Source organism: Hordeum vulgare, chromosome 1H (assembly GCF_904849725.1).
Source record: "Hordeum vulgare subsp. vulgare chromosome 1H, MorexV3_pseudomolecules_assembly, whole genome shotgun sequence".
NCBI classification, from domain to species: domain Eukaryota; kingdom Viridiplantae; phylum Streptophyta; class Magnoliopsida; order Poales; family Poaceae; genus Hordeum; species Hordeum vulgare.
The window spans coordinates 385,404,949-385,477,037 of record NC_058518.1 but is presented as its reverse complement, the minus strand read 5'-3'; the positions used below and the strand labels follow the sequence as shown (position 1 = coordinate 385,477,037).

General features: G+C 45.2%; 2 protein-coding genes across 2 annotated transcripts; one reads left to right on the top strand and one right to left on the bottom strand.

Moving 5' to 3' along the window:
- Positions 1–36,977: 36,977 nt before the first annotated feature.
- Positions 36,978–39,369, top strand: LOC123439313 (serine/threonine-protein kinase D6PKL1-like). The gene is made up of 2 exons (XM_045116051.1): positions 36,978–38,157; positions 38,247–39,369. The coding sequence occupies exons 1-2, from the start codon at positions 37,133–37,135 to the stop codon at positions 39,124–39,126; spliced, it is 1,905 nt and encodes a 634-aa protein (XP_044971986.1). The 5' UTR covers positions 36,978–37,132; the 3' UTR covers positions 39,127–39,369.
- Positions 39,370–40,101: 732 nt separating this feature from the next.
- Positions 40,102–45,118, bottom strand: LOC123439324 (ABC transporter E family member 2-like). The gene is made up of 11 exons (XM_045116058.1): positions 44,925–45,118; positions 44,352–44,437; positions 44,131–44,228; positions 43,931–44,048; positions 43,690–43,779; positions 43,021–43,325; positions 42,727–42,922; positions 42,466–42,648; positions 41,261–41,530; positions 40,492–40,737; positions 40,102–40,302 (listed from the first exon to the last, which is right to left on the bottom strand). The coding sequence occupies exons 1-11, from the start codon at positions 45,016–45,018 to the stop codon at positions 40,189–40,191; spliced, it is 1,800 nt and encodes a 599-aa protein (XP_044971993.1). The 5' UTR covers positions 45,019–45,118; the 3' UTR covers positions 40,102–40,188.
- Between the last annotated feature and the right edge of the window lie 26,971 nt (positions 45,119–72,089).

Here is a 72,089-nt window from a genome sequence, read left to right as displayed (position 1 = left end):
TTGGGCTTCTTCTCACTGCCATCATCCTTGGGGTCACGGCTTGACGAGCCTCTTAAGAACCTCCTCATCTTTTCCCTTTTCCTATCTCTGAAAATTTCTGAAATTTTTAGTGATTCTAAGGAAATGTGAATAAGGCTCAACAAAACTCGTAGCAACTACTCCCACAAGTGCCTAGAGGCCATATTACGCATCAAAACTACTTGGGACCAGCTAAAATCAGCATGTAAAGCTCAAGAACATGGTCGCCAAGGCAGCAAAAATACGCGGAGTATAAGGCACTAGAGCAAAAACTAATTGAACCAATGGAGGAGTCACTTACCAAGGAGTAATTTCCCCAAAACAATTCGGAGAATGGTGATTTGAGAAAAGAGATCGAAAATCCCAGCAAGAGGAGCAAGAACACGGGTTTGAGCTGCGGATTTTTTTCCCTGGAGGTAGGAGAACCAGATGAGAGCAAGAATGAGTGGAGGGGGTGACTGTGGGCCCCACAAGTTTGTGTGGCGTGGCCAGGGGGTGCCCGCGCCATCAGGGCTTGTGGCCCACTCGTACAGCCCCCAGACAAGCTCTTTGTCTCGGAATTTTTCAAAAATTCCAGAAAAAATCATACTTGATTTTCAGGATGTTCGGAGAACTTTTATTTCCGGGGTACTTTTCTACCGGACGCTAAAACAGAAAACAGGGAAAACTAAACTAAATATATCATTTTTCTTCTAAGCAACCTAAAGTGAAAGCTTGGAACAGAGGTTTGTGACTCCTCGATTCATCCATCTCATGGTCATCGAAAGAAATCCGTCAATGGGGTTGATCAAGTCCCCTCGACAAAACTTTTCGAATCGCAAAATAGAGCGGAGAATTTTCGAATAGTCACTAGGTTACCTCAATGGGGATGTGTATCTCCCCAACAAGCAAATCATACTTCATCTTGACACGAGGAATAGGGCATTCAAAGCTCCCAATAAGAATCGATGAAGTTTTTCTGATAGCATTGATGCAATGTACTCGATATTGCTTCTTCGGAAAGTGCACCGTATGCTCATTACCGTTGACATGGAAAGTGACATTGCCTTTGTTGCAATCTATAACAGCCCCTGAAGTGTTTAAAAAGGGTCTTCCAAGGATGACAGCCATGGCATCGTCCTCGGGAATATCCAAGATAACAAAGTCTGTTAAGATAGTGACGTTAGCAACCATAACAGGCACATCCTCGCAAATGCCGATAGGGAAAGCAGTTGATTTGACGTCCATTTGCAGAGAAATTTTAGTGGGTTTCAACTTATCCAGTTCAAGTCTACGATAAATAGAGAGAGGCATAACACTAACACCGACTCCAAGGCCGCATAACGCAGTTCTAACGTAGTTTCCTTTAATGGAGCAAGGTATAGTGGGCACACTGGGATCACCTAGTTTCTTAGGAGTTCCACCCTTGAAGGTATAGTTAGCAAGCATGGTGGAAATCTCAACCTCAGGTATCCTCCTCTTATTAGTCACAATATCTTTCATGTACTTAGCATACGGAGACATCTTGCGCATATCCGTCAAACACATTTGTAGAAAGACAGGTCTGATCATCTCAAAGAATCGCTCAAAATCCTCATCATCCTTTTTCTTGGATAGTTTGGGAGGAAAGGGCATGGGTTTCTGAACCCATGGTTCCCTTTCTTTACCATCTCCCTAGCAGCGAAGTCATTCTTATCGTATCTCTTGTTCTTAGGCTGTGGGTTATCAAGATCAGGTTCAATCTCCACATCCTTATTGTTGCTAGGTAGAGCATCAACATGAACATCACTATTTATATTATCATTAGGCTCATGTTCATCACCAGATTGTGTTTTAGCATCAGAGACAGAGGCATTGTTTGGACTATCAGGTGTAGCAGCAACAGGGTTGCTAGCGTGCAGGTTCCTATCATCTTTCTTCTTCTTTCTAGGATGACTAGGTGCATCAGTGCTAACTCCTTGAGAATCTTGTTCAATTCTCTTAGGATGACCCTCGGGATACAAAGGTTCCTGAGTCATTCTACCGCCTCTAGTAACCACTCTGATAGAATTGTCATTCAACTCATTGAGCAAGTCATTTTGAGCTTTAAGTACTTGTTCTACCTAAGTAGTAACCATAGAGGCATGTTTACTCAGAAGTTTAAGATCATTGACGTTTCTGTCCACACAAGCACTTAAATGACTGAGCATACGAGCATTATGTTCCAATTGTCTGCTAACATAATCATTGAAACTTTGTTGTTTGGCAACAAAGTTATCAAATTCATCCCAGCATAAGCTAGCAGGTTTATCAAAAGGAATATCACTCTCATTAAACTTACGTAGATAATTTACTTCTAGTACCTGTATCGGGTTATCGAGACCATGGATCTCTTCGATAGGTGGTTGATTTTTGACATCTTCAGATTTAATGCCTTTCTCTCGCATAGATTTCTTTGCTTCTTGCATATCTTCAGGACTGAGGAATAGAAGACCTCATTTCTTCGGAGTTGGCTTAGGAGGTGGTTCGGAAATAGTCCAAGCATTCTCATTGCACAAGATGTTATTCAATAGAATCTCAGCTTGTTCTACGGTTCGTTCCCTAAAAACACTACCGGCACAACTATCTAGGTGGTCTTTAGAAGCATCAGTAAGTCCATTATAGAAGATATCAAGTATTTCGTTCTTCTCAAGAGGGTGATCAGGCAAAGCATTCAGTAGCTGGATGAGCCTCCCCCAAGCTTGTGGGAGACTCTCTTCTTCAGCTTGAGCAAAGTTGTATATTTCCTGCAAGGCAGCTTGCTTCTTATGGACAGGGAAATATTTTTCATAGAAGTAGTAGACTATATCCTGGGGGCTACTGATACGTCTCCAACGTATCTATAATTTTTGATGGTTTCATGCTATTATCTTGTCAAACTTGGGATGTTTTGCATGCCTTTTATATATTTTTTGGGACTAACTTATTAACTCAGTGCCAAGTGCCAATTCCTGTTTTTTCCATGTTTTTGACCCCTTTCAGAGGAGATTTTGAAACGGAGTCCAAACGGAAGAAAATCCCCGAAAAGATTTTTTTGGAACAAAAGAAGATTGGGGAACTTGGGAGCCAAGGCAGGGGAGCCCCAGGGGCCCCACAAGCCCCCACCCCGCGGCCAGGGCGGCCGCGCTATCCAGGCTTGTGGCCCCCCTGGACGTCCCCTGACCTAGGTCTTTCGCCTATATATTCCCATAAATTCCAGAAAAAATCAGGAGATCATCGCAATCGCTTTTCCACCGCCGCAAGCTTCTATCTCCACAAGATCCCATCTGGGGCACGTCCTGGTGCCCTGCCGTAGGGGGGATTCGGACATGGAGGGCTTCTTCATCAACACCATGACCTCTCTGATGATGTGTGAGTAGTTCACCATAGACCTACGGATCCATAGCTAGTAGCTAGATGGCTTATTCTCTCTCTTGGATCTTCAATACAAAGTTCTCCATGATCTTCATGGAGATCTATCCGATGTAATCTTCTTTTGCGGTGTGTTTGTCGAGATCCGATGAATTGTGGATTTATGATCAGATTATCTATGAATCTTATTTGAGTTTCTTCTTATATCTCTTATGCATGATTTCATATCCTTGTAATTCTCTTCGAGTTGTGGATTTTGTCTGGCCAACTAGATCTATGATTCTTGCAATGGGAGAAGTGCTTGGTTTTGGGTTCATACCGTGCGGTGACCTCACCCAGTGACAGAAGGGGTAGCGAGGCACGCATCATGTTGTTGCCATCAAGGGTAAAAAGATGGGGTTTTCATTATTGGTTTGAGATTATCCCTCTACATCATGTCATCTTGCTTAAAGCATACTCTGTTCGTCATGAACTCAATACACTAGATGCATGCTGGATAGCGGTCGATGTGTGGAGTAATAGTAGTAGATGCAGAAAGTATCGGTCTACTTGTCTCGGACGTCATGCTTATATGCATGATCATTGCCTTAGATATCATCATGACTTTGCGCAGTTCTATCAATTGCTCGACAGTAATTTGTTCACCCACCGTGATACTTGCTATTTTGGGAGAAGCCTCTAGTGAAAACTATGGCCCCCAAGGTCTACCCCACACCATATTTTCAATCTTACACGTTTTACTTCGTTGCACTTTCCGCCTTCATATCTCACTTTGCAAACAATCTTAAAGGGATTGACAACCCCTTTGAAGCGTTGGGTGCAAGCTTGTTTGTGTTTGCGCAGGTACTCTGGACTTGACGAGACCCTCCTTCTGTATCGATACCTTGGTTCTCAAACTGAGGGAAATACTTACTGCTCCTGTGCTGCATCACCCTTTCCTCTTCAAGGGAAAAACCAACGCAAGCCCAACCTCTGTCAACGTGTCAATTTCTGGCGCTGTTGTCTATGGGATAGCAGAAGAATTTCTGGCGCCGTTGCCGGGGAGGAAAATCAAGTCAAGAACTCATCCAAGTAGGTGTCGCAAACTCATCTCTTGCATTTACTTTGTTTGCCACTTGACTCTTGTTTTCCTCTCCCCCACTTCACCAATTTGCTTTTTTCGTTTGCCTTTTTCTCTCGCTTGCTTTCTATTTCCTTGTGTTGCCATGTGCCTTCAATATGCTTGCATCTTTGATTGTTGAAAATCTATTGATATGGATCCTCATCCACTCGCTAATCTCTTTAAGAGATCCAACTATGTTGAACCATTTGCTAGTGCGTTGAGTGCACTTGACTTTTTCTATGGAGTTTTGCTTGAGATGCGTGAATCTGAAAATCGTGATGAATAAATATATGAAGTGATTCACGAGGGCTCCATGAATGAAAAGCATGATTGCAATGGTTTCACTATAAATCCTATTAGTGTCAATCATGCTAAAAATATGCAAAACCCTAAGCTTGGGGATGCTAGTTTTGCTATGTCCTCTACTTGTTGCAATGATCATGATTGGGGTAATGATTTTTCTTATGATCTTGAAAATTTGTTTAAGCCTCATGATGAATATGATGTTTGCAATAAGATTGAAAGCGGGATTGGGGAAGTCATGACTTTCGTTGATGATACTCCCACTATTTTTGAAGAGCATCAACTTTGCATGCATGTGGATCATGAAAATAATATCCTTTGTGATAGCTATATTGTAGAATATGATTATGATCCCACATGTAATTGCTATGAGAGAGGAAAATATTGTGGTAGAACCTTTCATGTTACCAAATTACCTCTCGTTATGTTGAGATTGCTATCGTCTCTTTCTTCTTCCTTGCATTTGGTAAATATTGGTTGTCTTGCCAATTTGTTTTCCTATAAAATGCCTATGCATAGGAAGTATGTTAGACTTATATGTGATTTTCACATGCTTTATGATGCTCTCGTTGTGCTTCAATTCTTGTCTTTTGTGTGAGCATCATTGAATTATCAATGCCTAGCTAAGGGCGTTAAACAATAGCGCTTGTTGGGAGGCAACCCAATGAATTTATCTTTTTCTTTATGTTTTGTTGCGTCCACACCATCACAATTCTGTTGTGATTTTGTTTTTTTTGTTCCTTTTTTGTTTGAGCCAAGCAAAGCCTTTATGACTAGTCTTGGTAATGGTTGTTTGATCCTGCTGGAAAAAGACAGAAACTTTTCGCTCATGAGATGATTTTTTATTTTTATTCAGAAAGAGCTTTTGAGTTGATTCTTTTTGCTGCTGATTGATATGCTTTTTGCCCAGGCCGTCGTAATTTTTCAGATTTTTTGAGGTACCAGAATATATGAAGTATACAGATTGCTACAGGCAGGTCTGTTTTTGTTGATTTGGTTGCTTTTTTGATTAAAGTATGGTTAGTATCGGGGGTACTAGCCATGGAAAAGTGAGAATATAGTATCCCATCATCAATATAGATGGAATTCAAGTTTTCTACAGTAACAAAAGAAGTGGTAGTATGTTTTCTTGTACTAATGTTATCACAAGTTTCTGTTTAAGTTTTGTGTTGTGAAGTTTTCAAGTTTTGGGTGATGTTCGAATGGACAAAGAGATAAGGAGTGGAAAGAGCTCAAGCTTGGGGATGCCCAAGGCATCCAAAGCCAAATTCAAGGACACCAAAAATCCTAAGCTTGGGGATGCCCCGGGAAGGCATCCCCTCTTTCGTCTTCAATCCATCGGTAACATTACTTGGAGCTATATTTTTATTCACCACATGATATGTGTTTTGCTTGGAGCGTCTTGTATCTTAAGAGTCTTTGCTTTTTGTTGTGTCACAATCATACTTGTTGCACACCTTTTTGAGAGAGAGAGAGACATGCACTCATCATGATTTTGCTAGAATGCTCATAGTGCTTCACTTATATCTTTTGAGCTAGATACTTTTGCTCTAGTGTGCTTCACTTATATCTTTAGAGCACGGCGGTGCATGACTTGGTAGTTGGCTTATGCTATGAAAGTAGTCCCAAATGTTCTAGGTACCCAAAGAGGATGCAAAAAACCTCCATCTTCATGTGCATTGAGTAGTAAGAGAAGTTTCGATTCCTCTCAATTAGTTTTGAGACGTGGATTCGGTAATATTGAGAGTTATGTTAGTAGGGTGTTGTGAATCTAGAATTACTTGTGTTGAAGTTAGTGATTCCCGTAGCATGCACGTATGGTGAACAGCTATGTTAGGAAGTCGGAGCATAATTGATCTATTGGTTGTCAATCCTTTGTGTTGAGGTCGGGATCGCGCTATGGTTTACACCTAGCAACCCTTCCCTCGGAGTGTGCGTTTAGCACTTTGTTTCGATTACTAATAAAAACTTACGCAATAAGTATGTGAGTTCTTCATGACTAATGTGAGCCCATGGTATAGATGCACTTTCACCTTCCACTATTGCTAGCCTCTCTAGTGCCGCGCAATTCTCGCCGGTGCACAAACCCACCAAATCCCTTCCTCAAAACAGCCACCATACCTACCTAATATGGCATTTTCATAGCCATTCCGAGATATATTGCCATGCAACTCCGACTTGTGCCGTCACTCTCATATTGCCATTGCATGATCGTAAGATAGCTAGCGAGATGTTTCCACGTCATATGCCATGCTAGATCGTTGCACATCCCGGTACACTGCCGGAGGCATTTCCTATGGAGTCGTCATCATTGTGATCTTTGAGCTGTGAGTAAATAAAAGTGTGATGATCATCATTATTAGAGCATTATTCCATGTGAGGAAAAAAGGGGAGGCCAAAGAGCCCAAAAAGAAAAAGCAAAAGAGAAAAAAAAATAAAAAAAATAAAAAAAAAGAGGCCTAAGAGCCCAAATGGAAAAAAAGAGAAAAGAGAGAAAAAGAGAGAAGGGACAATGCTACTATCTTTTTCCACACTTGTGCTTCATGTTAACATCATGTTCTTCATGATTGAGAGATTCTTGCTTTGTCACTACCATATGCTAGTGGGAATCTTCGTTTTATAACTTGGCTTGTGTATTCCAATGATGGGCTTCCTCAAAATTGCCCTAGGTCTTCGTGAGCAAGCAAGTTGGATGCACACGCACTAGTTTTCCTCTTGAGCTTTCACATACTTATATCTCTAGTGCATCTCTTGTATGGAAATCCCTACTCATTCACATTGATATCTATTAATGGGCATCTCCATAGCCTATTGATACGCCGAGTCAATGTGACCATCTCCTCCTTTTTGTCTCACAACCATCGACACTCTATTCCACCTATAGTGCGATATCCATGGCTCGCGCTCATGTATTGCGTGATAGTTATAAAAGGTTTGATAAAGTAAGAGTGCGAAAACAATTACTTGGGCAATTCCGGGGTTGTGCATGATTTACATTAGTTCTGTGAGGATGATGGAGCATAGCCAGACTATATGTTTTTGTAGGGATAACTTTCTTTGGCCTTGTTATTTTGAAAGTTCATGATTACTTTGCTAGTTTGCTTGAAGTATTCTGTTTTCATGTCAATAGCAAACTATTGTTTTGAATCTTACAGATCTGAACATTCATGTCACGTGAAAGAATTTGCAAAGGACAACTATGCTAGGTAGCATTCCACATCAAAAATTCATTCTTTATCACTTCCCTACTCGAGGACGAGCAGGAGTTAAGCTTGGGGATGCTTGATACGTCTCCAACGTATCTATAATTTTTTATGGTTTCATGCTATTATCTTGTCAAACTTTGGATGTTTTGCATGCCTTTTATATATTTTTTGGGACTAACTTATTAACTCAGTTCCAAGTACTAGTTCCTGTTTTTTCCATGTTTTTGACCCCTTTGAGAGGAGATTTTGAAACGGAGTCCAAACGGAAGAAAATCCCCAAAAAGATTTTTTTTGGAACAGAAGAAGATCGGGGAACTTGGGAGCCAAGGCAGGGGAGCGCCACGGGCCCCACAAGCCCCCACCCCGCGGCCAGGGGGGTCGCGCCATCCAGGCTTGTCGGCCCCGTGGACGTCCCCTGACCTAGGTCTTTCGCCTATATATTCCCATAAATTCCATAAAAAATCAGGAGATCATCGCAATCGCTTTACCGGAGCTGCAAGCTTCTGTCTTCGCAAGATCCCATCTGGGGCACGTCCTGGTGCCCTACCGGAGGGGGGATTCGTACACGGAGGGCTTCTTCATCAACACCATGACCTCTCCGGTGATGCGTGAGTAGTTCACCATAGACCTACGAGTCCATAGCTAGTAGCTAGATGGCTTCTTCTCTATCTTGGATCTTCAATACAAAGTTCTCCATGATCTTCATGGAGATATATCCGATATAATCTTCTTTTGCGGTGTGTTTGTCGAGATCCGATGAATTGTGGATTTATGATCAGATTATCTATGAATCTTATTTGAGTTTCTTCTGATCTCTCTTATGCATGATTTCATATCCTTGTAATTCTCTTCGAGTTGTGGGTTTTGTCTGGCCAACTAGATCTATGATTCTTGCAATGGGAGAAGTGCTTGGTTTTGGGTTCATACCGTGCTGTGACCTCACCCAGTGACACAAGGCGTAGCGAGGCACGCATCATGTTGTTGCCATCAAGGGTAAAAAGATGGGGTTTTCATCATTGGTTTGAGATTGTCCTTCTACATCATGTCATCTTGCTTAAAGCGTTACTCTGTTCGTCATGAACTCAATACGCTAGATGCATGCTGGAAAACGGTCGATGTGTGGAGTAATAGCAGTAGATGCAGAAAGTATCGGTCTACTTATCAATTGCTCGACAGTAATTTGTTCACCCACCGTGATACTTGCTATTTTGAGAGAAGCCTCTAGTGAACACTATGGCCCCCAGGGTCTACCCCACACCATATTTTCAGTCTTACACTTTTTACTTCGTTGCACTTTCCGCCTTCAGATCTCGGTTTGCAAACAATCTTAAAGGGATTGACAACCCCTTTGAAGCGTTGGGTGCAAGCTTGTTTGTGTTTGTGCAGGTACTCTGGACTTGACGAGACCCTCCTTCTGGATCGATACCTTGGTTCTCAAACTGAGGGAAATACTTACTGCTCCTGTGCTGCATTACCCTTTCCTATTCAAGGGAAAAACCAACGCAAGCCCAACCTCTGTCAACGTGTCAATTTCTGGCGCTGTTGTCTGTGGGATAGCAGCTACGCACACAACCAGGAGCAAGAGAAGCGAACCAGGTCTTAGCATCATCCTTTAGCGAGAAAGGAAACAGGTTGAGGATATAGTAGTGGCGGATCTTTTCCTCACTAGTGAATAGGGTGGCTATATCGTCCAGTTTGGTAAGATGGGCTACAACCGTTTCAGACTCATAACCGTGAAAAGGATCAGATTTGACCAGCGTGATTAACTCAGGGTCGACAGAGAATTCATAATCCTTATCAGTCACAAAGATAGGCGAAGTGGCAAACTTCGGGTCGTATTTCATCCTAGCGTTCAGAGATTTTTATTTCCACTTGCGCAGTAATTTCTCAACATCATAGCTATCCTTACACGCAAGAAAATCCTCAGCTATCTCTCCCTCCATAACATAACGTGTATCACGCATATCAGGCAATTCAGGCATAGGAGAGCTAGTTCTAGCAGGCAAAATAGCAGGTTCTACTTCAATAGTATTAGTAGTTTCAGAAGTATCATCACATCTAGCAGCAACTCTAGCAATTTGTGCATCAGGGAATACACCTAGTGGCAAAGCAGTATCAAGCATAGCATCATCAGGCATAGTATCAAGCAATGCATCATTAGGCATTGTATCAAGCATAGCATCATCATAAGCATCTTAGGCAGGAGAAGTAGCATCATCAAGCACATGCGACATATCAAGATTTCTAGCAGGAGGTGATGTTGCAAACTTACTCATAACTGAAGGCGAATCAAGTGCAGAGCTAGATGGCAGTTCCTTAACTGTCCTCGTAGTGGAAGGCAAGACTTTAGTTCTTGGATCTATCAGATTTCTCATAATTACCAACAGACATCAATCCCAAGTGACTCAGAGAATATAGTTGTGCTTCCCCGGCAACGGCGCTAGAAAATAGTCTTGATAACCCACAAGTGTAGGGGATCGCAACAGTTTTTGAGGGTAGAGTATTCAACCCAAATTTATTGATTCGACACAAGGGGAAGCGAAAGAATATTCTCAAGTATTAGCAGCTGAGTTTGTTAGAGCATATATCTCCATATGTGGTTTTGGTAATTAATGACAATTCCTATGGACTAATGGTTGCCTTAATTTACATTTATAGGATTTGTCCATAGGCACTTCTTGAAGTCCATCTGTTGGGTTCAAGGAGTTCATATGATGACCAAGATGGTATTCAAGGTATTATCCAAAGAATGGTCATAGAGACACATGGTTGATCAAGATCTCAGACAAAGAGTAAATCAAGATGATCAACACACAAAGCGTACAAGATGTACCGAGAGGGATCAAGTGATCCCATGGTATGGTAAGCATTGTCCATTACGTGTTTGTGTACTAACCCATGGTCTTCGTGAGAGTTCTATGTGGGGTTTAGGTGTGTTTCCATGGGCTTGCGTCAAAGGGAAGATCTCATACAACCCATGAAGTATGACATCAAGTTGTGATCGTCATCAAGATTGCAATGTGCAAGTTCAAGTGGATCAGCATGAAGATATCATGCTTGAAGCTTGCCGTCCATTGTGGTGGCAATGGACTTGTGAAGATATGCTGAAGAGTGGCTCACCCATAGTGAGTATGGGGGAGAAATCAACTAGTCTTCATCAAGCCAACGCAATCAAGAAAGGTGGTCCATCTTGAGGAAGCCAAGATCGTCATCATCTAGCTCAAGAGGACGAGGTGCAAGGTATAGGTTTGCCCTTGATAGGTTTTCTGTTTAGGATAGATTGTTGTACTATCAAGGGGGGGCTCTCAAGTGAGTAGCTTGATCGTATCGTTCGTTGAGAGCTCAAACCATTTGCATCCTTGCATCATACTTCTTGGTTCTTGTTTGGTGTTTCTCTTTGTGAGTTTTAGAGCTTATGGTCATCTTCGTGACAAGCTCGAGTTCATCGAAAACGGAGTCCATATGCATCTACTATGATGTTTTCGATGTTGGAGTTTTTGCCGGTTCTTCATTCATAGAGGACTCACATCTCTATATCATTGGCATTCGATGTTGGATAGCTCTTGTCGTCCTGAATCCAACAAGCTTGGGTTTGCTCGATTTAGAGCTCGTATGCGAAAGTTATGGTTGTTTCAGTGGCGAGCGGTAGTACCGCTGGACCTAGCGGTAGTACCGCTAGAGCTGGTGGTAGTACCGCTGGCCCTAGCGGTAGTACCACTAGAGCTGGCGGTAGTACCGTTGTCCCAGCGGTAGTATCGCCCCTGGCCAGCGGTAGTACCGCTCCAAGTTTTTAGTACCGTCATCTTTGCGGTTGTACTGCGTCGGACATTTTTGCGAAGACGTTCTTGGCGGTGGTTGGCCCGCTAGTATCTTTGCGCTACCATGGGCTCAGTGGTAGTAGCGCTGCAGCCAGCGGTAGTACCGGTGGAGGGTCAGCGGTAGTACCGGTGGAGGGTCAGCGGTAGTACCGCTGGAGCCAGCGGTAGTACCGCTGGGCTCGGGCTGTAAGTGGGGGTAACGGTCTGATTCCTTCCCCTACTATATAAAGGGGGTCTTCTTCCCCCTTGGCCTTATCTATCTGTTGAGCTCTTGTTCTACCTCCATTGTTGACATTCTTAGAGCTTGCTTACTCTCAATCCCTCCAATGATTTTTGCTTGTTCTTGAGGGAAAAGAGAGAGGAGATCTAGATCCACATCTCCACCAATCACTTTCTCCTCTATGTGAGGGGACACCCTTGGATCTTGATCTTGGAGTTCTTTGTGAGCTCCTTGTTCTTCCTCTCATATTTCTCCATAGCTTTCATTGTTGTGGAGGGATTTGAGTGTGAGGGACTTGACCACTTCGTGTGTTCTTGCCATTGCATTAGTTGCATCGGTTTGAGTTCTCCACGGTGATACGTGGAAGTGAAGTTTGAGAAGCTTATTACCTTTGGTACTTAGTACCCTAGATATTGTTCTTCGCGGATGCTTTGGCGTCCTAGAAGCTTGGTGGTGTCTCGGAGCTCAATCATTGTGGTGTGAAGCTTCGGGCAAGCGTCGGGGTCTCCAATTAGGTTGTGGAGATTGCCCCGAGCAATTTGTACGGGTACCGGTAACTGCCCCCAAGGGTTGCCACGTGTAGGGGTTCGGTGACCGCCCCCAAGGTTTGCCATTTGTACGGGTTCGGTGACCGCCCTCAAGGGTCCCTTAGTGGAATCACGGCATCTTGCATTGTGCGAGGGCGTGAGGAGATTACGGTGGCCTTAGTGGCATCTTGGGGAGCATTGTGCCTCCACACCGCTCTAACGGAGATTAGCATCCGCAAGGGTGTGAACTTCGGGATACATCATCGTCTCCCCGTGCCTCGGTTATCTCTTACCCGAACCCTTTACTTATGCACTTTACTTTGTGATAGACATATTGTTTATTGTAATATATCTTGCTATCACTTAGTTGTTTATCTTGCTTAGCATAAGTTGTTGGTGCACATAGGTCAGCCTAGTTGTTTGTAGGTTTTGTGCTTGACATATTAGACGTTAGTTCTATTCCGCATTTGTTCAAGCCTAAACCTTAATTATTTTAAAGCGCCTATTCACCCCCCCTCTAGGCGACATCCACGTCCTTTCAGAGTTTGTCAGTTTCAACCACACCTAAAAGATTAGTGTCTGCAAGCAAAGTATCAGTAGCAAAGTGGTATGATAGCAACGGTGCCAGAAAAAGATTTGTTGACGACAGACTATTCCTAACTGTTGTATTAATGGCGCAAGTAAATAGCACATTGACGGGGGACTATTCTTCCCGAGTAACGGCTCCAGAAAAGTCTTGCAACAAGTAACAGCAAAGTAGCAAGTAACAGCAGTAGCAAGGAACAACAGTAACCAGTAGCAGTAGTAGCAGCAGAGTAACAGCAAGAGCAGAGTATGACGGATGTGATTCATCATGTAACAGCTATAACACGGAGAGATATGTAACTAGCTCCCGTTCGTCAATCTAATGTAGGCATGTATTCCGTATGTAGTCATACGTGCTTAGGGAAAAGAACTTGCATGACATCTATTGTCCATCCCTCCCGTAGCAGCGGGGTCCTAATGCAAACTACGGGATATTAAGGTTCTCCTTTTAATAAAGAACCGGACCAACGCATTAACACTTGGTGAATACATGAAGTCCTCATACTATGGCCATCTCCGAGAGTGGTTCCGGCTATTGTCTCTCCGGGGTTGCCGGGGCATAACACATAGTAGGTGACTACAACTTGCAAGATAGGATCTAAAGCACACATATATTGGCGGCAACATAATAGGTTCAGATCTGAAATCATGGCACTCGGGCCCTAGTGACGAGCATTAAGCATAGCCGAGTAGTAGCAACATCAATCTAGAACACAGTGGATACTAGGGATCAATCCCCGTCAAAACTAACTCGATTACATGATAGATCTCATCCAACTCATCACCGTCGAGCAAGCCTACGATGAGATTACTCACGAACGATGAAGAGCATCATGGAATTGGCGATGGAGGAAGGTTGGTGATGACGATGGTGACGATCTCCCCTCTCCGGAGCCCAAAACGGACTCCAGATCTGCCCTCCAGATGAAGAATAGGAGGTGGCGGCGCCTCCGTATCGTAAAACGCGATGAATCCTTCTCCACGATTTTTTCCCGGGCGAGACGGAATAAATAGAGCTGAGTTTGGAGGCGGTGGTGCCACGTGGGCCCCACAAGCCCTCACGGCGCGACCAGGGGCATGGCCGCGGCCCATGGGCTTGTGGCCCACTGGCACACCTCCTCCGGCGGATCTTTGCGCAGGTATTTTTCATTTATTCCGGAAAAATTCTCCGTAAATTTTCAGGACATTCCGAGAACTTTTATTTCTGCACAAAAACAACACCATGGCAATTCTGCTGAAAACAACGTTAGTCCGGGTTAGTTCCATTCAAATCATGCAAATTAGAGTTCAAAACAAGGGCAAAAAGTTCGGAAAAGTAGATACGACAGAGACGTATCACTTGACGAGCTCGTTGTTGATGATGATGTAGGCGGTGGAGCGCCATTGGATTTGTTGGGCCCCAACTTTGTTGGCAGGCAGGGTGCCATACTCGAAGTATTCAAGGGAAGGTTTTTCCCAGGACGGGGTTGTGACCACCGTTAGCACGACTGCCGCGGGTGGGATTGTTGGGGCGGGGGTGGAACACTCCTGGCCGGCTGTCGCAGTCCCTGAGTCGGACGGGAGGGGCCTCGAGGGAGGGTCGGCAGCCTCCACGCCGGTTGGAGCAGTCAGCAAGCTGGCTGGAGCCGCAGCCAATAGTGTGGCGGCAGTCCCTGAGTTAGCGTCGGCAGCCCCACGGACTGGCGGAGCAGCCCCTGGGTGTACTGGGATGAATCTGGACTCGAACTCTGGAGACTGCGTGACGGAGGGCTTGCGCAGATGGTCCAAGGATACGCCGGCTGGGATGGGTTGCTGGGTGGAGCCGATTTTTGCAAGTGTACCAGCGACCTCATTGCCGCCTCGAAGGATGTGGTGGAACTCATAGCCTTCAAAACCATCGCTCACCTGCTGGACCAAAAAGTGGTAGCTGGCCATGTTTGCGTTTGTGGTGTCCCATTCACGAGTGACTTGCTTCACCACTAGGTCGGAGTCGGTGAAGTAGAGAATGTGTCGCACGCCGATTCCCCTCGCCAGTCGGTGGTTGTGGGTGAGCGCTTCATACTCCGCCACGTTGTTTGACGCGGCGAAGTGGATCTGCAGGACGTATTGCAGTCGGTCCCCCTTGGGGGGAGAGGACGATGCCGGCCCCAAGGCCGGTGCGCATCTTCGAGCCGTTGAAGAGCATGTGCCAATGGGTGGAGTCGAGAGGGGGCGGCGGGTACTCCGTTTGTGCCAAGTCGACGAGAAAGTCCGCCAAGGCCTGGGACTTGACGGAGGTGGGAGACTCGTAGGCAATGTGGTGGTCGGCCATTTGAAGGGCCACTTGGCGATTCGGCTAGCCGCGTCCTGGTTGCCCATGATCTCCCCGAGGGGAGCGGTGCTCACCACCATGATCGGGTGTTCCTGGAAGTAGGGTTTGAGCTTCCAAGCTTCCAGGAACACATCGTAGCACATCTTCTGGTAGTGCGGATAATTTTGCTTGGAGGCGGACAACACCTCGCTCACATAGTAGACCGGTCGCTGGACTAGCTGGGCTCGGCCTGGCTCCGAGCGCTCGACGACCATGACGATGCTGACCACGCGGCTGGTTGTCGCGATGTAGAGAAGCATCGACTCTTTGTGTGTCGGCGCTGTAAGCACGTGCATGGTGGTCAACACGCGATTGAGGTCACGCGGGGCCTCGTCCACCTCGTCGCTCCAGACGAAGCCATCGGCCTTTTTCAGTAGGCGGTCGAGGGGGAAGGCCTTTTCTCCCAGACGGTTGATGAAGCGGCTGAGCGAGGCAAGACAGTGGGTGATCTTTTTGACACCGGCCAGGTTGGTCGGCCGGGGCATCCGCTCGATGGCCCGAATCTTCTCCGGGTTGGCCTCGACCCCTCGCTCGGAAATGAGGAAATCGAGGAGCTGGCCGGCTGGGACGCCGAACACGCACTTCTTCAGGTTCAGCCAGATCTCAAACTCACGCAGGCTCACGAGTATCTCGTTGAGATCGTCCAGGAGGGTGCGACTTTCTTTGATTTTGACCACAACGTCATTCACGTAGACGTGTACATTGCGGCCAAGCTGCGTGTACAGGCATCGCTGCATGCTGCGCTGGAATGTGGTGCTGGCGTTTTTCAACCCGAATGCCATCGTGATATAGCAAAATGTCCCCGAAGGGTGTGATGAAAGTTGTTTTGATCTAGTCGGCCAGATTAAGCTTGATCGGTTCATAGCCTGAATAGGCGTCAAAGAAGGACAATAGCTCGCATCCGGTCGTCGAGTCGATCACTTGATCGATACGGGGCAGAGCGAATGGGTCCTTGGGGCATGCCTTGTTTAGGCTCGTGTAGTCGATACACATGCGAAAAGTCTTATTCTTCTCCAGCACCAGGACTAGGTTCGCCAACTAGTCCGGGTGGAAGACTTCCATGATGAAGCCGGTTGCTAGCAACCCGGCGATTTCTTCACTAATGGTCTTTCGTTTCTCCTCAGAGAAGCGGCGCAATGATTTCTTAGCGAGCTTTGCGTCTGGTCGGACGTGTAGGAAGTGCTCGGCGAACTTCCTCGGGACTCCTCGCATCTCCTTTGGGGTCCATGCAAATATATCCCAATTCTCACGGAGGAAGTCGACCAACTCATTTTCCTATTTGTCGCTGAGGTCTGCCCCCACCACGACGTACTTGCTGGTGGGATCAGCTGGGTCCAAGGGGACTCTCTTGGTGTCCTTGCCAGTGGTCAACTATAACTGGGCCTCCGTAGCTGGCTGTTTGAGCTTGGGCTCAGTCACGGACACCGGCTCGCGAGCGAGGGCCACGAGTCAGTCGATCTGTCACCGTTCCTTGGCGATGATGAGGGAGTCCGCCAGCTTGGAGCCGGCCAGAGCGCATTCACACAATTTCTTGTAGTTTCGGCAACGGTGATGATTTCGTACGAGCCCGACAACTTCATCTTCAGCTAGGCGTAGTGTAGGACCGCCATGAACTTGGGCAGGACGGGTCGGCCCAGGATGGCCTGGTAGAAGCTCGAGAGGTTGATGACCTCGTACCAGATCGTCTCACGGCGGAAGTTCTTCGGCGAGCCGAACAACACGTCAAGCTGAACCTTGCCAATCGGGGAGCAAGAGTGACCCGAAACGATGCTATGGAACACCATCCGAGTTAGCTGGAGTTCGTACTCCAGGATGCCGAGTTTGTCCCTGGTGTCGCGGTAGAGGATGTTGATCGTGCTATCGCCATTGAGGAGCACCTGCGTAAAGCGGCAAGTGCTCCTTCTGGAGACGAAGGTCGGGTCGAGGACCAGCGCGTAGCCGCGTGGTGTCGGCATCATGGCCGGGTGATCCTCGCGGCCCCAGATGATTGGCTTGTCCGACCAATGCATGTACTCGGGGACCAGCGGGACGATGTCGTTGACTTCTAGCACACGCTTGCACTAGCTATGCTTGTTGTCGTCCTTAGTGGTGAATACAATGTAGGTCACTTCCTGCTGGGGGTAGTCGTCGCGGGCACCGTCGGCTCCTGGCGCGGGCGGCGGCGGCTGTGGCGCAGGCGGCACAGCATCACCACGCGTGATCTTGCTCAACTAGCTGCACTGGCAGGATGCGTGCGCCCCTCGCTTGTCCCCACTATGGAATTTGCAGGGCCCGTCGAGCATGTCCTCGAATGTGTACTTGGCTTGCCACGACTGTTTGCCATCATTGGTGCGCTGGCGCCGGCTCGAGCCTTGGTCGTCTGCCATCTGGTCGTTCTCAACGGTCGTGATGTGTCGGGTGCCCTGTGTTGGAATTATGCCCTAGAGGCAATGATAAATAAGTTATTATTATAATTCCTGTATCAACATAATCATTTATTATCCATGTTATAATTGTACTGAATGAAGACTTAGATACATGTGTGGATACATAGACAAAACACTATCCCTAGCAAGCCTCTAGTTGGCTAGCCAGCTGATCAAGGATAGTCAGGGTCTTCTGACTATGTACAAGGTGTTGTTGCTTGATAACTGGATCACATCATTGGGAGAATCATGTGATGGACCAGACCCAAACTAATAGACGTAGCATGTTGATCGTGTCATTTTGTTGTTACTGTTTTCTGCGTGTCAAGTATTTATTCCTATGACCATGAGATCATATAATTCACTGATACCGGAGGAATGCTTTGTGTGTATCAAACGTCACAACGTAATTGGGTGGCTATAAATATGCTCTACAGGTATCTCCGAAGGTGTCCGTTGAGTTAGTATGGATCAAGACTGGGATTTGTCACTCAGTATGACGGAGAGGTATCTCGGGGCCCACTCGGTAATACAACATCACACACAAGCCTTGCAAGCAATGTAACTTGGTGTAAGTTGCGGGATCTTGTATTACGGAACGAGTAAAGAGACTTGCCGGTAAACGAGATTGAAATAGGTATGCGGATACTGACGATCGAATCTCGGGCAAGTAACATACTGAAGGACAAAGGGAATGACATACGGGAATATATGAATCCTTGGCACTCAGGTTCAAACGATAAGATCTTCGTAGAATATGTAGGATCCAATATGGGCATCCAGGTCCCGCTATTGGATATTGACCGAGGAGTCCCTCGGGTCGTGTCTACATAGTTCTCGAACCCGCGGGGTCTGCAAACTTAAGGTTCGACGTTGTTTTATGCCTATTTGAGTTATATGGTTGGTTACCGAATGTTGTTCAGAGTCCTGGATGAGATCACGGACGTCACGAGGGTTTCCGGAATGGTACGGAGACAAAGATTGATATATAGGATGACCTCATTTGATTACCGGAAGGTTTTCGGAATTACCGGGAATGGCGAATGGGTTCCGGATGTTCACCGGGGGGCAGCCCACCCCGGGGAAGCCCATAGGCCTTAGGGGTGCCGCACCAGCCCTTAGTCGGCTGGTGGGCAAGCCCAGAGAGGCCCCTGCGCAGGAGATAAGAAAATCAAAGAGAAAAAAAGGAAAGTGGGAAGGAAGGGAAGGACTCCACCTTCCAATCCTAGTTGGACTAGGATTGGAGGAGGAATCCTCCTTCCCCCCTTCGGCCGAACCCAATGGGGCCTCTTGTGCCCCAAGGCAAGGCCCCTCCCCTCCCACCTATATATATGGACGTTTTAGGGCTGATTTGAGACAACTTTTCCACGGCAGCCCGACCACATACCTCCACGGTGTTTCCTCTAGATCGTGTTTCTGCGGAGCTCGGGCGGAGCCCTGCTGAGATTAGATCACCACCAACCTCCGGAGCGCCGTCACGCTGCCGGAGAACTCATCTACCTCTCCGTCTCTCCTGCTGGATCAATAAGGCCGAGATCATCGTCGAGCTGTACGTGTGCTGAACGCGGAGGTGCCGTTCGTTCGGCACTAGATCGGAGCGGATCATGGGACGGATCGCGGGACGGTTCGTGGGACGGTTCGCGGGGCGGATCGAGGGACGTGGGGACGTTCCACTACATCAACCGAGTTTATTAACGCTTCTGCTGTGCAATCTACAAGGATACGTAGATCTAAAATCCCCCTCATAGATGAACATCACCACGATAGGTTTGCGTGCGTGTAGGAAAATTTTTGTTTCCCATGCGACGTTCCTCAACAGTGGCATTATGAGCTAGGTTCATGCGTAGATGTCTTCTCGAGTAGAACACAAAAGTTTTTGTGGGTGGTGATGTGCGATTTGCTGCCCTCCTTAGTCTTTTCTTGATTTCACGGTATTGTTGGATCGAAGCGGCTCGGACCGACATTACTCGTACGCATACGAGAGACTGGTTTCATCGCTAGGAGTAACTCCGTTGCTCAAAGATGACTGGCGAGTGTCGGTTTCTCCAACTTTAGTTGAATCGGATTTGACCGAGGAGGTCCTTGGATGAGGTTAAATAGCAATTCATATATCTCCGTTGTGGTGTTTGCATAAGTAAGATGCGATCCTACTAGATGCCCATGGTCACCACGTAAAACATGCAACAACAATTAGAGGACGTCTAACTTGTTTTTGCAGGATATGCTTGTGATGTGATATGGCCAACGATGTGATGTGATATATTGGATGTATGAGATGATCATGTTGTAATAGTTAATATCGACTTGCACGTCAATGGTACGGCAACCGGCAGGAGACATAGGGTTGTCTTTAAACTAACGTTTGTGCTTGCAGATGCGTTTACTATATCGCTAGGATGTAGCTTTAGTAGTAATAGCATGAGTAGCACGACAACCCCGATGGCGACACATTGATGGAGATCATAGTGTGGCGCCGGTGACAAATAAGATCGTGCCGGTGCTTTGGTGATGGAGATCAAGAAGCACATGATGATGGCCATATCATGTCACTTATGACTTGCATGTGATGTTAATCCTTTTATGCACCTTATTTTGCTTAGAACGACGGTAGCATTATGAGGTGATCTCTCACTAAAATTTCAAGACAAAATTGTGTTCTCCCCAACTGTGCACCGTTCCTACAGTTCGTCGTTTCGAGACAGCACGTGATGATCGGGTGTGATAGACTCAACGTTCACATACAACGGGTGCAAAACAGTTGCACACGCGGAACACTCGGATTAAGCTTGACGAGCCTAGCATGTGCAGACATGGCCTCGAAACACATGAGACCGAAAGGTCGATCATGAATCATATAGTTGATATGATTAGCATAGGGATGCTTACCACTGAAACTATCCTCAACTCACGTGATGATCGGACTTGAGCTAGTGGAATTGGATCATGAACCACTCAAATGACTAGAGAGATGTACTTTTTGAGTGCGAGTTTAGCAAGTAATTTGATTAAGTTAAACTCTAATTATCTTGAACATAGTCTAAGTCCACTTTGAATATATTTGTGTTGTAGATCATGGCTCACGCGACGGTCACCCTGAATTTTAATACGTTCCTAGAGAAAGCTAAGTTGAAAGATGATGGAAGCAACTTTGTAGACTCGGCTCCTAATCTTAAGTTGATCCTACAAGCTGGGAAGAAGGATTATGTCCTAGATGCTGCGTTAGGAGATGAACCACCCGCTACGGCTCACCAAGATGTTAAGAACGCTTGGTCATCACGTAAGGAGGACTACTCAATAGTTCAATGTGCAGTCTTGTATGGCTTAGAACCGGGACTTCAACGTCGCTTTGAGTGTCATGGAGCATATGAGATGTTCCAGGAGTTGAAGTTTATCTTTTAGAAGAACACCCGGATCGAGAGGTGTGAGACCTCCGATAAATTTTATGCTTGCAAGATGGAGGAGAATTCGTCTGTCAATGAACACGTGCTCAAAATGTCTGGGTACTCAAACCGTCTAGCTGAGCTGGTGATTGAACTCCCGTAAGAGGATATCACTGACAGAATTCTTCAATCACCGCTGCCAAGCTATAAGGGATTTGTGTTGAACTACAACATGCAAGGGATGAACAAGTCACCCGGCGAGTTGTTCGCGATGCTGAAAGTCGCAGAGTCAGAACTCCGTAAAGAACATCAAGTGTTGATGGTGAATAAGACCACTAGTTTCAATAGAAACGGCAAAGGAAAGAAGGGTAATTCAAAGAAGAGCGGCAAACCTGTTGCCAATCCGACGAAGAAACCCAAAGCTGGACCTAAGCCTGAAACAGAGTGCTATTATTGCGAGGGTATGGGTCACTGGAAATGCAACTGCCCCAAGTATCTGGCTGATAAGAAGGCGGCCAAAGAAAAATCAGGTATATTTGATATACATGTTATTGATGTGTACTTAACCAGCTCTCGTAGTAGTGCCTGGGTATTCGATACCAGTTCTGTTGCTCATATTTGCAACTCGAAACAGGAACTGCGGAATAGGCGAAGGCTGGCGAAAGATGAAGTGACGATGCGCGTGGGAAATGGTTCCAAGGTTGATGCAATCGCCATCGGCACAGTTTCACTTCAGTTACCATCAGGATTAGTTATGAACTTGAATAATTGTTATTTAGTGCCTGAGTTGAGCATGAACATTATATCTGGATCTTGTTTATTGCGAGACGGTTACTCGTTGAAGTCAGAGAGTAATGGTTGTTCTATTTCTATGAGTAATATCTTTTATGGTCATGCACCCAATGTGAGAGGATTGTTCATATTGAATCTTGATAGTGATAATACACATATACATAACATTGAGACCAAAAGAGTTAGAGTTAACAATGATAGCGCCATGTTTTTGTGGCACTGTCGCTTAGGTCATATTGGTGTAAAGAACATGAAGAAACTCCATACCGATGGACTTTTGGAGTCACTTGACACGTGCGAACCATGCCTCATGGGCAAGATGACTAAAACTCCATTCTCCGGAACAATGGAGCATGCAAGTGACTTGTTGGAAATCATACATACCGATGTGTGTGGTCCAATGAGCATAGAGGCACGCGGCGGATATCGTTATTTTCTCACCTTCACTGACGATTTGAGTAGATATGGTTATGTCTACTTAATGAAGCACAAGTCTGAAACATTTGAAAAGTTCAAGCAATTTCAGAGTGAAGTTGAAAATCATCGTAACAAGAAGATCAAATTCCTACGGTCTGATCATGGGGGTGAATATCTGAGTTTCGAGTTTGGTGCTCACTTAAGACAATGTGGAATTGTTTCACAGTTGACACCGCCAGGAACACCACAAAGTAATGGTGTGTCCGAACATCGTAATCGTACTTTATTAGAGATGGTGCAATCTATGATGTCTCTTACCAATCTGCCGTTATCGTTTTGGGGTTATGCATTAGAAACAGTTGCATTCACTTTAAATAGGGCACCATCAAAATCCATTGAGACGACACCATACGAACTGTGGTATGGCAAAAGACCAAAGTTGCCGTTTCTTAAAGTTTGGGGATGTGATGCTTATGTCAAAAAGCTTCAGCCTGAAAAGCTGGAACCCAAAGCGGAAAAGTGCATCTTCATAGGTTACCCGAAAGAGACAGTTGGATACACCTTCTATCTCAAATCCGAGGGCAAAGTGTTTGTTGCTAAGAACGGAGCTTTTCTCGAGAAGGAGTTTCTCTCGAGAGAATTGAGTGGGAGGAAGATAGAACTTGATGAGGTTATCGAACCTCTAATCCCTCTGGATGGTGGCGCAGGGCAAGGGGAAACCCCTGTCGTTGCGACGCCGGTTGAGGAGGAAGTTAATGATGATGATCATGAAACTCCGGATCAAGTTCCTATCGAACCTCGCAGGTCGACGAGACCGCGTACTACTCCAGAGTGGTACGGTAATCCCGTCTTATCAATTATGTTGTTAGACAACAATGAGCCTGCGAATTATGAAGAATCAATGCTAGGCCCGGATTCCACCAAATGGTTGGAGGCCATGAAGTCCGAGATAGGATCCATGTATGAAAACAAAGTGTGGACTTTGGAAGTACTACCTGAGGGCCGCAAGGCTATTCAGAACAAATGGATCTTTAAGAAGAAGACTGACGTTGACGGTAATGTGACCATTTATAAAGCTCGACTTGTGGCAAAGGTTTTTTCACAAGTTCAAGGAGTTGACTACGATGAGACGTTCTCACCCATAGCGATGCTTAAGTCAGTCAGAATCATGTTAGCAATAGCTGCATTTTTCGATTATGAAATCTGGCAGATGGATGTCAAAACGGCGTTCCTTAACGGAAGCTCCATCGATCCATTTATGGACTGGTGCAAGCATCTCGGAGTTGGAATAAACGCTTTGATGAGGTGATCAAAGCATTTGGGTTTATACAAGTGGTTGGAGAATCTTGTATTTACTAGAAAGTGAGTGGGAGCTCTGTGGCGTTTCTAATATTATATGTGGATGACATATTGCTGATTGGAAACAACGTGGAGTTTTTGGAGTGCATAAAGGATTACTTGAATAAAAGTTTCTCTATGAAGGACCTAGGAGAAGCTGCTTACATTCTAGGCATTAAGATCTATAGGGATAGATCAAAACGCCTGATAGGAGTTTCACAAAGCACATACCTTGATAAAGTTTTGAAGAGGTTCAAAATGGAACAGTCCAAGAAGGGGTTCTTGCCAGTTTTACATGGTACGAGATTGAGTAAGACTCGGTGCCCAGCAACTGATAAAGATAGAGAGCATATGAGCACCGTCCCCTATGCTTCAGCCATAGGTTCTATCACGTATGCAATGTTGTGCACTAGACCGGACTTTAGCCTGGCCATAAGTATGGCAGGAAGGTTCCAGAGTAATCCAGGAGTGCATCACTGGACGGCGGTCAAGAATATCCTGAAGTACCTGAAACGGACTAAGGAGATGTTTCTCGTGTATGGAGGTGACGAAGAGCTCGCCGTAAAAGGTTACGCCGATGCAAGCTTTGACACAGATTCGGACGACTCTAAGTCACAGTACGGATATGTATTTATTATTAATGGGGGTGCGGTAAGCTGGTACAGTTCCAAGCAAAGCGTCGTAGCTGATTCTACATGTGAAGCGGAGTACATGGTTGCCTCGAAGGCAGCTAAGGAGGGTGTCTGGATGAAGCAGTTCATGACGGATCTTGGAGTGGTGCCAAGCACACTGAATCCAATAACCTTGTTCTGTGACAACACGGGTGCCATTGCCTTAGCAAAGGAACCACGGTTTCACAAGAAGACCAGACACATCAAACGACGCTTCAACCTCATCCATGACTACGTCGAAGGGGAGGACGTAAATATATGCAAAGTGCACACAGATCTGAATGTAGCAGACCCGCTGACTAAACCTCTTCCACGGGCAAAGCATGATCAACACCAAAACTGTATGGGTGTTAGATTTATTACAATGTAATTCGCATGGTGATGTGAGGGCTAGATTATTGACTCTAGTGCAAGTGGGAGACTGTTGGAATTAGGCCCTAGAGGCAATGATAAATAAGTTAGTATTATAATTTCTGTATCAAGATAATCATTTATTATCCATGCTATAATTGTATTGAATGAAGACTTAGATACATGTGAGGATACATAGACAAAACACTGTCCCTAGCAAGCCTCTAGTTGGCTAGCCAGTTGATCAAGGATAGTCAGGGTCTTCTGACTATGTACAAGGTGTTGTTGCTTGATAACTGGATCACATCATTGGGAGAATCATGTGGTGGACCAGACCCAAACTACTAGACGTAGCATGTTGATCGTGTCATTTTGTTGTTACTGTTTTCTGCGTGTCAAGTATTTATTCCTATGACCGTGAGATCATATAACTCACTGACACCGGAGGAATGCTTTGTGTGTATCAAACGTCACAACGTAATTGGGTGGCTATAAAGATGCTCCACAGGTATCTCCGAAAGTGTCCATTGAGTTAGTATGGATCAAGACTAGGATTTCTCACTTCGTGTGACGGAGAGGTATCTCGGGGCCCACTCGGTAATACAACATCACACACAAGCCTTGCAAGCAATGTAACTTAGTGTAAGTGTCGGGATCTTGTATTATGGAATGAGTAAAGAGACTTGTCGGTAAACGAGATTGAAATAGGTATGCGGATACTGACGATCGAATCTCGAGCAAGTAACATACTGAAGGACGAAGGGAATGACATACGGGATTATATGAATCCTTGGCACTGAGGTTCAAATGATAAGATCTTCGTAGAATATGTAGGATCCAATATGGGCATCCAGGTCCCGCTATTGGATATTGACCGAGGAGTCCCTCGGGTCATGTCTACATAGTTCTCGAACCCGCATGGTCTGCACACTTAAGGTTCGACGTTGTTTTATGCGTATTTGAGTTATATGGTTGGTTACCGAATGTTTTTCGGAGTCCCGGATGAGATCACAGATGTCACGAGGGTTTTCGGAATGGTCCGGAGACGAAGATTGATATATATGATGACCTCATTTGATTACCGGAAGGTTTTCAGAATTACCGGGAATGTACCGGGAATGACGAATGGGTTGCGGATATTCACCGGGGGGGGCGGCCCACCCCGGGGAAGCCCATAGGCCTTAGGGGTGCTGCACGAGCCCTTAGTGGGCTGGTGGGCAAGCTGAGAGAGGCCCCTGCGCAGGAGATAAGAAAATCAAAGAGAAAAGAAAAAAAGGGGGAAGTGGGAAGGAAGGGATGGACTCCACCTTCCAATCCTAGTTGGACTAGGATTGGAGGAGGAATCCTCCTTCCCCCCTTCGGCCGAACCCCTTGGGGCCTCTTGTGCCCCAAGGCAAGGCCCCTCCCCTCCCACCTATATATACGGAGGTTTTAGGGCTGATTTGAGACAACTTTTCCACGACAGCCCGACATCATACCTCCACGGTTTTTCCTCTAGATCGCGTTTGTGCGGAGCTCGGGCGGATCCCTGCTGAGATTAGATCACCACCAACCTCCAGAGCACTGTCACGCTGCCGGAGAACTCATCTACCTCTCCGTCTCTCTTGCTGGATCAAGAAGGCGGAGATCAGCGTCGAGCTGTACGTGTGCTGAACGCGGAGGTGCCGTCCGTTCGGCACTAGATCGGAGCGGATCGTGGGACGGATCGCGGGACGGTTCGTGGGACGGTTCACAGGGCGGATCGAGGGACTTGAGGACGTTCCACTACATCAACCGCGTTTATTAACGCTTCTGTTGTGCGATCTACAAGAGTACGTAGATCTAAAATCCCCCTCGTAGATGAACATCACCATTATAGGTTTGCGTCCGCGTAGGAAAAAATTTCTTCCCATGCGACGTTCCTCAACACCCTGGCGGGCGTCTAGTTGGTCGGTCTTGCGCTTGCTCTGATGCTGCTAGGATCGACCAGCTGCCGGGGCGGCAACCGGCTTGGCCACAGTTGGCTTGTCGGCCACATCGGTGAGAATGAGGAGCTTCATGGAAGACTCGGCCACGGCGTACTCATCGATGATGGCCATCAGTTGTGCCAGGGTTGTCGGCTCCCTGTGTATGAGCTTGTGCTTGAGGAGGGTGCCATCTCGGTAGTCGTTGATGAAGTATTGGATCGCGTGTACCTCGTGGACACCCTCGCAAGAGTTACAGAGTTCAGTCCACCGCATGAGGTAGTCGCTGAGCAGCTCGGACGAGCCCTGTACGCACAGGGCAAGTTGTTGGGGGTGGTCCGGGCGCTTGTATGTGCCACTGAAGTTTTGCACGAACGCCTCTTGGAAATCCAGCCAACAATTGAAGCTGCCATCCGGAAGGCAGTTAAGCCAGGCTCGGACCGAGCTGAGAATCATGAGGGGTGCATAGCGTACTGCTACGCGCTTGTTGCCGCCGGTGATGCTGACGGCGGTGCTGTAGTCGGTCAAACAATCCTCGGGCTTGGTCAAGCCATTGTACTTGGGGGTGTCGCGAGCCAAGGTGAAGCCCTTGGGGAATGGCTCCTTGAGGATGCGCGACCCAAAGCATGGCGGGCCGGCAATGCTCTCTTGCTCGGTGGCTTGGGATTCCGCGAGGGGCTCCACGTGGAAATGGGCGTCTTGATCGTCGAGCTCACGCACACCGGCGTGCTCGGACAAGGTTGACGAGGCGACGGCTCCGCGTCCGTCCGGTTGCGCTCCATGCGCTAGCTGCTTCGCGCCGGCTGGCAGTTGCCCTAGCCAGCCCGCTCCTTCATGTGGCTAGTGACAATTGGCGGTGGCTGTCGAGCTCTTCGGTAGCAACTGCGGAGTCGGCCTCCATAAGGATGGGAGTGTGCAACGTGTCCATTGCAGCGCGAAGCGGGGTACGGTATCCGGATGCACCGCCTAGCGAGATGGCGGTTAGCACCTCCACGCGGTTGCATAGGTCGTCGAAGTCACCAGAGAGGTCGTTGTCGTTGGGCGGCGGCGGCTCGTTGCAGCTGAGCACCTCAACGGGGTACTTGTCTGTAATGACCCGCATCATAGACGTGGTGCGAGCCGAAGGAGAGTTATGAGTTGTCGATGGGGAAGTCTGCGTCCTCGAGACGACAGGCGTTGTCGTTGACGCAGTCGAGCGCGCCGTAGCGCATGACCAAGCCGTGCCCCACGCGCTCGCCGGAAGGGGTGAAGGGCCCCGCCCGGAACGTTACTCCGACCGGCGTCGCCATCGGCCCCATGGTGGTCACCAACTGTCGTGGTATTTTTGCGGCACATGCGAGGGGGTGGCTTAGATCGTGGTTTGGGGCCGACGGGCGCTGGCGGCGTGTAGGAATGGGTGAAGGCGCAAGACACATGACGCCGATATACCCAGGTTCAGGGCCCTCCGGTGAGGTAAAACCCCTAGTCCTGCCTGTGTGGCTATATGGGATCAGAGTACAAATGGTGCTCCTCGAGCTGTTTGTGAGGAGGGGGACGGAGCTCTTGCTGCTGGTCTCACTGCCTCGGAGGTATGTGCGGTTCTTGAGTCTAAGGGTTCACTAGTTGTCTCCGGTGTGCCCCTATGTGGGGGCGAGAGGAGGCTTTTTAGTGCAGCCTGAAATGTACAGTGCTTGGAGAAATTACGAGGCACGACCCGGCTGTCAGCCTCTCCGGCTGGCCATGGGGCCCGTCTGTGTCGGGTCTTGTCCCGCGCGCGGCTCGCTGACCGGGCATCTGAGCGGCTAACGCGTCGGTCGTCAGGGAGTAGGTAGGGGTGAGCATGGTGAAAGGACGTGGATGTCGCCTAGAGGGGAGAGTGAATAGGCGATTTAAAATAATTACGATTTAGGCTTGAACAGATGTAGAAAAAAACTAACCTCTAATTTCTCAAGCACAAAACCTAAAACAACTAGGCTCACCTATGTGCACCAAGAACTTATGCTAAGCAAGATAAACAACTAAGTGATAGCAAGATATATAACAATAAACAATATGGCTATCACAAAGTAAATTGCATAAGTAAAGGGCTGGGGTAAGAGATAACCTAGGCACGCGGGGATGACGTTGTATCGTGAAGTTCACACCCTTGTGGATGCTAATCTCTGTTTCGAGAGGTGTGGAGGCACAATCCTCCCCAAGATACCACCAAGGCCACCGTAGTCTCCTCACGCCCTCGCACAATGCAAGATGTCGTGATTTCACTAAGGGACCCTTGAGGGCAGTCACCGAACCCGTACAAACAAGGTTGGGGCAATCTCCACAACTTAATTGAAGGCTCCCAATAACACCACGAAGCTTCACCACAATGGAATATGGCTTCGAGGTGACCACAAATGCTCGGGGCAATCTCCACAACTTAAATGGAGACCCCAACGCTTTCCCGGAGCATTACACCACAATGATTGACCTCCGAGGCACCACCAAGCTTCTTGGACGCCAAAGCATCCATGAAGAACAATTTCTAGGGTACCAAGTACCCAAGGGTAATAAGCTTCTCAAACTTCACTTCCACGTATCACCGTGGAGAACTCAAACCGATGCAACTAATGCAATGGCAAGAACACACGACGTGGTCAAGTCCCTCACACTCAAGTCCCTTCACAACACCAAAAGCTATGGTGGAATATGAGAGGAAGAACAAGGAGCTCACAAAGAACTCCAAGATTAAGATCCAAGGGGTTCCCCTCACATAGAGGAGAAAGTCATTGGTGGAGATGTGGATCTAGATCTCCTATCTGTTTTCCGTCGAGAACTAGCAAGAATCATTGGAGGGATTGAGAGTTAGCAAGCTCTAAGAAGGTCAACAATGGGGGGGCAAACACGAGCTGGAAGGATGGGAACCATTGGGGAAGAATACCCCCTTAAATATGGCCCCACAAATCTCACTGTTACACCCGTTTTTACACTGCAGCGGTACAACCGGTTGCCACGGCGTTACAACCGGATAGCCTAATTTAGCGGAACAACCGGTGAGCCACCGCCAAACAACCGATCCAAACACATAGACTTGGCCCGAGGTTCCACCTGCCACGGCCGTTGGGCATGGATAAGTCCCAAGCGGTACAACCGCTTGGAACACTAGTAGTACCGGCTATACTTACTGTAGCGGTACAACCGGGCCACCACCGCTCAACTACCGCAGCTAAACAGAGCCATGTCCGGTTGTGGACCGGTGCTTGGTCGGTACAACCGGGGCACCACCGCTCAACTACCGCAGCTAAACAAAGCCATCCGATTGTGGACCTGTGTTGGGCCGGTACAACCGCCCAGGGGTTGAGCGATACAACCGCCCTAGGCAGAAAACATGAAATGCGAGAACTGCCATAACTTGTGCAAATGAGGTCCGAATTGAGCAAACTCAAGCTTGTTGGATTCAGGACGACAAAATCTTAAGAAGAGGCAGTTAAGAGAAATTCCAATGATATAGAGATGTGAAACCTCTATGAATGAAGAACCGACAAAACTCCTCTATGATGTGTAGCCTCGCTCACATTGCGCCCGTGGCCTCGCTCACCCTTGCACATTGCGCCCGTGGCCATGCCGAGATTGTCAACGTGTAATGTGGCCACGAGCCCCTCTGCATCATGCGTCGGATCTCGTCACGTACGTGGGTACGATCGGATGGGATGGGAGTTGATCGGCCGACTGGCGTCAGGCCAGCCAGCTAGGCCGAATGCCATCAATCGGCCCGCAGCGCGCCGACCAGACGGACCGGTTGTTGCCAGCCGGCCCGGGGGGGCAGTCGGCCCCAAATGTCTTGGAGATGGGTTCCCTCCGCTTGGATATACCCAGGGGGCGTATCCCAGTCAGGTTGGCTTCTCCTCTTATCAGAAATGCATTGCAGCTATTTGGATGCTTGGATACGGAATACCAGGTGATATTACTGATGTGTATGTTCGCATGAGCGAGTCAACGTGCCTAAAATCCATGTATAGGTTCTGCAAGGCTGTGGTAGCCGTGTTTGACCAGAGTACTTGAGAGAGCTAACTGCTACGAATACACACTAGTTGTCTGGTAGCATCGATTGTATGCATTGGGAGTGGAAGAACTGTCCTACTGCTTGACAGGGGCAATATAGGGGCCATGTGAAAGCTTGCACTGTCATACTTGAGGTCGTGGCTTCACAAGATCTTCGGATTTAGCACTCCTTGTTCGACATGGCCAACTCACAATGATATCAACGTGCTTCAACGCTCTCTGGTCTTCGCAAGATTTACAGAAGGCAACTGTCCACAGGTCAATGTTGAGATCAATTTCCTTCACAACATAAAGGATAATATCTAGCTGATGGTATCTATTCTCAATGGACTATCTTTTTCAAGACAATCCCCAACCCGATAAGAGAAAAGAGAGAGAGAGAGATTTACCCAAGCACGAGAGAGTGCTAGAAAGGATGTGGAGCGTGCTTTCGGTGTTCTTCAATCTCGATGGGGCATCGTCCCCTATCCTGGTAGAACTTGAAGCACTAAAAAGTTGTGGGAGATGATGACTATTTGTGTGATGATGCACAACATGTCATAGAGGACGAGCATGAGGATGAAATTTATGATTAGGGGTTCGATTTTAGAGTAAAAATGTTGAGTATGAGCATGGAGAAACTACCACAATTACACAGTTCATTGAATTTCATGAGCAAATATGTGATTGAGAAGCTCATAATCAACTACAAGATACTTTGGTTGAGCATATCACTACACAAATGAGCTTCTTTGCCGTCTGCCATGGCGGACGGCAAATATCCACGGTAGATAGCGTCGGTAAAGAGGTCATTTGCCATCTGTCGGGCGACAGCGGACGACAAAGATCTTTGCCATCTGTCTGTCATAGCAAGAAGACGACACCCAATATGGGCGACTCCATTAGATAGCTAATGGAGCCTTTGCATTCTGCCATGCGAGGGATCTTTGCCGTATGGCAGGAGCGTCCCATTGTCATTTGCCTGGGGCGGCCCTTTGCCGTCTGCCGGGGGGGCTTTGCCGTTTGCCGGGGGGCGACCCTTTGACATTTGCCACGGGCGGCCCTTTGCTATCTGTTGTGGGCATTAGCACACGACAAAGTGTCATCTTTGCCATCTGATGGTGATGGCAAAGGGATTTGTCATCTACTCGCACATGGCAAAGAGCGTGTATTGCTCTTTTTTTGTCTGTTTTCTTTTTATTTTCCTGCATTTTCATAACGCGCCACACACACACACACACACACACACACACACACACACATATATATATATAGTTTCAACCATCTTCAGAACATATATTTCACAACATATATATTTCCAACATCATCATGAAATATTTAACAAGCTAGAGAATACATAGGCTAGCACAATACATAGTTCATCCATATATACATAAATAAGTTTTACATTGTTCATCAATACAAATAAAAAAACTAAACACTAGCAGTCCATCAATGCCAGCTTCCATGAAATGAATCGAATATGCAAAAATGGAAGTAATTAAGAAAGTTAGAAGAAGAAGAAAAAGAAAAAAAAACTAAAAGAATAAGAAGTAAAAGAAGAAGAAGAAGAAGGTGCTGGACTTTTCTTTTGTTATTCCAAATTGGATGCTTCCTTTTTTCTTTTTTAGTCCACACTTCCCTTTTCCTATATACTGGACACTTTTCTTAGTTGGTTGTAGATATTTTTTTCTTTTGCAGTACGTACGTAAGCTATATGGACTCCCTCTTCTATGGAATAAATGATACATTTAACTACACATGACATGTCAACCTATTTGTACAGAATTATATTTTCGTGTTACGTTACATATTTTTAATCTCAACCGTTAATATCTAAAATTTACGGCTAAGATAATTTAATATATGTGAACGGACCTAATAGCTTGTTTGGCTCTTGTTTTGGGTTTACTCGCAGACCGAAGACGTGGTGGCACGCCGCGTCCGTCAAAGTGCCTATGGTGCATGTAGGTTGTCTTTTGTTTCCTATTGAATATATTAATATGCTAACCTTTTCTAATTCATCCTACCGTACATAGATGTACATTCAGTAAGTACAATGCTTAAATGTATTGTAGTATACTAATACATTTGTTAGCTGCATTTAGACATTTTCTTTTGTATTTCGTGCATCATGATGTTAATTTTATTTTACGTAACATAGTACACATAGCAAAAAAGGCAACTTTACGAGATATGTCTTCTCCTTTAACGCGTTTAGCAACCACAACTATGGTTGTGACCTTTCTGAAACTCGTCTAGAAGGTCACAAAGAAGAAGCTCATCAGCCATCTTGATATACAGAAAACACAATAGAAAAATTAATGAGGATACAGAACAGACAACACATGTTTCAGTTGAATTGATCTCCTATCCAACAACTCAAAATGAATAAGCTTATTTCCAAACAAATGTTTCTTCCAACAAAAGGATAGTGCTTTTACCCAACATAAAAGATGTCCATTTCCCTTGTGCATGCGAGCTGGGAGGGCAAGATTTGATCAACATACGTAAAATTTGACCCATGCAATAGCCAATTTCTGGGAAAAGAAAAGATTACACATGCTTTCAAACGAACTGGATGGTACACCGAGTGTTAGGTTCTGATCTTTTTTGTAATTTTTAAAACATCGTTAAGGAAAAGCCAGCACAGACAACTTACTGAATGTATTAGTATATTGACCTTTTCAAATTCAAATAAGAAGCAACATATTACATCAAAGCTAAAATTTAAATAAACTACAGTATAACTCGACAACGTTGGCAATCTATATAAACTACATCAATCATTTTTCAATTTAGTTTAATTTAAACAAAAAATGATCTCTCCTAATCTCAAGGCCAAGCTAAACAATTAAAGTTAAGCATGAAGCTTCATCTTGTATACCATGCAAAACCATATATAATACACGATTAACCGTCGAATGTCCTGGATTATTTATATTAGAATTTCTTCTACTGAATTCCCATGTATTGCAAATAGAATTTCTTCTATTGAATTCCCATATATGATACACGATTAACCGTTGAATGTCCTAGATTATTTATATCAGAATTTCTTCTATCGAAGATTAAGGAAAAAATGTATATATCCAATTTATAGCTAGCCAATGTAAACATAACATAGGAAAATTAGATGCATAATCATAGGAAGGAATTTAATAGGTCATCGATCTCAACCCTGCACAGGAACAAAAGTTACAAAGCATTAGGCTAATCTGGGAATCTATACTCAGAAACCATGAGGAAAGACAAAGCATTGGGCTAATCATATGAGAATTTACATCGACTGGTGTGCTGCAAAACTAAAAACAAAAACCATTTCAATTGATCTGTTAATATAGAAGGATCAAATGGTGTGAGTGTATGAACCTTTGAATTTGGATTAGCCATACCTTGTGTTGAGGGGAAGAGATGAGCTTGCTTCTGGTTGTGGTGCGCTGCCTTTTTGGAGAAGCCGCCAATGGGCTTGGTGGGTACCGCGCCGGAGTGGGCCTTCTTCTCCGGAGGAGGAAGGACTTGGCGCTTGACGGCTGATCGTTGCTTGACAACTTAATCCATCTTCTAGTTGCTAACAAAAAACTTAATCCGTCCTCTTCTAGTGATTCGAGACATGCCCTACTATTGAGATGGATAAACAGAATCAAATCAAACTAATATATACATAATCATCTTAACAAAGATTTTTAGAAGTTGAATATGATCAAATAAAATTATCTGAACCAAAAGTGGCATGAATAATCCGCATATTTATTGCATTTTTAACTATGAGAGCAACATGCAGGACTTGTACATAGAACATGCATGTACAACGGCATACATTTTCTTGTCTGTCCTAGTTCCCAAAGTATTTTCTTTTCATGTTGGTGGCTAGCTTTCTTAAAAGGCTGGGTCATTTTCTATGCATGTTCTTTTTTGTTTCAGTTCAAACGCACGACAATCTATATGTGAGCATTTTTGTGTTGCTCAAAAGTATCCAGAAAAACTACTTCTCGCTTTGGATATTTAAAATTCACCATGTTCGTTAGAAGTGCCCACTTCAGTTTCAATTGAGACCACATCATCCAACAATGTCATCTCGTGAACTAATTGATGTTTAGTATAATACACCATAAACAATAGAATCTCAGTAATCATAAGTACTTTGTATGCCATCTTGTGAGCTAGTTGATGTTCAGTACAATGTTGAATTGTTCATCCGTTGTGTGTATACAATGGAAAAGGTCAAGGTACCAGGAGAGAAAACATTACCTATATGGCTCATCTATATCCACAACAACTGCGGCGAGCACTCTTGGTAGAACATCCCCGACCTGGTAAGCATCCCAACCCTGTAATTCATCCTCAATCTTCCTCCCCTCTATTGCTAACAATGCCACACGCTAACAATTCATGGATCCTAACAAAGCCACTCAACAAAAGCCTGGACGCATCAACAATGGAAGGAAAAAGAGATGACATGAGAGAACCTTGGTCTGAGAAGGCTCACCTTGATTGCACTGGTGTTCACCTTCATGTCATCAAGCGTCGGCGAAGATTGGTGCAGGCATGAGGTGGGGGCTGGGAGGGAGCACTATTGGTCCTAGAATCGACGACGAAACTCAAAAACATCCGCCCAGGAGGCCGACCAAGCCCAGGAACCGGGCCTAGGGTTTGTGACTCTTACCTGGTAGCAACACCAAGGTGAAGGAAGGGCATGGAGGAGAGGGAGTTGCGGCAACGATGGCGTGGCGGCCAGCCAGCCGGCGGCGGCATGGGTGCGGAGCGGCGAGAATGGACCTGTGTAGGAAGCGGCGGCGGCTCTCCTTTCGATGGTGGCCTCTCACAGCCAGACTGATCCGGGATTTTTTTTAGGGAGCGCATTGATCTGAGAGCGGCGAACGGGGTGGAGTGTCCGGTCGGGGCGCGGGAGCCAGAAGTGGTCGAGGCACCGTCGGGGAGCGGCACAGCGGCCTGACAGATGGGGTGCGGGGATGAGAGGCAGGGGTGTGTATCTGGGAGAGAGAGAATGGGGATCGAGGAAGAGGGCAGATAGGGGTGGGAGATGGGGCGACAGCTGTTAGAAGGTCGTCCCCTTTGTCGTCCGCGTGGGGATCAAGCTGATGGCAAAGGGGTCGAGACGGACGACAAAGAGGCCCTGGGCTGACGGCAAAGGGGACGGCTTCAGCTGCCGTAACTCTTTACCGTCTGCTTGGACCATCTTTCCCATCAGCCGTGTCTTTGGCATCTGCCTATTTCATCTTTGTCGGCTGCGAGCAGACGACAAAGAACACATTGATGTCAAAGAATATCTTTGCCATCAGCCAGTTTTTTGTCTTCTGTTTGCTGACAACTGACGGCAAAGAGTCTCTTTGCCATCAGCGAGCGGATGGCAAAGATGAGGGAGATAGCAAATTCCCTGATTCATGTAGTGTATGTCGGATCACTTTGGCAACCAATAAGCATATTGACTATATTTTCTTTCAAATGTATTTGTAATCATTTTAATTTTATTTGGTTTGTAAACTATGATATTTTATTTGGTATGGAACTATATGATTTTATTTCGTTACTTTGAGATTTTGTGTTGATATGTATATATAAAAGAGTAAAAAATGGCTTCATACCAGCCGAACGGACAAACATGTGTCCACACATTCGGCACACTACTGACACAAACACGAACGGGAACAAACAAGCCAACTCAAATGGATAAAAAAAAACCGACAAAATACACATCCATTTCGGTCCGTGGGTTGGAGTTGCTCTAACCAGCATGACTCCATCGTTCCCAACTAGGCCCGAGTCGCATACGTACCTCCTACACAAATTTGACGGTGATCTAAAAATAGAAGTATTTTAGACACGCTGGGGTGTGGTTTGTCCATGCTTTGGGAATTTCTGGCCCCGGCACACAGCGCATCCACATGATTGAGACGAGAGGCCGTGTCTGCCTGCCGCCTACGAGCTACTGGTTTGGTTTGCTTGTACCCTCGTTACCAAGCCCACTGCCGACCTCCAGTACACTCTCACATCCTTAACGGTAAAAAAATCCAATGTACTAAGCGGCAAGATCCAAGCGCGAAGCAGCAGCAGCAGAGGAGGAGAAGGACTAGACACGACCCGGCCCGGCCAGTACTGTTACTACTGCTGCCTCGCCTCGCCTCGCCTGCTCTGGCCTGCCATCATTGTCTCCACAACACACAAGACTACAAGAGAAGAAGAAGACGCGCTCTGTCCTCTACGAATTTACGCGCGGCCCGCCAGCCAGCCAGTCCCCTTCCCCCAACCTCTTTTGTCATCCTCCCGTTACTACACTACACTACACACCACCTCCATTACCATTACTCCGAGAGACGCTCGAGGACAAGGAGGAGGAGAGGTCAGCCAAGGAGGAGTGAGTGATGCAGTCATCGCGCCCTCCGCCGCACGCCAAGCCGCCGAGGTCAGCCACGAGCCACGCGCGCTCCCGCTCCCAGCTCGCGCAGGTGCGCCCGGATCCCGCCCACGACTTCGAGTTCCGCTTCGACTTCCTGCCCGACGCCTTCCGCTTCGACATGGACGTGGGCGGGGCCAAGCCGTCGCCCGCGCCCGCGCCCGCCGCCAAGGACAAGGAGGAGGTCCTTGCTCGGTTCGACAAGGTGAGGCTCAGCATTGCGTCCAGCGAGGAGGACGGGGCGCCGCCGAGGAGCTCCTTCTCCGGGGCCAGCCACCCGCCGGAGCCGGTCGACGAGATGGACCCCGTGCTCGTGGCCGTGGATCACGGGCGGGACGGCAAGAAGCCGGCGGCCAAGCCGGTGATCGTGTGGGACGCGTCCCCGCCGGTGAGCGGCGCGGCGAGCCCGCACAGCAGCATGGGCGACAGCTCCTCTGCCGGCGGGGCTGTCACGGCCACCTGCACCAGCATGGCGCCCAGCTGCACCGTCACGAGCCGGAGCGCCAAGACCAGCGTCAGCAGCAGCGCGGCCAGCGACTGGAGCAACGGCACGGCCGGCGCCGCCGGGAGCGGCGGCGGGGGCGGGAAGCCCCACAAGGGGGGCGATCCGCGGTGGAAGGCGGTCCTGGCCGCGCGCGCGCGGGACGGGCCCCTCGGGATGGGGGACTTCCGGCTGCTCCGCCGGCTCGGCTGCGGCGACATCGGGACGGTGTACCTCTCCGAGCTGAGCAAGGGCGGCGGCGCGGGGAGGGCGCCGTGGTTCGCCATGAAGGTGATGGACAAGGCGTCGCTGGAGAGCCGCCGGAAGCTGAGCCGCGCGGAGACGGAGCGCGAGATCCTGCAGCTGCTGGACCACCCCTTCCTCCCCACCCTCTACGCCCACTTCGAGACCGACAAGTTCGCCTGCCTCGTCATGGAGTTCTGCCCCGGCGGCGACCTCCACGCCCTCCGCCAGCGCCAGCCCGGCAAGCTCTTCCCCGAGCACGCCGCAAGGTACAGTTTCCATGCCCATGCCAATCTGTGCAACAACAATTCGCGTTCCAAGCAAGCACGACTGCGGGACATGACTCTCTTTCGCTCAGGTTCTATGCCGCCGAGGTGCTCCTTGCGCTGGAGTACCTGCACATGCTCGGCGTGGTGTACCGCGACCTGAAGCCGGAGAACGTCCTCGTCAGGGACGACGGCCACGTCATGCTCTCCGACTTCGACCTCTCCCTCCGCTGCGACGCCTCAACGACGCTGGTCCGGCCGTCGCTGCCCTGCAGCGCCTCCGGCCCCAACGGCGGCGCCTGCATCCAGCCAACCTGCTTCATGCCCAAGCTCTTCGGCAGCCGGAGCAGCAAGAAGAGCGCATCCGCGGCCTCCAGATCGAAGAGCAGCGAGCAGCAGCAGCAGGGCGCCATGCCAGAGCTCGTCGTGGAGCCGACCGGCGCGCGGTCCATGTCGTTCGTGGGCACGCACGAGTACCTGGCGCCGGAGATCATCAAGGGGGAGGGCCACGGCAGCGCGGTGGACTGGTGGACCTTCGGCGTGTTCCTGCACGAGCTCATGTACGGCAAGACGCCCTTCAAGGGGCAGACCAACCGGGCCACGCTCTTCAACGTCGTCGGCCAGCAGCTCCGGTTCCCGGAGGGCGGCCCGCCGACGAGTGGCGCCAGCAAGGACCTCATCAGGGGGCTGCTGGCCAAGGAGCCCCAGGGCCGGCTCGGCGTGAAGAGGGGAGCGGCCGAGATCAAGCAGCACCCATTCTTCGAGGGTGTCAACTGGGCGCTCATCCGGTGCAGCACGCCGCCAGGCGTGCCCAGGCCCGTGGAGCCCATGGCCGTCGCAGCAATGCCGGCCAAGTCGGCATCCATGGACAGGGTGGAGACGAATTACAACAGCAGCAAGAGGATGCCACCAGGGCCAGAAGCTCATCATGGGGAGTCTGGAGGGAAGTTCCTCGACTTTGAGTTCTTTTAGTTAGGGAGTTTGAGTTTGTGGCCTGAAAAATTGAAACTGTACCTCTTGTGTTTTAAATCTTATTAGAAATACCTGCTGTGGTCTGAGCTGCGGCTGTAGCTTCATAGTGTCAGTATTTGGCAATGACATACATGACCAGTTTTATTTGATCTTGTAGCTTTCCTCTTTCCTGAGCTTGTATAACATGTTAGTCAGGCCTCATGCCGAACATGAGAATTTTCAAGCGAAATCATGCATTCTAAAGACGCCAGATATTATTTCATGCAATACTGTTTTAGAAACTCTTAAAAAGGACAAACCCAGTGCTAGAAGGCCCCACAATCACCAGGGTCTGGCAAAGGATTATACGAGGCAGATTCTTATATGATTTTTTTAAAAATGGCAGGCAGATTGCAGGTTCAATGTTCACCAGGAAAACCCACTGCTTGTATTTCATGCCTGAATACAAGCTATGGGGCAAAAAACCTGGTACAACCCTATTACACAAAACGTAGTAGTCTCGTAAGCTCAAGCAACAATCAGTTCTTCAGAGAAAAGCTTAAAGCAGTTCTCAGCTCGGTGCTGAGGCTTGGACACCATCAAACGTCTTGCTTGATCTCTCAGCATCCTGCAATGACTGTGGCCCAAGTCCTGCAACCCAAAAGGTTGATAGATTAATTAAAGGTAAAGAGCGTACATGAATGGTGCAATCATAATGCAGCGCTGGTGCTTGACAGTGTTTGGATTCCTTACCGACAGAACACTCCAGGTTCAGGAGGGGTTCTAAAGGTTGGGATTACTTCTTCTGGCCCAGGCTCCTTGATCTGAATCTGATCCAACCTTGCAGCACTTCCTGCTTCCCCTTCTCTGCATTCCTTCACCAGATTCCATGGGAGGTTAACATGTTGCGCCTGCTGGCGGCGTTGGCCTGTCTCCTTGCTCCTACGTCCTCCATGTTGTCTTCCTCTTCGAGACGCCCCAGTCGTCGCTCCCTTGCCGTGTCTCTCCTCCCCCTTGGACAAATCCAGTTCAGTTTCTTCTCCAACAACAAGCAACCCAGGAGTATCAACCGTGGTGCCTGTATCACATGTAGTAGTAGGACCCTACAGACTTTTGTTCTTTGTCTTTCATAGAGTCCAGCTTGTTTATCCGTGGCCTATAGTTGGTTGGGTCTCTTCTAAATGTGATGTCAAGTTGCTGCCACAAGATAAACAAAAGAAAGAAAAATTAGTGGATGAAAACACCAACTGAAGTGTTCTTTTTATTCTGAAAGATAAAGGAAAAAATAGGTCCAAATTTGGAGTTGAAGTTTGGAAATAAGAAACCAACTTGAGTTGGTGCTGTTATTAATAACTTATGTTGACAACGCTGGGCAGCTGCACTTACCGATAGGAATTTATTCATCCCAGATAGTAAAGTCTGAGGTGCATTAGCAGTACAGTCTACAGAAGGCCGTCCCTCATAAACGATAACCTTGTCAGCTAAGTAGGTTGCCATGATGAAGTCATGCTCAACAACAAATGCAGTTTTCTTTGCATGAAGGATGAATCTTTTGATAACCTTTGAGGCAACAATGCGCTGCTCTGAGTCAAGGGATGCACTTGGTTCATCGATCAGATAAATATCTGCAGGCTGAAAAACAACTTCAAAGTTAGGGCTTATAGTGTTTATATTCTTAGTCTGAACAAACACAAGCATATGTTTGACAGGATTGAAGCTTTGTGCACACACTGACGAAGGACTTGTATCTGGTATACTGAAAATCCCACTTAAGCAGGGGGAAGTACATATGGATTGTGGGACATGCATATAGTATCCAAAATAGTAAACGATTTTAAACGACACAGTAACAAAAGGAAAAGGAAAAAGCAATGAAGTACATAAAATACCCAAAAGGCAGTCTCAGGCAAAGAGCAGTACATACTGATAGAGTAGGATATACATATGGTATCTATAAACAATTTTACATACTACAGTAACAAAACAAAAGGCAAAAAGGACAGTAAGTATTAAATAGGCAAAACCAATAATCCCTGAAGTCCTGAATCTTTTGAACACCACAGAACATGGAAACAATATATATGCTATTCTCTAATAAAGAAAATATATTTTATATAAAGCTATTAAAGAAAGTTCAGGCAAAAGAAGGAAATACCTTTCCAAGGCAAAGACATAATGCCACTCTTTGGCGTTCTCCACCCGATAAATTTGTAACTACCCGGTCCATGAGTTGCTCAATTTGTAGTGGTTTAATGACATCAGACCTGAATTGAGGATGAGCACAGGATTCTGGTATTTTCTGATGAAGCAATTGACTCACTGTACCCTGGAATTTTGTCTCAAGCTGCTGAGGCTTGTGGGACACATAAAACTTAGGAATTTCAATCTCAGCTCCTTCCACAGTATCTGGCTTCAGCCGCCCAGCCTGTACAGCCATAACAAATAGTGAATACAAGATACCAGATGTTTAACCTATTGGATGCAAATAGATTACTTCTTTTATCCAGATTAACTACGCATGACTTAAGGAATCTTGTAAATCACTACAAAATCAGAAGACATCTTGTGCATCATCATCACGAGGACTAGTAAAATCTTAATTTTGATAAAATGCACACTTTCCAGGAAGCTGACAGTAATAGAAGATACTTTTGACTTAGAAATGTAGAAAATAAAGTACTCCCTCCGTCTCAGTTTACAAGTCCGGCACATGTACCTAGCTCTTCAATTTGACCAACTTAATGAGAGGCATATATTACAAAAAATATATCATTAGAAACTTCAGATGTTCTATTTTCTAATGATATAATTTTTATGTTAAATAATATATTTTATATAAGTCAAATTGATGACCTAGGTATACGTGCATGCCTTCTAAACTGTGACGGAGGGAGTACAATGCATCAACCTGAGATCAGAATCTCAACTAACAGCAAACTCAACTGTATCCATTACGTTTCCATCAGCACTAAATTCAGGTTAGCGAAAAAACAGTAAATTTTGACACGGGTCATTTTTATACAGAACTTAGTGCTGATATGGCACTCTAGAACCAGAGTCGTTACTACTAGTAGACCTGTGTATTGCCTTTAGAATTTAAACATTACTAGGAAACTAGCTGTAGTTTTCAGAAAAGGTAGAGAAAACACGTCACAGCACCAGACACCATTACTTATTGCAACCTTGATATGGATCCTCATGGTATATGCCATGAGGACAAAATTTCGATTTATACAATTTATATTCCGACTGTTTTGTATTCATTCCAAGACTTTGAATGACTTGAACGATAAAAATGTTGACAGAGAGATCAGAGATGGGAAGTGGTGACTGGTGAGGAAGGAGTGAAGATAGACATACCAGCATTTTGATGAATGTAGTTTTCCCTGTCCCGTTCTCACCAAGCATCACAACAATCTGAGAATCAGTGAATTCACCTTCCATGACAGTGAGCTTGAAATTTCCAATTGTTTTGCTCATGGTAGGGTACTTGTACCGCTGGTATGTCTCAATTTCTTCAGCATTTTCCTGGGCTTCAACGATCTGAAAGTCGGCACTAACATAAGAACAAACTTCATCCTGAAAAGGGTTCTCAAATTCTGTGTGGATATGTTAGCTTACCTTAAATGTAAGTGATTCATCTCGAAACCGAAGATTTTCTGTTGGAACAAATCCAGCTAGGAAAACATTGATACCTTCTCGGACTGAAAATGGCAGCGTAACTACACCAAATGCTCCTGGTTTCCCATATGAACAGCAAATAAAATCGGACATGTAATCCAAGACACTCAAATCATGTTCCACAACGATTACATAGCTGAAAACAAAACCAGAACGTGAGCAGCTGATACTGAATTTCTAAAAGCTTATAGTTCAGAGTATTGGAAGACAATCATGGTAACAAATATGCATTACCTGTTTGCTCTAAGCAAGGACCTAATGACTTGTGCAGCTTTAAGCCTCTGCTTGACATCGAGGTAAACTGATGGTTCATCGAACATGTAAATTTCTGCACTTTGTGCAGCAGTGCCGGCTATGGCAAATCTCTGCAGCTCACCACCGGAAAGATCTTCTACATTCCGGTCCAGAACTTGGTTCAATTCAAGGTCAATGCACAATTGATCTTTCACACCCCTCTGGTCTAACTTGTCAAGTAGTTGACCGACATTCCCTTGAACTGCTTTCGGAATGCTTTCAACGTCTTGACGCTTTATGATTGCCTAGAGAAGTAGAGTGGGCTCAGAAATGTTAAATAGTGAAAACCACAGCACATAATAGTATACTGAAACAGACTGTCATAATATGCCATAATATGTGTTATGAAGTAACTAAGAGCACAGTAACAGCTCCAGGACCTCAACAATATTAGACTATGTACACTTCTATGGTTGAATGTATAGATGGAAGAGAACATTGCTACTAGTGTACTTCGATTGAATATTTGGGTGTACTGAAGATGCTTTATAACAATGTATATGGTGGTACAGAACAGAAAAACAACACAGCAAGTGGGCTGTGATTGTAAAGAGGATATCAAAAGCTTCCTATCTGTCTAAACGACTTAACACAGTAAGTAAAAAGCACCTTGAGATTATCCTCCAACAGACGCGTAAAGTAATTCTGAAGTTCAGACCCCCGGAAGTATGTAAGAATTTCCTGCCAGTCAGGCGGATTCTGCAAAACAAAAGAAAATACAAAGCTAAATAACAATCGCTTGTGCAGTTCATAGAAGAAGGACGAAACAAAACAAACTTTTTATCCCAAAAGTAAACTGAGGTGGTAGCAACACATGAAAAAGAAACAAGGTAGGAGGCAAGGATTATACATCGAATTTCCCCAAATTGGGTTTCAACTTGCCAGATAACACCTTAAGCGCTGTCGACTTTCCAATTCCATTGGCTCCAACAAGGCCCAAAACCTGGCCAGGTCTTGGAACAGGCAACCTGCAAGCGCTAGATCATCAGTAACTCTGGATAAGGGCAGCTTCAAGCATAACAGATGACAGCAACCTTTCGAGCAAATTACCTGTGCAATTTGAAGGTATTTGGGCCATAGCGATGTGTGGTATCTTTGTCTAAATCTTTTGGGAGGTTGATGATCTGAATGGCACCAAATGGGCATTTCTGAAGCAAGAATGCAGACAGCACAAGTGCATGAGAAGACAATTATTATACCTACAGTACATACACATATGGAACCACACATTTTAACAGCTAGATCATCGAGCCTAATTACAAGAAATGTACCTTGACGCAAATACCACAACCAATGCACAGCTCTTCAGAGATGAACGCTGTCTTGGACGCCGGAATAACTTCAATGCAATGCTTCCCTGCACAACAAACCACCGTCTCATGACGTTGTCATAACAATCCAGTGGAAGGCAGTTGAAGATACATACTACTAAGCATACTGAACCCCCTAAAAAAAGCATACTGAAGAGAAGCGTAGAATTGGTGCACATCACATGGAATAATCATGGCAAAACAACTATCACTAGCACGCAGTAGCACAAGCCGCCTCCTGCGCCTGCCTGAGGATGAGGAAGATACGGAAGGGAAGGTATCCCGACGCGATGGCGTCGAGCGTGGGGAATACGACTCCCGAGCCACCGGGGCGTAAACAAGTGGATTATATTCAGCGAACTGAGAGTCGATAGTAATCGGGCACAAATTGAGAGTTGATAGAAATCGAGGCTGTGCCCGATTCGCCGACGAACACGGAAACGCGCGCATCGTTCACCGCCGACCAGATTGAGAACACGACGCGAATAACAGATTTAGGGTTTTGCAGGAGAGCGCGGGGTGCTGGGTCCTCACCGGTCTTGACGACGGGGCAGCTCTTCCTGCACTCCTGGCGGCACTTCTTCGGCTTGCACCGGTCCTCGTTGATGATCGCGATACGCGCCGCCATCTGGGGATTGCCGGGGAGAGCCCTGGAGGCAGCGGCGTTCGACCGACTTGGGGACGTACGCGGAGGCGGTCGGACCTTCCTGGCTCTAGAGTCTAGACCAGCTTCTCTGAAACAAAAGGGTTTTTACACCAACTCGAACCAGCCGACCCATTTTGTCCGCACGCGTTTTAGGTCGCCGCGGACAGAAAAGATGACCCAACGCGATGACCTAAACGGACCCATGTCCGTTTTTGTCCGTCCGTGATCCATTTGTTGCCTAAATTTGGGCCGCATTTGCGTCAGTGCGGACATGAGACGGACGCGTGTGTCGTCCGCCCTTCTCCTCCCCCTGGCCCGCATGTCGGCAGCACATCGTCACCATTTCTCCTCAGAACACGAAAAACTTCCCGCCCCCCCCCCCCCCCGCGCGTGCGGCATGGATGACGACCTCGCCGCCGCCGATAGCCTAGCCTCCCTCGCCTTCGCCGACCCCGTCTCCGGCAAAGGCCACGGTGCCCAAGGTGCTGGAGGCGGGCAAGAAGAAGGTGTCGCTGACGGAGGAGCATCGCACCACGAGGCGTGCCGTCGAGTCGGCCAAGAGGAAAGCGCGTCAGCATGAACATGAAGCCCGGACGGAGGCGGCGGCCGCGGAGTCCCTCGTGATGGCCGCAGACAGAGAGTCTCTCGCCGCGCACCAAACCGATCTCGTCCGCGAGGCCACGAGGCAGGCACTTGTTCTCCTAGGGTTAAACTCTGGGCATCACTCCACCGTCGCGGTCGCCGTCGCCACAGCCAGCACCGTCTCGTTGCGCTTGTCGGTGCGGGCGCGTGCTGCTACACAGGCCAGGCGCAAGCTTCTCGTTTGTCCAACTCTTCAGGCTCGGGTTCGCCGGAGGTCAGCGTCGTCGCGCCTGCCACGTCGGCGCCCATCGACATTGACATCGACCTCGACCTCAACACCACGCCTTTGAGCGGTGGATCGTCCTCCGGTGGCTCGCGGAAACGCCATCCCAGCTCTCAGCCGACGCCATGCCGCCCGCACGCAACTTGTTCGACCGAATGCTGACGTCCGAGGACGAGGCCAAGAGCTTGTTCATGGAGGGCCTCATCAACGACGGCTTTGGGGGCATGCCCTTCGACCCCGACGAGACGCAAAGCCGGGATGGCCGAACCCCCTTTATGACGTACAACCTCGACGATGGCACGTCCGACCCATTGTTGGATAACCAAGTCGGCTTGGGCTCTTTCCCGCTCGAGCATGAGTTCCCCAAGGACTACGGCCTCGACGAGGAGGACGATGATATAGACATCGATGGGGAACCGTTTTTCAACGGGCCCGAGGTCGTCCCCAAGCCAACGCAAAGAAGAAGAGGAAGAGCAAGTGGACCAAGGTGTACTCAATTGGTGATAACACACTCCTTTGTCAATGTTGGAGGGACGTTGGACAAGACCCCAAGATTGACGCCGATCAAAAGGCTTTGCTTTTTGGCTGTGAGTTCATCGGGAGTTCCACAAGAGGAAGAAGCTCAATCCCTACCAATTTAAGAGCAAGCGTGGATGGGTTTCGCTCGGCAAGCGTTGGAGGGTGATCCAACATGAGAAGAAGCTCACATTGGAGATGAAGAAGCAAACGAAGATGCTCGCCATCGAGGAACTCAAGGCTGCTACCAAAGCGAGAGAGGTCCGGCTAGCTGCCATGAAGCAAGGGATCGAGATCTTGATGGTGGACTTGACCACGGTGCCCCCAAGGAAGCAGCCTTGGTTCGAGAAGATGCATGTCGATATGCTCAACGACATCGACCAGTGTTCTATGGCCGAGAGGCCGAGAGAGCCATGTGGTAGACTTCAGTCTCACTTTTTGTGTGCTGGCATGTGTTTGTCGGCCGCTAGCTTGCACGCCCACCGAACTGCGTCCTCTTTTTGGAGGCTGGCATGTGTTTGCCGGCCGCTGGCATGTCGCCAGCACGAACGCTGCCTCGGATGGCATGGTCGCTGGCTTCATCGATGGTTGCGACCCTTTTTATTTGAAAACTGGAAATTGCGGAATAAAAATGGATCGACGCGTTGGGCGGCCGGCCGACCCATTTAGAAAAGGGGGGGGGACATGCCGACCCAAACGGACAAAAGGCGGACAAACCGCGCGTCCGTTTGGGTCGCCCGGTTGGAGTTGCTCTTACACGCGTGATCATCCGTTCATACTCAGTCTGGTCAATGACCACACAAAAGAAAAGAAAAAAATATGAACATCTACAATCGGACGCCTTGAACGACCTTTCATACGTCTCTAGATGCGTGACCAGACAGAAGAAAAAGAAAAAGTACGATTCAATTGGATCTCTCATATCATCCCTTTACGTCTGGTGTATTCATGAACCCTCATATTCATCTCAAATATAGGGTGATATAAGGGTTCGCGGAAGCGTCCGGTCAGTCCGCTACGTAGAATGCAACCCCACCTCGACCACCTTTTCTTTTTATTTATTCATTCTTTTTCTCTCTCTTCCTCTCAATCCATCATGTGCAAGTGACTGGACATATGAAAAAATGAGTATTGTGGTTGCGCAGGCGAACAAATATGGAACACGTCCGGTCATTGACTGCATGCATATATGGGATCATATTTGCTATGTCCGACTGTAGATGCTCTTAGGACCTGGTCAAGGCGGTTACTATGACTAGGAGTCTTAATTGTTTTTTATTTTATTTTTTACCCTTGATGTGTGTTGGCCGACCGGTGCTAGTTTCACTGGTTCGCACCTCGCCGTACAACGCGACAAAATTCAGTCGTTATATCTGCCCTTCTCCTTCGTTTCTACCATAGTATGAGAAAAAAATTATGACTCCATCAAGCAAGCCACCATGCACAACTCGTGCAACTCGGGTTGCCGCTCTCGTCGGCCACTTCCCTCGTCGTCGGTTGTAGTTGTTTGCCCTCACCTTCGATCGCAACTTCCCCCCCCCTTCCCTCCCATCGGTGTCGTGGTGGCCATGGCCGACACAAAATCTGTGACGAAGCAGTCGCAATTCCATTGTGGGTGGGCTGCAACTCGATAAATTGCCAAAGAAAGCTGCCGGCAACCGGTTGTTGCTCCGCTACTCATGGTTGTAACATCGAAGCAACGGTGGGCGGTGACAAGTCATTCACTCGTGGTCACGCACTATCGGAGCTAAATTCAAAATATCCCTTGGTAGGGTATCATAACTAGGTGAGTTGGCATGATAATAACGGGGACAAAGGTTTTACCTAGGTCGGGGCTCTCACAAAGACAATGATTTTCATCCGTTTGGATCAGCCGAAGGGGCACTGTCTAGCCGCCTCCGTGTTTTACTGGCCATTGCACCCAACTGGCCGACCTATTTGGTTCGGTCGACTAGTAGGTGACTAATTTTACACATTTTTCTAGACTTTCATGCATATAAATCTAACTACAGGAAACATTGTGCATGGTTACAACGAAATAAATCACATAGTTTAACAACAAATAATAAATAGTTTACAACCAAATAAGATTCTCGTAGTTTACAATCAAATTTGAATTGTCAAAAACCTAGCCCTCTCCTCTCCTATCGGATTGAAGATTCTCTTCACAAGAGTCGACCACTAAGGATGGCTACCATCATTTAGGTACTATTCCTTGTTGTAGTAGTGGTCATTAACCTCAAAGCTGACCTTCAGGCAGTTGCCTTGTGCAAGCCTTCAAAAAATTAGAGAGCGTTGAAGCACATTGATATCATTGTGAGAACAAGCCATGCCAAAAAATGAGTGCCAAATCTAGAGATCTTATGAAGTCACAACTTTAAGTATGACCGTGTAAGCTTTAACACAACCCTTAATTATACTGCCCCTGCCAAGCAAATAAACAGTTCTTTCACTTCTAGTGCATACATTATATGCTACCAAGCATTCCTAGAAAGCCTCTCTCTTAATTGATCATCAACAACCGGGTTGTATCCTCAACATGTGGCTATCTCAAGTACTCTGGGCCAAACACCCCTACCACTGGAGGCAGAACTTGTACAATGATGCAAGACATGTGAACTCACTCATGCGGACATACTCATCCACATGATCATCGGAAATTCCTTATGCAAGCATCTAAATAGTTGCAATGCATTTCTAATAAGAGGAGAAGCCAATCTTTTCAAAGGCATCCTCCTTGCATCTAAAGTAATCATCATATGCCACCACTCCCTCCCGAATACGGATGCACACATGTCTCGCCGTTCAGAAGAGTGGGACGTGCACTGAAAGTAATCGGTGAAGAGTAGGCAATGTACTCTCTATCTGTTGCAATTCAGTGTTGGAGCATGGTCCGGGATCAATCCACTAAACCTCGATCGCTGCCACTAAACTTAGTGATAGAAGCTTAAACTCCAGTCTACGTGTTGCTTCATAAGGCGCTGATTTGGATCCACATGTTTTATGCTATGGTTAGATTTATCTTAATTCTTCTTTCGTTTGCAAATGCTGACGAGAGGGGGTAATCATAAGTGGGTTGATTGTTAAACTAAGAACAACACCTTAGCACCGGTCCACCCATATATCAAAGTATCAAAGTAACGAACGCGAATCAACTCAACATGCTGGACATGACTAGACAGAATTCCCGTGTGTCCTCGGGAGCGTTTGCCTCATATAGGAGTACTCTCTGGCCTGTCCTTTGTTGGAAATATGCCCTAGAGGCAATAATAAAATGGTTATTATCATATTTCCTTGATCATGATAATTGTCTATTGGTCATGCTATAATTGTATTAACACGAAACAATAATACATGTGTGAATAAATAGATCACAATGTGTCCCTAGCAAGCCTCTAGTTGGCTAGCTCGACGATCCATAGATGATCATGGTTTCCTGATCATGGACATTGGATGTCGTTGATAACGAGATCACATCATTAGGAGAATGATGTGATGGACAAGACCCAATCCTAAGCATAGCACTAGATCGTGTTGTTCGTATGCTAAATTTTTTCTAATGTCAAGTATCATTTCCTTAGACCGTGAGATTGTGCAACTCCCGGATACCGTAGGAGTGCTTTGGGTGTACCAAACGTCACAACGTAACTGGGTGATTATAAAGGTGCACTACGGGTATCTTCGAAAGTGTGTGTTGAGTTGTACAAATCGAGACCGGGATTTGTCACTCCGTGTGACAAAGAGGTATCTCCGGGCCCACTCGGTAATCCATCATCATATTGAGCTCAGTGTGACTAAGCAGTTAGCCACAGGATGATGTGTTACGGAACGAGTAAAGAGACTTGCCGGTAACGAGATTGAACAAGGTATAGGGATACCGACGATCGAATCTCGGGCAAGTATCACACCGATAGACAAAGGGAATTGTATACGGGATTGATTGAATCCTTGACATCGTGGTTCATCCGATGATATCATCGTGGAACATGTGGGAGCCACCATGGATATCCAGACCCCGCTGATGGTTATTGGCCGAAGAGGTGTCTCGGTCATGTCTGCATGCCTCCCGAACTCGTAGGGTCTACACACTTAAGGTTCGATGACGCTAGGGTTATAGGGAAATAGTGTACGAGGTTACCGAAGGTTGTTCAGAGTCCCGGATGAGATCCCGGATGTCACGAGGAGCTCCGGAATGGTCGGGAGGTAAAGATTGATATATAGGATGGATGAGTTTGGACGCCGGAAATGTTTCGGGCACCACCGGCGATGTGCCGGGACCACCGGAAGGGTTCCGGGGGCCCACCGGGAGGGGCCACCAGTCCCGGGAGGTTACATGGGCCAAGTGTGGGAGGGAACCAGCCCTAGGTGGGCTGGTGCGGCCCCCACACCCAGCCCAAGGCGCACCAGAGAGGGAAAGGGGGGAAACCCTATGCGCTGGTGGGCCTAAGGCCCACCTAGGGGTGCGCCACCCCCTCTCCTCCCGTGGCCGCTGCCCACACCCCCATCTAGGGCTGCCGCACCCTTTGGGGGTGGGAACCCTAAAGGGTGTGCCCCTCCCCTTCCCCCGATATATAGTGAGGCTTTTGGCTGTTTTGAGGACACACGAAATCTCTCTCTCGGCGCAACCCTCCTTCTCCTCTTTCTCCTCTCCCACGGTGCTTGGCGAAGCCTTGCCGGGAGACCTCGTAGCTCCACCGCCACCACGCCGTCGTGATGCCGGAGCTCTCCCTCAACCTCTCCTCCCTCCTTGCTGGTTCAAGGTGTTGGAGACGTCACCAGGCTGTACGTGTGTTGAACGCGGAGGTGCCGTGATTCGGCACATCGATCGGAACCGACCGCGATCTGAATCGCTGCGAGTATGACTCCATCGACCGCGTTCATAGTAACGCTTCCGCTTAGCGATATTTAAAGGTATGAAGATGCTCTACAACCTCTCTCGTTGCTGGTCTCTCCATAGATAGATCCTTGTATGGCGTAGGAAAATTTTGAATTTACTACGTTCCCCAACAGTGGCATCCGAGCCAAGGTTCTATGCGCAGATTCTATGCACGAGTAGAACACAAAAGTTGTGGGCGCTGATTTTGTTAATTGCTTGCCATTACTAGTCTTATCTTGATTCGGCGACATCGTGGGATGAAGCGGCTCGGACCGACTTTACACGTACTCTTACGTGAGAATGGTTCCACCTATAGACATGCACCAGTTGCATAAGGTGGCTAGCGGGTGCGTGTCTCTCCCACTTTAGTCGGATCGGATTCGATGAAGAGGGTCCTTATGAAGGGTAAATAACATTGGCATATCAATGTTGTGGCTGTCACGTAGGTAAGAAACGTTCTTGCTAGAAACCCAAATTAGCCACGTAAAACTTGCTACAACAATTAGAGGACGTCTATCTTGTTTTTGCAGGGTATGCTATGTGATGTGATATGGCCAAAAGGATGTGATGTTGCATATGTGATGTATGAGATTGGTCATGTTCTTGTAATAGGATTCACGACTTGCATGTCGATGAGTATGACAATCGGCAGGAGCCATAGGAGTTGTCTTAATTTATTGTATGAGATGCAACGCTATGTTGATTACTTTACTTTGTTGCTAAAGGTTAGCGATAGTAGTAGAAGTAATAGATTGGTGTGACGACTTCTCAGAGATCATGATGATAGAGATCATGGTGTCATGCTGGTGACGATGATGATCATGGTGCCCCGAAGATGGTGATCAAAGGAGCAAGATGATAATGGCCATATCATGTCACTACATGATTGCATGTGATGTTTATCATGTTTTACATCTTATTGCTTAGAACGACGGTAGCAAAGATAAGATGATCCCTCATGAAAATTTCGAGAAAGTATTCCCCTAAGTGTGCACCGTTGCGAAGGATCATTGTCTCAAAGCACCACGTGATGATCGGGTGTGATAGATTCTAACGTTCGCATACAACGGGTGTAAGCCAGTTTACACACGCAGAACACTTAGGTTGTCTCGACGAGCCTAGCATGTAAAGACATGGCCTCGAATACGGGAGACCGAAAGGTCGAACATGAGTCGTATGGTTCATACGATCAGCATGCAGATGCTCACCATTGATGACTAGTCCGTCTCACGTGAAGATCGGACATGCGCTAGTCAACGTGGATCGTGTAACACTTGGATTACTAGAGGGATGTCGATCTAAGTGAGAGTTCATTAGATGAACTTAATTATCATGAACATAGTCAAATAGGTATTTGCAAATTATGTTGTAACTTACGCTATAGCTCTACGATATTTGATACGTTCCTAGAGAAAATATGGTTGAAAGATAGAAGTAGTAATTGTGCGGACTCGGTCCGTTAACCGAGGATTGTCCTCATTGCTAAATAGAAGTCTTATGTCCTTAATGCACCATTCGGTGTGCTGAGCCCCAAGCGTGATCTGTGGATGTTGCGAACATCCGACATACACCTTTTTGATAACTACATGATAGTTCAGTGCATATTGCTTGAATGACTTAGAATTAAGGCATTAAAGACGTTTCGAACGTTGTTGACATCGATTTTGGCCAAACTAAAACATGGTGGTTAGCTATTGGTCAAATAAAATCAACTACTTCAAAAGTAAGAAATGTGAATTCTAGAATATGCAGAGAAAAGAGTCATGGTAAATTTCTACCACATCGCTCAATATAAAATAACATGCCTGAAAATAAAAGGAAAGAAAATAAGCCGAATATTCAAATTATCATACATGACACTAATATTGCCATGGTCATCGTCTAAAAGAATATCACGTGCGGCGATGTATTAAAAAAATGACAGTTCATCTTATAATTACGAAGAAAAAAGTTTCTTTCCACGCTCACCGCACCAAAAAAAAATATAAAATGAAAGGCATTACATGTGATAACATCAACAAAGTTCAAAGCTCCCCCGAGCATGCCGACATTGACGACAATGAGGAGGATCTTCCATTTTATTTTTTATATTTTGTAATAGTCATATGTGATGTAATCCTTTGTATTAGAAATGTTGGAATTCTTAATCAGGGGTTCTCTCTTTGGAGATGTAATTAACAGTTCTTTTATGTAAATGTAAGAGTACTGGAAATAAAGTACCCGCAATACTTGATATTTGTCTCGCTTACATTCGCACACTTTAAATACTATATTCTATCTGTCTCTATGACGTGGACGTGTAGTTAGTATTTTTCTATCGCCCCATTTTCCCGTCATCAGATTCTGGCACGCTCGGTGGGACATATTTATCCCCTCATCTTTGAATTCCAACATAGGATTGCAACATGTCAATTTCTTATGTGCATGAAAGGTATAAACAACGCGTACGCAAAATATACTCAAAGGAAACTAATATATAGTTTTCTTTATTCGAAGGCATGGATGGTCAGGTGCCGCATTCAGTGAAACTCCGCATAGGAGACATTTGTCTTGATGTACCAGCTGGTCCATGTGCGACTTCAACAAATCAGCATCTCGGTACTATGACTGCATCACCAACTGAACATGACCCATGCGTAGAAATCTCTGCATTCAAGTTTGAGGGAAGTATGCGAGTGGAGAAAAAGGGAAAAGGGAACATAATGGACCAACTCCACTATGAGCAGCCTATGAATGGGGGTAATGCCATGGTTATATTGCCCTCCTCATCGTTCCTCGATAGGAGGACATCAAAGATTCATAATAAAGTTCAAGTTGATGTTTCAGAGCCTATTCTTACGCTGGAGGATAAATTCAGTGATGAATACTCAGAGACGATTATTGAATTTCCTTTTGAATGCAAGGAAGTTTACTCCAATTCCCATGGGTATGAAACACGTCATGTGAACCCGAAATCAGAATTGTTATATCCCGTGCCATCACCACCCATTGCATGTGATTCTCTAAAGCTTCGTTTGAGTCGGTATGTCATCAACATTGGCAAAGAAACGTTCACCATGTCAAGCTTTGCAATATTTGGGTCGGCAAAGTCCGTGTCCAGTTTCCCAAGAGTGTGGACAACAATCATCCAGTTCACCTTTTTCATATCAGCAAGGGTGGTATAAGAATCCATACTACGGTGACTAGCAACCCTTCAACAGTTGTTGCCTTCATACGGTTCATCTCGAAAAAATATCTCAATCATGCCAAGTGGCGCGTTGTCGGCCTTGACTGTGAATACACTAGATATGTCAATAGCGAAGAGCGTAGGAAGCTTCCATTTGAGCAACAAGTTGTACTTTGTGTGGGCAAGCATTGCCTAATTTACCAGCTATACCAAGCTCATGGTCGGAGTTTTATTCCTCCACTTCTCCACAGCTTCCTTGAAAATGACACAATCGAACTTGCGGGCGCCACCATTGGCAATGACATAAAAAACTCAAGTTCTATAACTTGGGTATTAGAAAACGTGTTGATGTGCATGGACTGGGTATCAAGGTTCCTAATAAAAAAGAAGGTGGCTTGGTTTGATTGGAGAAGCTAGCAAAGAAGGTCGCAAATATAAGCCTTAACAAGGACAAAAGCATCACTGTCAGTCAATGGGAGAAATTCAACCTGGACCATGACCAGATCAAGTATGCATGCTTGGATGCCTATGCGAGCTTCGAGGTTTATAGGCGACATTCCAACATAACCGGTTATCTTTGAACCTGTTGAAATTCTTGTTCTTGAGTGAAATATGTAACTGGTTATCTTAGAGCACTTTGAACTGTTTGTACCCAAGTGAAGTATGCAAGAAAAGGTTGCTGAGTCTTTTATCAACAGAAAATATGTACACATTCATTGTATCTCTATATCATGGTTATGCCTATGTCGCTAGGTGCATTTTTAAAATCTAAATAGATATGACATATATTTTGCACCAATGTCTGCAATATAAATGTTGCTACATTATGTGTAATTGAAATAAAATTGCGTAAAAAAATAACTCCAATAAACTTACGAGTCTAAACTGTGACATAAAAAAATCACTCCAATAAACTTACGAGTCTAAACTGTGTCATAAAAAAATCACTCCAATAAACTTGCGAGTCTAAACCGTGGCATAAAAAAATCACTCCAATAAACTTACGAGTCTAAACTGTGACCTAAAAAAAAATCACTCCAATAAACTTATGAGTCTAAACTGTGACATAAAAAAATTACTCCAATAAACTTACGAGTCTAAACTGTAACATAAAAAAATCAATCCAACTTACGAGTCTAAACTGTGACATAAAAAAATCACTCCAATAAATTTATGAGTCTAAACTGTGACATAAAAAAATCACTCCAATAAACTTATGAGTCTAAACTGCGGCATAAAATAAAATTACTCCAACGACTTACGAGTATAAACTGTGATGTAAAAAATATATTACTCCAATAAACTTACGAGTATAAAATGTGATATAAAACATATATTACTTCAATAAACTTACGAGTATGAACTGTGATATAAAACATATGTTACTCCAATAAACTTACGAGTATAAACTATGATATAAAACAGATACTACTCGAATAAACTTACGAGTATAAACAGTGATATAAAACATATATTAATCCAATAAACTTACGAGTATAAACTGTGATATAAAAATATATTCACTCCAATAAACTTTCGAGTCTAAATTGTGTCATCTAGAATAAAACTTCTAGAAAAAAGGAAATATTACTCCAATAACTTACAAGTCTAAATTGTGATAAAAAATTACTCCATACCTCACGAGTCTAAACTGGGGCACCCAAAGAAATGAATATACTGCACAACCTCATGAGGATAAACTCGGGCACAAAAGAACATTTACTCCCATAAACTTACGAGTCTAAACTGTGACTAAAAAAGTCTCAGCACCCTTATGAGTATAAATTGGTGCACATACAGAAATATATACTCCAAAACCTTACGAGTATAAACTGTGTGATTTAAAAAATCAAACATACTCCGAAACCCCATGAGTATAAACTGTGTCATATAGAGAAACATTACTTCAAAACGTAGGAGTCTAAATTGTGATGCAAAATAATCATCAAGCATACTTTATACCTTGGTGAGTATAAACCGTGGCATATAAAGAAAATATATTCCAATGACTTACAAGTCTAATCTATAAGCGACATGTGAAATATTAAAAAAAATGCTTCAATGCTATATGAGCTAAAACTATAAGCAATGTTGTAAAAACAAATTAACACATAAAGATGCTCCAATCCTACGAGAGCATAACTATAAGCATCGTGTGGAATCTTAACACTCGCAAATTGCTTCACACATGATAAAACCCCTCTCGCTGTAAATACCAAGCTTAAGGGTGCTCCAACATTCCATGAACCTAAGATGTAATGATATATGATAAAATATCTCACAAACAGCTACAATTCTCATGATATTGCCGTGCTCCAATTATGCATGTGTGATACTCGGGTCAAGAAAAATAGTTTTTGAGCTCTGAATCCGAATAATAAAAAAATACATTCGCATCCAGACTTCGAGGGGCATCTGTTGACATCGATTTTGGCCAAACTAAAACATGGGGGTTAGCTATTGGTCAAATAAAACCAACTACTTCAAAAGTAAGAAATGGTGAATTCTAGAATATGCACAGAAAAGAGTCATGGTAAATTTCTACCACATCGCTCAATATAAAATAACATGCCTGAAAATAAAAGGAAAGAAAATAAGCCGAATATTCAAATTATCATACAAGATACTAATATTGCCATGGTCATCGTCTAAAAGAATATCACATGCGGCGATGTATTAAAAAATGACAGTTCATCTTATAATTACGAAGACAAAAGTTTCTTTCCACGCTCACCGCACCAAAAAAATATAAAATGAAAGGCATTACATGTGATAACATCAACAAAGTTCAAAGCTCCCCCGAGCATGCCAGCATTGACGACAGCGAGGAGGATCTTCCATTTTATTTTTTATATTTTGTAATACTCATATGTGATGTAATCCTTTGTATTAGAAATGTTGGAATTCTTAATCAGGGGTTTTCTCTTCGGAGATGTAATTAACAATTCTTTTATGTAAATGTAAGAGTGCTGGAAATAAAGTACCCGCAATACTTGATATTTGTCTCGTTTACATTCGCGCACTTTAAATACTATATTCCATCTGTCTCTATGACGTGGACGCGTAGTTAGTATTTTTCTATCGCCCCATTTTCCCGTCATCAGATTCTGGCACGCCCGGGGGGACATATTTCTCCCCTCATCTTTGAATTCCAACATAGGATTGCAACATGTCAATTTCTTATGTGCATGAAAGGTATAAACAACGTGTACACAAAATATACTCAAAGGAAACTAATATATAGTTTTCTTTATTCGAAGGCATGGATGGTCAGGTGCCGCATTCAGTGAAACTCCGCATAGGAGACATTTGTCTTGATGTACCAGCTGGTCCATGTGCGACTTCAACAAATCAGCATCTCGGTACTATGACTGCATCACCAACTGAACATGACCCATGCGTAGAAATCTCTGCATTCAAGTTTGAGGGAAGTATGCGAGTAGAGAAAAAGGGAACATAATGGACCAACTCCACTATGAGCAGCCTATGAATGGGGCTAATGCCATGGTTATATTGCCCTCCTCGTCGTTCCTGGATAGGGGGACATCAAAGATTCATAATAAAGTTCAAGTTGATGTTTCAGAGCCTATTCTTACGCTGGAGGATAAATTCAGTGATGAATACTCAGAGACGGTTCTCGAGTTTCCTTTTGAATGCAAGGAAGTTTACTCCAATTCCCATGGGTATGAAACACGTCATGTGAACCCGAAATCAGAATTGTCATATCCCGTGTCATCACCACCAATTGCATGTGATTCTCTAAAGCTTCGTTTGAGTCGGTATGTCATCAACATCGGCAAAGAAACGTTCACCATGTCAAGCTTCGCAATATTAGGGTCGGCAAAGTCCGTGTCAAGTTTCCAAGAGTGTGGACAACAATCATCCAGTTCGCCTTTTTCATATCAGCAAGGGTGGTATAAGAATCCATACTATGGTGACTAGCAACCCTTCAACAGTTGTTGCCTTCATATTCATCTGGAAAAAATATCTCAATCATTCCAAGTGGCGTGTTGTCGGCCTTGACTGTGAATATACTAGATATGTCAATAGCAAAGAGCGTAAGAAGCTTCCAGTTGAGCAACAAGTTGTACTTTGTGTGGGCAAGAATTGCCTAATTTACCAGCTATACCAAGCTCATGGCCGGAGTTTTATTCCTCCACTTCTCCACAGCTTCCTTGAAAATGACACAATCGAATTTGCGGGCGCCACCATTGGCAATGACATAAAAAAACTCAAGTTCTATAACTTGGGTATTAGAAAACGTGTTGATGTGCAGGGACTGGGTGTCGAGGTTCCTAATAAAAAATAAGGTGACTTGGTTTGATTGGAGAAGCTAGCAAAGAAGGTCCAAAAATAAGCCTTAACAAAGACAAAAGCATCACTGTCAGTCAATGGGAGAAATTCATCCTGGACGATGACCAGATCAAGTATGCATGCTTGGATGCCTATGCGAGCTTCGAGGTTTATAGGCGACATTCCAACATAACCGGTTATCTTTGAACCTGTTGAAATTCTTGTTCTTGAGTGAAATATGTAACTGGTTATCTTAGAGCACTTTGAACTGTTTGTACCCAAGTGAAGTATGCAAGAAAAGGTTGCTGAGTCTTTTATCAACAGAGAATATGTACACATTCATTGTATCTCTATATTATGGTTATGCCTATGTCACTAGGTGCATTTTTAAAATCTAAATAGATATGACATATATTTTGCACCAATGCCTGCAATATAAATGTTGCTACATTATGTGCAATTCAAATAAAATTGCGTAAAAAAACCACTCCAATAAACTTACGAGTCTAAACTGTGACATAAAAGAATCACTCCAATAAACTTACGAGGAGTTATCTTTCAATGATTCTTAGTTTGGTTATACTGACATAAACTAGAGAATCATTTATCCCAAATTGCTACATGTTTCATTATATTCGTACATGCCAAGTTGCTTCCTTGTCATCATGGAAATTTGGTCCTTGGTTTGGTTACATTGACACAAACCAAGTGGCATTAAAACATATGTATGTTCCTAAAATTTGGCATTTTGTTTGTTCATGATGACATGCGTAAATCTCCTCAAATCATATATCATTAAATTTTGGCGTTTGGTTTGGTCACATTGACATGAACCAGGTTGTCTTAAAACTAGCATCTTAATAAAATTTTGGTCCTTAGTTTGGTCACATTGACACAAACTAGGGGATATTTCTTCATATTTGCTACATGATTTTTACTTCTCGGTTGGTTATATTGACACAACCATGGAGTTTCATTTCATAATTATCGAGTTTGGTTACATTGACACAAACTAGGGAATATTTTTTCCATATTTGCCAGATATGTTCTTACTGCTTAGTTGGTTGTATTGACACAACCATGGAGTTTTTTTCCTCATAACTCTTGGTTTGGTTACATTAACACAAATCAAGTTGCTCTTAAAAAATTGACATCTTAATAAAATTTTGGCTCTTGGTTTGGTTACATTGACACAAACCAAGTTGCTAAAAAATTGACATCTTAATAAAATATTGGCTTTGTCTTTCGTCCCTTAGATAGCATGAAGACTTTGTTCTCAACAAAATGATGGCAAAGGTATGGCTTGGGGGAAAATCTATAACAAAATGGTATAGTTTATATAAGTCACATGCGTAGGCTGCTACAGTTCATATAAAAACATAAATTAACAAGTGATTGTAAACACACTACTCATACTTGCATATTTTATGTGGTTATCATGAAAATAAACTGTTGAATGTCTATATAATGCATAGAGGATACACCACCAAATCATGGATAGTATTAATTAAACAGCCGTGAACTATACTGGATGGACGTACAATCTAAAACAAAATGCATCGCCCTCAAATTATGCTAGCCTGCATCATCAACAAGTAACTAGATATTGGAGAATCTAGTATGCGCATGAAGGAAAAATGAATATGTTGTACGTAGCTAATTCTAGGCTAATTGGCATGCGTCTACCTGACTAAAATGAGGTATATGGTCCCTGTATATGGACGTACACACACATAAAAAACAAACTAAAAGATGACCAGAGTCATAATTTGAGTGTGACTGCACTTAAAATATTGTAGTGCATGCGTTACCAAAGTAAATCAAATATTTTATCCCCTCATATATGTTATGCTTAAAAATCACATCTAGCTTATCTTCATATAAGATGAAAGTTAGACCATGCATCCCTCATACGGCTTGCATACATTTAGAAAACATAGATATAATCATTTACTTACAAAAGAAAGGGTACTATGTCTGTTAGTACTAAAGTGTTTTACATGCATAGCATACGTGCATGATTTCATGCCCCATATTATGATGTTTGAAAGCTCATCTAGCAGATTGATTAACCATTAATTAAGATAATCTCCTCATATAAGCTAAAGGGAAATAGATCAAAGTATATATGTTGGTTAATCAATTTGGGAAAATTGATAAAGCCATTCAAGCATGCATACATGTACTGCCAATATCAGTATAAGTCGAAAAAAATATATAATGAAAGGCATTACATGTGATAACATCAACAAAGTTCAAAGCTCCCCTGAGCATGCCGGCATTGACGACAGCGAGGAGGATCTTCCATTTTATTTTATATATTTTGTAATAGTCATATGTGATGTAATCCTTTGTATTAGAAATGTTGGAAGTCTTAATCAGGGGTTTTCTCTTCGGAGATGTAATTAACAGTTCTTTTATGTAAATGTAAGAGTGCTGGAAATAAAGTACCTGCAATACTTGATATTTGTCTCGTTTACATTTGCGCACTTTAAATACTATATTCTATCTGTCTCTGTGACGTGGACGCATAGTTAGTATTTTTCTATCGCCCAATTTTCCCGTCATCAAACGTCGTGGGACATACATGATGATCCAAGAGATAAAATTGGGATTTCATGCTCGTGCCCTTGTTGAGAGGTATGAGACCTCTGACAAGATTCTTTGTCTGCAAAGTAAAGGAGAAGAGCTCAATCGTTGAGCATGTGCTCAGATTGTCTGAGTACTACAATCGCTTGAATCGAGTGGGAGTTGATCTTACAGATGAGCCAGTGATAGTTCTCCAAAGTCACTGACACTAAGCTACTAAAACTTCGTGATGAACTATAGCATATCAAGGATGGATATGATGATCCTTGAGCCATTCGCGATGTTTGACACCGCAGAAGTAGAAATTGAGTAGGAGCATCAATTGTTGATGGTTTGTGAAACCGCTAGTTTCAAGAAGGGAAAGGGCATGAAGGGATACTTCATTAAACGCAAACCAGTTGATGCTATAGTGAAGAGACCCAAGGCTGAACCCAAACCCGAGACTAAGTGCTTCTATAATGAGGGGAACAGTCACTGAAGAGAAACTACTCTAGACACTTGGTAGATAAGAAGGATGGCAAAGTCAACAAGAAGAATATTGGATATACATGATATTCGTGTGTACTTTACTCGTACTCCTAGTAGCACCAGGGTATTAGATACCGGTTCGACTGCTAAGTGTTAGAAACTCGAAATGAAAGCTACGGATTAAACGTAGACTAGCTAAAGGCGAGGTGACGATGTGTGTTGGAAGTGTTTCCAAGGTTGATATGATCAAACATCGCACGCTCCCTCTACCATCGAGATTAGTGTTAAACCTAAATAATTGTTATTTGGTGTTTACGTTGAGCATAGACATGATTGGATTCTGTTAATAGCAAATACGATTATTCATCTAAAGAGAATAATGGTTATTCTGTTTACTAGAATGATACCTTCAATGGTCTTGCACCTGGAATGAATGGTTTATTGAATCTCGGTCGTAGTGATACACATGTTCATAATATTGTTGCCAAAAGATACAAAGTAGTAATGATAGTACCACTTACTTGTGGCAGTGCTGCTTGAGTCATATCGGTATAAAATGCATGAAGAAGCTCCATGATGATGGATCTTTGTACTCACTCATTTTTTTTGAAACGTTTGAGACATGCAAACCGTGCCTGTTGATATAAACGCATGAAGAAACTCCATGCGGATGGATCGTTTGACTCACTTGATTTTTGAATCACTTGAGACATGCAAATCGTACCACATGGGCAAGATGACCGAAGACCACTTTTTCCAGTGAGATGGAACAAGAATGTAACTTGTTGGAAGTAATACATTTTGATGTGTGCAGTCCGATGAGTACCGAGGCACACAGTGGATATCATTATGTTCTTACTTCAGAAATGATTTGAGTAGATACTAGTGTATTTACTTGATGAAACACATGTCTGAATTATTGAAAAAGGTTAAAGTAATTTCGGAGTGAAGTTGAAAGATCATCGTGACAAGAGGATAACATGTCTACGATGTGATCGTGGAGGTAAACATATATATCTGAGTTACGAGTTTGGTAAACGTTTAAGACAAGGTGAAAATTGTTTCACGTGAAAAATGTTTCACAACTCATGCCACCTAGAACACCATAGTCTGTTGGTGTGTCTGTATGTCATAATCGTGCACTATTAGACATGGTGCATAATATGATATTTCTTATCAAATTACCACTATCGTTTATGGGTTAGGCATTAGAGACAACCGCATTCACTTAAAATAGGGCACCACGTAATTCTGTTAAGATGACACCGTATGAACTATGGTTTAGAGAAACCTAAGCTGTCATTTCATAAGAATTTGGGGCTGCGATGCTTATGTGAAAGAGTTTCAGCCGAATAAGCTCGAACCCAAAGGGGATAAATGCATCTTCATAGGACACCCAAAATAGTTGGGTATACCTCCTATCTCAGATCCGGAAGCAAATGTGTTTGTTTCTAGGAACGTGTCCTTTCTCGAGGAAAGGTTTCTCTCGAAAGAATTGATACAGAAGTTTTGGTGGAAACTTGATGAGGTTATGTGAACCATCACTTCAACGAGTGTGTGTGTAGCATGGCATAGGAAGTTGTTCCTGTGGCGCATACACCAATTGAAGTGGAAGCTAATGATAGTGATCATGAGACTTCAGATCAACTTACTAGAAACCTCGTAGGCCGACAAGGTCACGTACTGCTGCTATAGAGTGGTACAGTAACCCTGCCTTGAAAGTCATGTTGTTGGACAACAATGAACCTACGAGGTATGGGGAAGCGATGGTGGGCTCGGATTCCGACAAATGGCTGGAGGCCATGAAATCCGAGAGAGGATCCATGTATGAAAACAAAGTATAGACTTTGGAAGAACCACTTGATGGTCATAAGACTATTAACTGTGAATGGATCTTCAAAAGGAAGACATATGGTAATGGTGAAAAGTCACCATTAAGAAAGCTCGACTTTTCGCGAAGATGTTTCCGACAAAGTTCAAAGAGTTGACTACGATGAGAATTTCTCACTCGTAGCGATGTTGAAAGTGTGTTGGAATTATGTTAGCAGTTGCTACATCATTTATGAAATCTTGCAGATAGGATGTCAAAATATTGTTTCCTCGACGGTTTCCTTGAGGAAATGTTGTATGTGATACAACCAGAAGATTTTGTCGATCCTAAAGGGTGCTAACAAGTATGCAAAGCTCCAGCGATCCTTCTATGGACTGGAGCAAGCATCTCGGAGTTGGAATATACACTTTGATGAGGTGATCAAATTTTGTGGTTTTATAAAGTTTATGAGAAACTTGTATTTCCAAAAGGTGAGTGGGAGCACTACATAATTTCTGATAAATATATGTGGTAGACACACTGTTGATCGGAAATAATGTAGAATTTCTGCAAAGCATAAAGGGTTGTTTGAAAGGAGTTTTTCAAAGGAAAACGTAGATGTAGCTACTTGAGAGTTGAGCATCAAGATCTATAAAGATAGATCAAGGTGCTTAATGGAACTTTCAACGAAAAGCATGCCTTGACAAGTTTTTGAAGGAGTTCAAAATAGATCAGCAAAGAAGGAGTTCTTGGCTATGTTGTAAGGTGTAAATTTGAGTAGGACTCAAAGCCCGACAACAACAGAAGAAAGAGAAAGGACGAATGTCGTCCCTATGCATCACCCGTAGGCTCTATAAGTATGTTATGCTGTGTACCGCACCTAAAGCGTGCTTTGCCATGAGTCAGTCATGGGGTACAAGAGTGATCCAGGAATGGATCACTGGACAGCGGTCGAAGTTATCCTTAGTAACTAATGGACTAAGGAATTTTTCTCAATTATGGAGGTGATTAAAGAGTTCGTCGTAAAGGATTTACGTCGATGCAAGCTTTGTCACTAATCCAGATGACTATGAGTAGTAAACTGTATTTGTATAGTGGAGCAATCATTTGGAATGGTTCCAAATGGGGCGTAGTAGCATCTATAGGATGACGTAGAGATCTGTAAAACACACACGGATCTGAAAGGTTCAGACCCGTTGACTATAAACCTCCCTCACAAGCAAGACATGATCAAACCCCATAATTGTATGGGTGTTGGATTCATTGCAATCACATAGTGATGTGAACTATATTATTGACTCCAGTGCAGTGGGAGATTGTTGGAAATATGCCCTAGAGGCAATAATAAAATGGTTATTATCATATTTCCTTGTTCATGATAATCGTCTATTGGTCATGCTATAATTGTATTAACAGGAAACAGTAATACATGTGTGAATAAATAGATCACAATGTGTCCCTAGCAAGCCTCTAGTTGGCTAGCTCATCGATCAATAGATGATCATGGTTTCCTGATCATGGACATTGGATGTCATTGATAATGGGATCACATCATTAGGAGAATGATGTGATGGACAAGACCCAATCCTAAGCATAGCACTAGATCGTGTTGATCGTATGCTAAAGCTTTTCTAATGTCAAGTATCAGTTCCTTAGACCGTGAGATTGTGCAACTCCCGGATACCGTAGGAGTACTTTGGGTGTACCAAACGTCACAACGTAACTCCGTGATTATAAAGGTGCACTACGGGTATCTCCAAAAGTGTGTGTTGAGTTGTACGAATCGAGACCGGGATTTGTCACTCCATGTGACAGAGAGGTATCTCTGGGCCCACTCAGTAATCCATCATCATATTGAGCTCAATGTGACTAAGGAGTTAGCCACGGGATGATGTGTTACGGAACGAGTAAAGAGACTTGCCGGTTACGAGATTGAACAAGGTATAGGGATACTGACGATCGAATCTTGGGCAAGTATCATACCGATAGACAAAGGGAATTGTATACGGGATTGATTAAATCCTTGACATCGTGATTCATCCGGTGAGATCATCGTGGAACATGTGGGAGGCACCATGGGTATCCAGACCCCGTTGATGGTTGTTGGCCGGAGAGGTGTCTCGGTCATGTTTGGATGCCTCCCGAACCCGTATGGTCTACACACTTAAGGTTCGATGACACTAGGGTTATAGGGAAACAATGTACGAGGTTACCGAAGGTTGTTTGGAGTCCCGGATGAGATCCCGGATGTCACGAGGAGCTCCGGAATGGTCCGGATGTAAAGATTGATATATAAGATGGATGAGTTTGAACGCCGGAAATGTTTCGGGCACCACCGGCGATGTGCCGGGACCACCGGAAGGGTTCCGGGGGCCCACCGGGAGGGGCCACCAGCCCCGGGAGGTTACATGGGCCAAGTGTGGGAGGTAACCAGCCCCAGGTGGGCTGGTGCGCCCCTCACACCCAGCCCAAGGCGCACTAGAGAGGGAAAGGGGGGAAACCCTAGGCGCTGGTGGGCCTAAGGCCCACCTAGGGGTGCGCCACCCCCTCTCCTCCCCTGGCCGCCCAGCACCTCCCATCTAGGGCTGCCACACCCTTTGGGGGTGGGAACCCTAAAGGGTGCGCCCCCTCCCCTTCCCCCTATATATAGTGAGGCTTTTGACTGTTTTGAGGACACACGAAATCTCTCTCTCGGTGCAGCCCTGCTTCTCCTCTTTCTCCTCTCCCACAGTGCGTGGTGAAGCCCTGCCGGGATACCTCGTAGCTCCACCGCCACAACGCCGTCGTGATGCCGGAGCTCTCCCTCAACCACTCCTCCCTCCTTGTTGGTTCAAGGTGTTGGAGACGTCACCGTACTGTACGTGTGTTGAACGCGGAGATGCCGTTATTTGGCACATAGATCGGAACCGGCCACAATCTGAATCGCTGCAAGTACGACTCCATCGAACGCGTTCATAGTAACGCTTCCTCTTAGCGATCTTCAAAGGTATGAAGATGCTCTACAACCTCTCTCATTGCTGGTCTCTCCATAGATAGATCCTTGTATGGCGTAGGAAAATTTTAAATTTACTATGTTCCCCAACATCCTTTGCTACAAAAATGATTGGGCTACCTTGTTGCATACTTCTTACTATTGTTACTTGCCACTTGTTATGAATTATCTTGCTAAAAAACTATCTATCACTATTACTTATAGCACTTGCAGAGAATATATTGGTGAAAATTGCTTATCATTTCCTTCTGCTCCTCGTTGGGTTCGACACTCGTACTTATCAAAAGGATTGTGATTGATCCCCTATACTTGTTGGACATCATCCGTATTTTGTTTTCAACGACACCTCTCTCTCTAATTATGTGGTCATTATTATCGAGCTCGGCTTTCGCTTGAGGACAAGCGAGGTCTAAGCTTTGGGGAGTTGATACGTCCATTTGGCATGATGATTTATTGTTGCTAATTATGTTATTCTCGGTCATTATTCCACTTTATGATACAAATCGTATGCCTTTTATCTCTGAATTTACAAGGTACACCACAATGAGGGAAATTGCCGGAAACTGGAATTCTCGACCTGAAAACCAAGAAAAGGGCTGAAAATTCTCACTACTCCAAATGACATGAGACTTCACGAGGATTTTTGGCGGAATATATCTGAATTTATGGAGCAAAGAAGTGTTGGAGGGGGGCACCTGTTGGTGCCAATGCAACAGGGCGCGCCCACCCCCCTGGGCGCCCTTGATGGCTTGGGACCACGTGGCAGGTCCTCCGCCCCTCTTCTGTTATATTATGGGTTTTGACCTAGAAAAATAAGAAGATACTTTTGGGACGAAGCACCGCCGTCTCGAGGCGAAAACCTGGGCAGAGGTCATTTTTCTCTCCGATAGAGTGATTTTGCCGGGGAAACTTTCCTCTTTGTGGGGGAAATCGAAGCCATCGTCATCACTAACGCTTACTCCTTCACGGGAGGATCAATCTTCATCAACATCTTCACTGGCACCATCTCATCTCAAACCCCAATTTATCTCTTGTATTCAATCTTTGTCTCAAAACCTTAGATTGGTATATTGGGGTTACTAATAGTGTTTATTACATCCTGTGCTTAGGGGTTTACTTGGTGGAAACGTTCAAATCCATTATCATATTCATTACACCTCTAATCTTGAACATGGTGATGATTTGTGAGTAGTTTCTTTTGTTCTTGAGGACATGAGAGAAGTCTTGTCATAAGTAATCATGTGAACTTGGTATTCGCTCAATATTTTGATGATATGTATGTTGTTTCTTCCTTTAATGGTGTCGTGTGAACGTCGAATGTGTCACACTTCACCATATTTGAGCCTAAGGGACGCCATTGTAGAGTAATAAGTAGATGATGGGTTGCTAGAGTGACAGAAGCTTAAACCATCGTTTATGCGGTATTTCATAAGGGACAGATTTGGATCCACATGTTTCATGCTATGGTTAGATTTATCTGAATTCTTCTTTTGTAGTTGTGGATGCTTGTGAGAGGGGGTAATCATAAGTAGGTTGCTTGTTCAAGTAAGAACAACACCTAAGCACTAGTCCACCCACATATTAAATTATCAAAGTAACTTACGCGAATCAACTCAACATGATGAACTTGACTAGATAGAAATTCCCATCTGTTGTCGAGAGCATTTTCCTTTATATAAGAACTTTTAGGCGTGTCCTTAGCTATAAAAAGGATTGGGCCACCTTGCTGCATAATTTTTACTCTTTTTACTTGTTACAGTTTGTTAGAGCATATATCTCCATATGTGGTTTTGGTAATTGATGACAATTCCTATGGACTAATGGTTTCCTTAAGTTATATTTATAGGATTTGTCCATAGGCACTTCTTGAAGTCCATCTGTTGGGTTCAAGGAGTTTATATGATGACCAAGGTGGTATTCAAGGTATTATCCAAAGAATGGTCATAGAGACACAAGGTTGATCAAGATCGTCAGACAAAGAGTAAATCAAGATGATCAACACACAAAGCGTACAAGATGTGTTGGGGAACGTCGCATGGGAAACAAAAAATTTCCTACGCGCACGAAGACCTATCATGGTGATGTCCATCTACGAGAGGGGATGAGTGATCTACGTACCCTTGTAGATCGTACAGCAGAAGCGTTAGTGAACGCGGTTGATGTAGTGGAACGTCCTCACGTCCCTCGATCCGCCCCGCGAACAATCCCGCGATCAGTCCCACGATCTAGTACCGAACGGACGGCACCTCCGCGTTCAGCACACGTACAGCTCGACGATGATCTCGGCCTTCTTGATCCAGCAAGAGAGACGGAGAGGTAGAAGAGTTCTCCGGCAGCGTGACGGCGCTCCGGAGGTTGGTGATGACCTTGTCTCAGCAGGGCTCCGCCCGAGCTCCGCAGAAACGCGATCTAGAGGAAAAACCGTGGAGGTATGTGGTCGGGCTGCCGTGGAAAAGTCGTCTCAAATCAGCCCTAAAACCTCCGTATATATAGGTGGGAGGGAGGGGAGGAGGCAGCCTCAAAACCTAAAGGTTTGGCCGAAATTGGAGGTGGAGGAGTCCTACTCCAATCCTACTTGGAGTAGGATTCCACCTTCCCACTTGGAAACTCTTTCCACCTTGTGTTTTTTCCTTCTCAAACCTTATGGGCCTTAGTGGGAACTTATTCCAGCCCACTAGGGGCTGGTTTATCTCTTCCCATAGCCCATGAGACCCCTTGGGGCGTGACACCCCTCCCGATGGTCCCCGGCACCCCTCCCGGCACTCCCGGTACACTACCGATGAGCCCGAAACTTTTCCGGTAATGCACGAAAACCTTCCGGTAACCAAATGAGGTCATCCTATATATCAATCTTCGTTTCCGGACCATTCCGGAAACCCTCGTGACGTCCGTGATCTCATCCGGGACTCCGAACAACATTCGGTAACCAACCATATAACTCAAATACGCATAAAACAATGTCGAACCTTAAGTGTGCAGACCCTGCGGGTTCGAGAACTATGTAGACATGACCAGAGAGACTCCTCGGTCAATATCCAATAGCGGGACCTGGATGCCCATATTGGATCCTACACATTCTACGAAGATCTTATCGTTTGAACCTCAGTGTCAAGGATTCGTGTAATCCCGTATGTCATTCCCTTTGTCCTTCGGTATGTTACTTGCCCGAGATTCGATCGTCAGTATCCGCATACCTATTTCAATCTCGTTCACCGGCAAGTCTCTTTACTCGTTCCGTAATACAAGATCCCGCAACTTACACTAAGTTACATTGCTTGCAAGGCTTGTGTGTGATGTTGTATTACCGAGTGGGCCCCGAGATACCTCCCCGTCACACGGAGTGACAAATCCCAGTCTCGATCTATACTAACTCAACGAACACCTTCGGAGATACCTGTAGAGCATCTTTATAGTCACCCAGTTACGTTGCGACGTTTGATACACACAAAGCATTCCTCCGGTGTCCGTGAGTTATATGATCTCATGGTCATAGGAACAAATACTTGACACGCAGAAAACAGTAGCAACAAAATGACACGATCAACATGCTACGTCTATTAGTTCGGGTCTAGTCCATCACATGATTCTCCTAATGATGTGATCCCGTTATCAAGTGACAACACTTGCCTATGGACAGGAAACCTTGACCATCTTTGATCAACGAGCTAGTCAACTAGAGGCTTACTAGGGACAGTGTTTTGTCTATGTATCCACACAAGTATTGTGTTTCCAATCAATACAATTATAGCATGGATAATAAACGATTATCATGAACTAAGAAATATAATAATAACTAATTTATTATTGCCTCTAGGGCATATTTCCAACAGTCTCCCACTTGCACTAGAGTCAATAATCTAGTTCACATCACCATGTGATTCCAACGAATCCAACACCCATATAGTTATGGGGTCTGATCACGTCTTGCTCGTGAGAGAGGTTTTAGTCAACGGTTCTGAAACTTTCAGATTCGTGCGTTCTTTACAAATCTTTATGTCATCTTATAGATGTTGCTACTACGTGCTATTCGGAAATGTTCCAAATATCTACTATACTATACGAATCCGTTTCACTACTCATGGTTATGCGGATTAGTGTCAAAGCTTGCATTGACGTAACCCTTTACGACAAACTCTTTAACCACCTCCATAATCGAGAAAAATTCCTTAGTCCACTAGTTACTAAGGATAAATTTCGACCGCTGCTAGTGATTCAATCATGGATCACTCTCTGTACCTCTCAACATACTTTGAGTCAAGGCACACTTCAGGTGCGGTACACAGCATGGCATACTTTAGATTCTACGGCTAAGGCATAGAAGACGACCTTCGTCTATTCTCTTCATTCTGCCGTGGTCGGGTTTTGAGTCTTACTCAAATTCACACCTCACAACGCAACCAAGAACTCCTTCTTTGCTGGTCTATTTTGAACTCTTTCAAAAACTTGTCAAGGCATGCATCTTGTTGAAACTTCTATTAAGCGCTTTCGATCTATCTCCATAGATCTTTGATGCTCAACGTTCAAGTAGCGTAATCCAGGTACTCCTTTGAAAACTTCTTTCGAACAACCTTGTATGCTTTACAGAAATTCTACATTACTTCTGATCCACAGTATGTCAACCACATATACCTATCAGAAATTCTATAGTGCTCCCACTCACTTCTTTGGAAATACAAGTTTCTCATAAACCTTGTACAAACCCAAAATCTTTGATCATCTCATCAAAGTGTATATTCCAACTCCGAGATGCTTGAACCAGTCCATTGAAGGATCACTAGAGCTTGCATACTTGCTAGTATCTTTAGGATCGACAAAACCTTCTGGTTGTATCACATACAATGTTTGCTCAAGGAAACCGTCGAGAAAACAATGTTTTGGCATCCTACGTGCAATATTTCATAAATAATGCATCAACAACTAACATAATTCTAACAGACTTTTAGCATCGCTACGAGTGAGAAAGTCTCATCATAGTCAACTGTTTGATCTTATCGAAAACATCTTTGCGACAAGTCGAGCTTTTCTTAATAGTGACTTATCACCATCATCGTCTGTCTTCTTTTAAAGATCCATTTTTACTCAATAGTCCTATGACCATCAAGTAGTTCTACCAAAGTCTACACTTTGTTTTCACACATGGATCCTCTCTCGGATTTCATGGCTTCCAGCCATTTGTCGGAATCTGGGCCCACCATCGCTTTCTTCATAACTCGTAGGTTCACTGTTGCTCAACAACACGACCTCCAAGACAGGGTAACCGTACTACTCTGCAGCAGTACGCGACCTTGTCGACCTACGAGGTTTGTAGTAACTTGACTCGAAGCTCAATGATCATCATCATCAGCTTCCACTTCAATTGGTGTAGGCGCCACATGAACAACTTCCTGCGCCCTGCTACACACTGGTTGAAGTGATGGTTCAATAACCTCATTAAGTTCTACTACCCTCCCACTCAATTCTTTCGAGAGAAACCTTTCC

Bases quoted from the DNA above. Each gene is read 5' to 3' on its own strand.
- LOC123439313 (XM_045116051.1), top strand. From the start codon at position 37,133: ATGCAGTCATCGCGCCCTCCGCCGCACGCCAAGCCGCCGAGGTCAGCC. The intron at 38,158-38,246 runs GTACAGTTTCCA...TCTTTCGCTCAG, and splicing joins TTCCCCGAGCACGCCGCAAG to GTTCTATGCCGCCGAGGTGC.
- LOC123439324 (XM_045116058.1), bottom strand. From the start codon at position 45,018: ATGGCGGCGCGTATCGCGATCATCAACGAGGACCGGTGCAAGCCGAAG. The intron at 44,049-44,130 runs GTAATTTGCTCG...TAGCGCTTGCAG, and splicing joins AATACCTTCAAATTGCACAG to GTTGCCTGTTCCAAGACCTG. The intron at 43,326-43,689 runs GTGCTTTTTACT...CTACTTCTCTAG, and splicing joins TGTTGGAGGATAATCTCAAG to GCAATCATAAAGCGTCAAGA.